Raw genomic sequence first — 59,282 nt, 5'->3', positions numbered from 1 at the left:
ATGGTCATAAGGGGTGTGAGGGGGTATCTCAGTGGGTTTGATTTGCATTTCCCTAATGATCTATAATGCGGAACACCTTTCAGATACCCACTTGCTATTTTTATATCTTCTTTAAGGAAAGGTCTATTCAAGTTCTTTTTTTAAAACATTTAAAAAATTGGGTTATTTGTTTTGAGTTGTATCAATTATTTATATATTTTGGGTTTTTTTTTTGAGACAGGGTCTTGCTCTGTTATGCAGACTGGAGTACAGTGGCACAATCACAGCTTACTTGACCTTCTGGGCTGAAACACTCTCCCATCTCAGCCTCCCAAGTAGCTGTGACTACAGGCGCACACCACCATGCCTGGCTAATTTTTAAATGTTTTGTTGAGACAGGGTCTCACTATGTTGGCCGGCCTGGACTCAAACTCCTGGGCTCAAGTGATCCTCCCACCTCAGCTTCTGAAAGTGCTGGGATTAAGGAGTGAGCCACTGCACCTGGCTAAATGTTGGATATTTCCTCCTAATTGGCTGGGTGCAGTGGCTCACACTTGTAATCCCAGCACTTTGGGAGGCCGAGGCACTTGGATCACTTGCGGTCAGGCATTTGAGACCAGCCTGGCCAATATGGTGAAACCCTATAATGGAGTTTTGGTTTCTTTCACTGGGAAATGAGGATCGTGACCATCCCTGCCAAGGAGGAGAGGAGATGGGCTGATGTGTGTTGTGAGTCCCAAAATGGTGAAACCCCGTTTCTACTAAAAATACAAAAATTAGCCAGGCAGAGTGAGGCTGAGGCAGGAGAATTGCTTGAACCTGGGAGGTGGAGGTTGCAGTGAGCCGAGATTGCACCATTGTTCTCCAGCCTAGGCAACAGAGCAAGACTTTGTCTCAAAAAAAGAAAAAAAAAAAATTCACTTCAATAAATGGTGAGACCAGCTTTGCAAAGATGACGACAGTGAGAGAAGTCTAGCATGGCTGACTCCATCTTGCTTCCAGTCTCACAGGCCTGCTGTCTTTGCTCATTCCTGGGCATAGGCCAAATCAACCATGGGAGAAATTTAGTTCATAGTCTATTGTTGCCATTTCCAGTCCTTGGGGGTCCCCTCTTTCCACTCCATGCTTAGTTATCAATTTGTTACTCTGCTTTAAAATGTACTTTTTTTTGTAATCCCAACTACTCGGGAGACTGAGGCAGGAGAATCGGTTGAACCTGGGATGTGGAGGTTGCAGTGAGCTGAGATGGCACCATTGCTCTCCAGCCTGGGTGACAGAATGAAACTCTGTCTCATAAAACAAATATAACATGAAATGGTAACGTCTTTCTTTAAAACCAAAGAAAATATGTGCAGTGGATGTCTTCCTGTCACTTCACACAGCCTACTGCCATAGCGCCTGAGCCCCAGACCCCAAACTCACTGTCCTGCTCGGGGACCCCAGACCACACTGGCCATTGAGAGCACCCCAAGTACTCTCCTATCCTCACCTCGCTCCTGCAGTAAATGGCTAAATGAATAAATCAGAAGTGAAGCCAAAAACAAAAATAAAATCCACATGTGGAACAGGAGAGGCGAGCAGAGGCCACAGTCTGGAGGCCTGGGCTGATACGCTGCAAAGAGATGTCTCTGGGTGCTGCCTGCGGGGTGCAGTCTGCCATTCAGAACACACTTAGAGAAGCCCTAACCATTAAAGAGCACCCATTCCTGAGTCCCCTCCCTGCCCACAAAACTTGCCTTGAAACACCCTAACCTCAGCCTTTGGGGAGGCGGATTTCAGTGATAACTCCAGTCCTTCCATGTGGCTGGCATTGAGTTAATTCAACTCCTTACTGCAATACCATGGCCTCAGTGAACTGGTTTTGTCTGTGCAGCAAGCAGGAAGAACCCACCGGGGAATTACAATGGTATTGGGAAAACTGGATTTCCACGTGCAAAAGAATGAATGATGTTATCCCAAGTGGTTGGGGATGCAATCATAGGGGTGTGGAAATGGTCCTCATGCACCGAGTCCATGTCTGGATGAGGCCACAGGTTGAGTCCAGGTGGGGTGAGTCTGAAAAACATCCCAAAAGGCCAATCTTAGACAAGAGTGACGTTATCTACAGGAGTCATTGGGGAAGACACAAATCTTGTGACCTCTGGCCACATGACTCCTGAGCAGTAAGGGATTACAAAAACTATGCCTGTATTTTCACAGAATTCAGGATCCCCACCCCAAATCCTAATCTTGTGGCCTTTCATTCATCTTACAAAAGTGGGTTCAGCTCCTGGACAAGGACAGGATCAGTTTTAGGGAGGTTCTATTATCATCCTTGCTTCAACGTTAGCATAGCAGACAAGCGCAGAACCAGAAATTAACACATGGGAAATTATACACCACAAAAAGAGAGTACAATCCATGGAAGAACCAAGGGAATGGTGATAGCAGAATGTCAGGAAAGGACTTTATAATGTGTAGACCTTAGAGAAATTAGGAACTGAGACAAGAATCCATTTGAATTCTTGGAAATAAAAAACGTAATTACCATGTCAGCCAGGCTGGTCTCAAACTCCTGACCTCAGGTGATCCACCTGCCTCGGCCCCCCAAACTGCTGGGATTGTAGGCATGAGCCACTGCACCCAGCCAAGAAGTGACTATTCTTTCTCCATTGTGTCCTCTTGATGCCCTTGTCAAAAGTCAGTTGACCAGATATGTTTGGATTTATTTCTGAGCTCTCTGTTTTATTACTGTCAATTTTTCCATATCCTATTTTTCTTTGTTTTTGTTTTTTGTTGTTGTTGTGTTTTTTTTGCTTTAAAAACTTTCTTCCCCTTTGGTCCAAGGCTTGGGAGAAGCCTGGAGGGTGGTTAAAAAGCTGCCTACTGGCTGGAGGGAGAGGGTCAGGCAGAAGCCTTGATACCAGGAGGTGCAGAGGAGCCCCTCAAAGACTGCTGGGCTCTGGAGGCCCTGGTTGTGCTTGCGGGTAGGCTTTTGGAAAAGAGGAGACTGGTGCAGGCGGGCCTGGGGGCTGGCTGGCCAGCAAAGGTAACTGCAGTGGTTGCCCATCATCTTGAAGAGTTTCATCTTCCCATTTAGGAAATGGCTGTCCTGAAAGTCACAGAGATGAAGGTCTGTGTGGGCAGAACCCAGGGCATGCAGATCCATAAGGGCCTGATTCAGATTCTTCTCCAGGCGATGGTGGCTTTGATGGCATCCATGGTTTTCCCCACTCATCTAGAGATGGCTTCTGTGCACGTTGGAAGATGGTGCAGCTGGTTTTGCACTTCCAAGAGACACACTGTGCCCTTGTGCTTCTATCGAACCAACTCATGGAAGAAGCAGCCAAAGCCCTCCAGAGCCACTCATTGTGGTTGAAATAGAAACCCAGGGAATTGTAAGTTCTGGAGACCCACCGATACACATGGACCAGGCAGCTGACCACAGTTTCCTTCTTGGTGGAATCATTCTGACGAATCTGGGAGGTCGTGGTTGTTCTGCAATAAGGAGCTAACCTTATTTCTAACAACAATGGGGTTGGCTGGTCCTGGAGGCAGGAGATGGCTGAGAAGATGGTCCTGGAGGTTGTAACTGGAGAGGAGATTGGAGGTTAGGAGAGGCTGGAAGAGAGGGAGGGCTCAGGTCTGTCCTAACACTGTTGAAATAAGGGACAGATGTGTGGGACCACTGGGAGTGCTACCTGGACCTGTATTTTATTTATTTGTTTGTTTGTTTGTTTATTTATTTATTTATTATTGAGACAGTCTCACTCTGTCGCCCAGGCTGGAGTTCAGTGGTGCAATCTTGGCTCACTGCAACCTCTGCTTCCCAGGTTCAAGCAATTCTCCTGCCTTAGCCACCTGAGTAGCTGGGATTACAAGCTCCCACCACCATGCCCAGCTAATTTTCATATTTTTAGTGGAGACGAGGTTTCACCATGTTGGCCAGGGTAGTCTCCTACTCCTGACATCAGGTGATCCACCTCCCTCAGCCTCCCAAAGTGCTGGGATTACAGGCGTGAGCCCCCACGCCTGGCCTGGACCTGCAATTTTAATGTGTGTCTTTCATATGCAGAATACATCTAAGAAATGAAAAGAAATCTGATATATTTTCATTTTTGTGATTTTATTTTGTTGTTTGGTTTTGGGGTCTTTTTTGAAACAAGGTCTCACTCTGTTGCCTAGGCTGGAGTACAGTGGCATGATCATAGCTCACTACAGCCTCAAACTCCTGAGCTCAAGCGATTGTCCCACCTCAGCCTGGGGCTACATGTGCAAACCACCATATTTGGCTAATTTTTTAAATTTTATTTTTATGTATTTTTTGAGATGGAGTCTTGCTCTGTCACCCAGGCTGGAGTGCAGTGACACCATCTCGGCTCACTGCAAGCTCCACCTCCTGGGTTCATGCCATTCTCCTGCCTCAGCCTCCTGTGTAGGTGGGACTACAGGTGCTCACCACACTGCCTAGCTAATTTTTTTTTTTTTTTGTATTTTTAGTAGAGATAGTGTTTCACCGTGTTAGCCTCCTGACCTCGTAATCTCCCCGCCTTGGCCTCCCGAAGTGCTGGGATTACAGGCATGAGCCACCACGCCCAGACTAATTTTTTTATTTTTAGTGTAGACAAAGTCTCGCTATGTTGCCAAGGCTGGTCTTGAACTCCTAAGCTCAAGCAGTCGACCTGCCTCGGCCTCCCAAAGTGCTGGCAGAAGCCACTGAGCCTGGCCTGATTTTCACTGTTATATGCATCATTCGTCGTCTTTTCTCCCTGGCACTTTTTTTCTCTTTTTCTTTGTCCTTGATATTCTGAAGTTTCATTCTGTATGTATGTGTGAGCATGTGTATACAGGCATACACACACAACGCTTTACAAGTTCTGTTCAGGTGTCAGTTCAGTAATTGCTAAATTGTTAATTTCAGTCATGACATTTTTTATTTCCAAGGATTCAAATTGATTCTTGTCTCAGTTCCTTCTCTATTTCTCTAAGGTCTGTGCATTATAAAGTCCTTTCCTGACATTCTGCTTCACCATTCCCTTGGTTCTTCCACGGATTTTACTGTCTATTTCTGGTGTATAACTTCCCCCACATGTGTTAATTTCTGGTTCTGCCCCTGTCTGCTATGAGAGGCTTGTCTATGTGTGTTTTGAATGGCAGACTGCTCCCCGCAGGCAGCCCCCAGAGACATGTCTTCACAGCGTATCAGCCCAGGCTTCCAGGCTGTGGCCTCTGCTCGCCTCTCCTGTTCCCCGTGTGCATTTTCTTTTTGGCTTCTCTTCTGAGTTATTCTTTTAGCCATTTACTGCAGGAATGAGGTGAGGATAGGAGAGTACTTGGTGTGTCCTCAATGTTCAGTGTGTTCTGGGGGTCCCCGAGCAGGACAGTGAGTTTGGGGTCTGGGGCTGGGACGCTATGACAGTAGGCTGTGTGAAGTGACAGGAAGACATCCGTTTTGCACACTTTCTTTGTTTTTTTTTTTTTAAAGAAAAACATTACCATTTCAAGTCCCTGGGGGTCCCCTCTTTCACTCCATGCTTAGTTATGAATTTGTTATTCTGCTTTAAAATATATGTATTTTTTGTAATCCCAGCTACTCGGCCGACTGAGACAGGAGAATCGCTTGAACCTGTGAGGTGGAGGTTGCAGTGAGCCAAGATCGCGCCATTGCACTCCAGCCTGGGCGACAGAACGAAACTCTGTCTCAAAATACATTTTTTTTTGTTTTGATTTTAGTATGTCTAATGATGTTCTATAGAAGAAAGAGATGTAGCATGTGGTCATGCTGCTGTCTTGACAGTGGAATTTTTGTTGTTGCTGTTTGTTTTGAGACGGGGTCTCGCTCTTGTGGCCTAGGCTGGAGTGCGGTGGTGCCTTCTTGGCTCACTGCAACTTCCACCCGGGTTCAAGTGACTCTCCCACCTCAGCCTCCTGAGTAGCTGGGATTACAGGCACCCACCACCATCCCCAACTAATTTTTGTATCTTTAGAGGGCCAGGATTTCACCATATTGGACAGGCTAGTCTTGACCTCCTGACCTCAGGTGATCTGCCTGCCTCGGCCTACCAAAGTGCTGGGATTACAGGCATAAGCCAGCGTGCCCGGCCAACAGTGGACTGCTTTTGTCTGTCTACTCTGTGAAATAGTAACACCTCGCAGCCCAAGAGCTCAATATGGATCTAGACCAGAGTGAGGTTGGCAGAGGTGGAGCGGCATTGGGGCCTGAGTTCAGGTCCTCCAGCTCACTCTGACCACACTGTGTGGGGTCTTCTCTTGTGCCTACTCAGCCCTGGATGCTGGTGTTGGCTGAGATGTCCACTCCTTCAAGGGTTCTGGATCTCTGGTGCAAGTTCCATTGTCTCAGCCTCAACTTGTCCTGGGCCCGGCCCACCCAGCTGACTGTGTCCTGTCTTGCAGTGGCCAAGTCGCTCTTAAGAGGTCTACAGGCAGTTCTGTGAGGCCACTGCCTGAGGCCACCCTGCTTAGTAGCCTCACTGTCTGTCTCTTTTTTTTGTTTGTTTTTCTCAGATTTTTATTTCTTTAAAATAATTCATACAGATGGTTACAATCACAAACATGATTTTAACCAAAATCTTGCAAGCCTACCACATCAGCAGGATGGCACTGGTGCAAGCGGGGATGCTGCCACCCTCTGTGTCCCCAGGACAGAAGTCGATGGGCAGCGGGCAAGCTGGGCAGCGCCCAAGCTTTTCATCTTGGAGCTGCTTCGTGATGCTGTCTTCATTTGGAACAAGGGGGGGTTCATGCCAAAATTAGGAAAAACAGCCTTTGTTTTGTTTTTCTAAATTATTCTGAAAATAAGACAAGCAGGTAGAAAAAACAATGCACTCTGTGGCATAAAAAAAAAAAAAAAACGGGAAGGATTCATTGTCCTGAGAAGTTTGCCAACTGCCTCATTCTGGGGCATGTTCCAACATAAAAAAAAAAAAACCCTCAAATTGACTTCCGAATGCTCCTTCAGGTTTTCTTTTTGTTGACAGCTAAGCAAACAGATCTTTGTAATGTTCTAAAAACTGGATACAGACAAGAATGTTCGTGGGAGAATAACTACTGACTTCTGCTTAATGAGGAAGGCAAAGGACACAGGGCAGAGTGCTCATAAGACTGACGACGACAACCAACACGAGGCCCAGCGCTGCCCCCTCCCACCTCCTGACAGCCCGGACAGTCTCTGCAGTGCCAGGGCTGCCACACAGGTGCCTCCTCCACACACTCTGGTCTGAGGGTTTCCGGGCCCTCCGCCCAGGCGCCCGGGCTGGAGAGATCCTCCGGGGCTACAACTGGTCACTGGCGTGCTCTCTATCTGCCTGGGGCTTGACGGTTTGGCCAGGAGAAGGGGCCCCTGTGGGGCGGGTGGGCCACAGGGGGCAGGCTGTGGGATAGGGACACGGCGATGTGCAGGATACCTTTCACAGCAGCTGGGATGTCAGTGGGAGCCACTCCCACCACGCCCTGAGGGTACCTGTAGGTGGCCCCGTTGAGCTCAGGGTGCACGATGGCGGGGTCCACGCTGGCACAGTGGGTGGTGGCCGTCAGATGGTTCTTGTTGACACAGTTCTTCAGCCTGTCTGGGATACGGCTCTGCGGATCTCCTGCGCCGCCTCCTCTGGCATCTCGGTGGATGCCTGCTCGCTGTACCACGCAGCATGGGGGGTGCAGAAAAGATTGGGTGCAATCTTCGGGGGCCCTGGCTAAAGCTAAAGGGTTCTGACTCATGCAAGACCAGGGCCTCACCGCGGATCTGACCCTCCTTCAGGGCCTGGGCCAATGCCTTCTTGTCCACCAGGCCGCCCCAGACAGTGTTCACCAGTGTTCACCCTTGTCTCACTCTAAAGAACAGCAGCATTCCAAACGAAAGTGGCAGCCAGGCGCAGTGCTTCACGACTGTAATCCCAGCACTTTGGGAGGCCAAGGTGGGTGGATCACTTGAGGTCAGGAGTTTGACATCAGCCTAGCCAACATGGTGAAAACCCATCTCTACTAAAAATACAAAAATTAGCTGTGTGTGTTGGTGTATGCCTGTAATCTCAGCTACTCAGGAGGCTGAGGCAGGAGAATCGCTTGAACCTGGGATGCAGAAGTTGTTGTGAGCTGAGTTGATGCCACTGCACTCCAGCCTGGGAGACAGAAGGAGACTCTGTCTCGATGAATAAATAAATAAATAAAATAAAGGAAAGCAACATAAACTGTGTTGTGTGTACAAACAGTTTAGGCACAGTGAGCCACTTTTATTAGGTAGGGAATGGTGACACACCTCTCTAAACCCAAGTTCCCAGATGCCAGCTTTGGAAGCAGCCCTCTCTGAGGACAGTAGTCTCAGACCTGCTATTCTAATTCTTCTGAACAGCATCCTAGACAAAATTTCTAATTTTTTTTTTTCCCCTGCTAGGGAGTCTTACTCTGTTGCCCAGGCTGGTCTTGAACTCCCAGGCTCAAGCAATCCTCCCACTTCAGCCTCCCAAAGTGCTAGGACTACAGGTGTGAGCCACCACATCCGGCCAGGTTCTACTTTTTAATATTTAAAACATGAAATAGGCTTGGCACGGTGGCTCACCCCTGTAATCCCAGCACTTTGGGAGGCTGAGGCAGGCGGATCACTAGAGGTCAGGAGTTGGAGACCAGCCTGGCCAACATGGTGAAACCCCGTTTCTACTAAAAATACAAAAATTAGCTGAGTGTGATGGCAGATTCCTCTAATCCCAGCTGCTCGGAAGCCTGAGGCACTTATACCAGGGAGGTTGAGATTGCAGTGAGCCGATAACATGCCACTGCACTCCAGCCTCAGTGACACAGCGAGACTCTGTCTCAAAAAAGAAAAAAAACTAGATGGTGTCAGTGATTTCTATTGCATCAGGTCTGGAGGCGCTCTGTACCTGATTGCTCCACTTTTAGTGGTGCTAAGTTCAAATAATTCAGGTGGTGAGAAACTGACTCCTTCACTGCAAACATCCCCCATCATCCTCTCATCTAATACGGTATTTTCATCCATTGCCATCTTTGCCTCAATAAATTAATTAAATACCACAAAATGGTGATTTTTTTTTTTTTTTGAGATGGAGTCTCACTCTGTTGGCAGGCTGGAGTGCAGTGGCACGATCTTGGCTCACTGCAACCTCTGCCTCCCGGGTTCAATTGATTCTCCTGTCTCAGCCTCCCGAGTAGCTGGGATTAAAGGCACGTACCACCCCACCCAGCTAATTTTAGTATTTTGAGTGGAGACAGGGTTTCACCATGTTGGCCAAGATGGCCTCGATCTCCTGACCTTGAGATCTGCCCTCCTCAGCCTCCCAAAGTGTCATCCTAGGATTATAGGTGTGAGCCATGGCGTCCAGCCAAAATGCTGATTTTTATAGTTCAGTAATTCTACGTTTACTAATGGAATATATATATATATATTTTTTTTGAGATAGAGTCTTACTCTGTCACCCAGGCTGGAGTGCAGTGGCCCGATCTTGGCTCACTGCCACCCCAGCCTGCCTGGTTCAAGCGATTCCTATGCCTCAGCCTCCTGAGTAGCTGGGATTTCAGGAGCGCACCACCATGCCTGGCTAATTTTTGTGTTTTTAGCAGAGAGGTCTTTCATCATATTGGCCAGGCTATTCTCGAACTCCTGACCTAGTGGTCCACCCATCTCAGCCTCTCAAGGAGCTTGGATTAGAGGCATGAGCCACAGCGCCCAGCCAGAATCTTTGTTAATGTGCATTTTGGTATATACACTGAGACACACACACACACATATTCCAATATATATCAATGTATGTGATAGCCTCACCTAGGTGAAGATATAGCAGATTTCTTTTTTTTTTTTTCCTTTTTGAGACAGAGGCTTACTCTGTCACAGAGGCTGGAGTGCAGTGATGCGATCTTGGCTCACTGCAACCTCCGCCTGCCGAGTTCAAGGGATTTTTCATGCCTCAGGAGTAGCTGGGATTACATGCATGTACCAACATGCCTGGCTAATTTTTGTGTTTTTGGTTTTGCCATGTTGTCCAGGCTGGTCTCAAACTCCCAGCCTCAAGTGATCCAGCTGCCTTGGCCTCCCAAAGTGCTGGGATTACAGATGTGAAACAGTGCACTCAGCTGTTTCTTTTCTTTTCCTTTCTTTCTTCCTTTCCTTTCCTTTCTTTTTATATTTTTTTTTTTGTGACTGGTCTGGCTTAGTCACTGAAGTGACAGGCTGCGGTGCAGTGGCACAATCATAGCTCATTGCAGCCTCAAACTCTTGAGCTCAAGCAATCCTCCTGCCTCAGCCTCCTGAGTAGCTGAGACTACAGGCGCACACCAGCATGCCATGCTAATTTTTAATTTTTTGTAGAGATGGGATCTCGCTATGTTGCCCAAGCTGGTCTCTAACTCCTGGGCTCAAGTGACCCTCTCGCCTAGGCCTCCCAAAGTGCTGGGATTACAGGCGTGAGCCATTGCACCCAGCCAAGATACGGCAGATTTCTAGTACCCCAGAGAGCTCCTTCCTGATCTAACTTTCCCACAAAGGAAACTACTCTTCTGACTTCAATCATCGTCAGTTCTGCCTTCCTGCGCTTCATCTAAGTGGGCTGGTACAGTGCACTGTCTCTCATACCTGGCTCCCTCTATTCACCCATGTCGTTGAACGTTCCTACCACTTCATTTTTCTTTTTTGGCTGTGTAGTATTCCATGATGTGACTATCACCACTTATTCACTCTCCTGTTGATGGACATTTAGGTTGTTTTCATTTGGGGCTCTTATGAATAAAAATGGCAATGAGCATTTTTATATGTCCTTTTGTGGACATACACACTCATTTCTCTTGTGTACATGCTTAGGATGGAATTTCTGAAGGTAAGCATAGATATAGCTTTAGTAGAAGCTGCCAAACAGGTTTCCAATGTGCTTATACAACTTTATGCTACTGCCAGCTTGACAGTTCTTGTAGCTCTACATCTTCACCAATACTCGGTATAACACAGCATTTAACTTTAACTAGAGATAAACCGATGGAAATATCCAAAGAAGTGTGCATGTTCCTGAAGAACATCCAATAAAGGGCCTATTTTATTCTTCTATTTCTGGCACTGAAAACCACTGGATGGCCAGATCAGGAAGGAGGCCTGGTACAACTCCCAAGGAGGCACGTGTCCCTCGGGTGGGCTTCATGTCCCAGAAACTCCAGAGAAGGGGTAGAGAGGTACCTTCTAGGCAAGCTGGTCTCCTCTGGCTTTTCTTGTCCCCTAGGGCTCCCTGCAAAGAGACAGAGCACAGCCTGGCCAGTGAGCAGTATCTCCTACTGCGCTTGCTGTGAGCCAGCCACTCTGCCCTCTTTCAGGAATTACAAAATCCATAGGCCCCCGGCATCCTTATTTATGTATTTATTCATTTATGAGGCATGATTTTCCTCAGCTCTGTTGGATGGGTCTCTGTGAAGGGAGCTTGGTGGGGGTGAGTGGCCCCTCTCTGGAGGAGGCAGGCCCCTGGTCAGGATCTTTGGGGCTCCAGGTCTCATGAGTGGGGGCCAGGCTCCCTAGAGAAACCCTTCTTGGCTAGGGCTGGGGAGCCCACCAGAGTGACCCAATCAGTTCTCAGGGCCTGTGATGGGGCCAAGTGGTTTTGAGAAGCCGCTGTTCAGCTCCATCCTAAAGAGCACTCATGTAAGTTGGGGAGGACGGCTGGGGTGCACAGCTCTGAGCTGAGTCAGACCCACCTCAAGACGGAGCCCAGCAGAAGGAGGCCCAGGGTCACAGACCATAAAACAAGCAGATGCCTCCCCTGTGCTGGTGGAGATGAGTCTTGGGCATCAACTCTAATAATTTCTAATGCACCCAGAAATACTGATTCACACAGCAACTAGTGAATAATAGCCTTTTAGAACTAAAAAAGCCTTGTATGATTTATTATAAAATAACATATGCATTTTACACAAACTAGAGGCACCATGATGGGCAAGCAGCAGCCTGTTCAGGGGCCACAGCAAGATTGGATTTCCTTAAGTGCAATACGAGTTACTGGCTAGGGTTTAAGGTTTTAGCCACAGAAAAGATGAATGTATTTCAGAGCAATATGGGTGGATTCAAAATAAGGTTTAGAACTAGATCAATTTTTTTTTTTTTAGAGAGTCTGACTCTTATTGTCCAGGCTGGAGTGCAGTGGTACTATCTCAGCTCACTGCAACCTCTGCCACCCAGGTTCAAGCGATACTCCTGCCTCAGCCTCCTGAATAGCTGGGATTACAGGCACCTGCCACCAAGCCCGGCTAATTTTTGTATTTTTAGTAGAGACGGTTTCACCACATTGGCCAGGCAGTTCTTGAACTCCTAACCTCGTGATCCACCCGCCTTGGCATCCCAAAGTATTAAATTTTTTTTTTTTTTTTTGAGACGGAGTCTTGGTGTGTCGCCCAGGCTGGAGTGCAGTGGCCTGATGTCGGCTCACTGCAAGCTCTGCCTCCCAGGTTCACCCCATTCTCCTACCTCAGCCTCCCGAGTAGGTGGGACTACAGGCGCCTGCCACGATGCCTGGCTAACTTTTTATATTTTTTTTAGTAGAGATGTGGTTTCACCGTGTTAGCCAGGATGGTCTCGATCGCCTGACTTCGTGATCCATCCGCCTTGGCCTCCCAAAGTGGTGGGATTACACGGGTGAGCCACCACACCCAGCCAAGTATTAAATTTTTTATTTGAAAAATCTCCCCTCTCCAAAGATCTCCCAGCATTTCTGCAGAGGTATCTACCTAGGTAAGGAGAAGAAACAATTCTTGGCCGGGCACAGTGGCTCACACCTGTAATACCAGCACTTTGGAAAGCCAAGGTTGGTGGATTCCTTGATCCCAGAAGTTCAAGACCAGCCTGGCCCACATGGTGAAACCCCATCTTTACCAAAAACACAAAAATTAGGTGGGTGTGATGGAGTGCACCTGTAGTCCCAGCTACTCGGGAGGCTGAGGTAGAAGGACGACTTGGGCCTGGGAGGTCAAGGCTGCAGTGAACCAAGGTGGTGCCACTGCACTCCAGCCTGGGGAACAGAGTGAGACCCTGTTTAAAAAAAAAATAATTATTTGTGAGGGTGAAATTTAAATACCTTTGTGCATAGCTATCAGTTATTCTTTGTTTTAATATTTAGTTTATTGTGAAATATAACACATATAGAAACGTACATAAAACAACACACAGGGCCAGGCCCGGTGGGTCAGGCCTATAATCCCAGCACTTTGGGAGGCTGAGGTGGGCGGATTACTTGAGGTCAGGAGTTTGAGACCAGCCTGGCCAACATGGTGAAACCCTATCTCTACTAAAAATACAAAAATTAGTCAGATGTGGTGGTGCATGCCTGTAATCCCAGATACTTGGGAGGCTGAGGCAGGAGAATCGCTTGAACCCAGGAGGCAGAAGTTACCGTGAACCAAGATTGCGCTACTGCACTCCAGCCTGAGTGACGGAGTCAGACTCTGTCTAAAAAAGAAAAAAAAATAGGCCGGGTGTGGTGGCTCACGCCTCTAATCCCAGCACTTTGGGAGGCCGAGGCGGGCAGATCACTTGAGGTCAGGAGTTCGGGAGCAGCCTGACCAACATGGAGAAACCCCGTCCCTACTAAAAGTACAAAATTAGCCAGGCGTGGTGTTGCATGACTGAAATCCCAGCTACTTGGGAGGCTGAGGCAGGAGAATCGCTTGAATCTGGGAGGTGGAGGTTGTTGTGAGCTGAGATCATGCCATTGTGCTCCAGCCTGGGCAACAAGAGCGAAACTCCGTCTCAAACAAAAAACAAAACAAAAACAAAAAAACACAGTGTAACATGTTATTATAAAGTCACTGCTCAGGGACCAACTTGCCTGCTCCTGTGCCTCTAGAGGGAAGCTCCCTCCTCCCACTGTTCTTTAGAGTTTTATATCTTAAGTACAGGAGTGAACAAACTAGGCCTATGCACCACATCTGGCACCCAGCCTTTATTTATTTTTTGAGATGGCGTCTCACTCTTGTCACCCAGGCTGCAGTGTGGTAGCACAGTCTCGGCTCACTGCAACCTCCGCCTCCCAGATTCAAGCAATTCTCCTGCCTCAGCCTCCTGAGTAGCTGTGATTACAGGTGCATGCCACCACATCCAGCTAATTTTTATATTTTTGGTAGAGACGGGGTTTCACCATGTTGGTCAGTCTGGTCTCGAACTCCTGACATAAGGTGATCCGCCTGCGTTGGCCTCTCAAAGTGCTGGGATTACAGACATGAGCCATGGTGCCTGACCCGGCCTTTTTTAAAATGAAGGTTTCGGCTGGCATGGTGGCTCACGTCTGTAATCCCAGCACTTTGGGAGGCCAAGGCAGGCGGATCACCTGAGGTCAGGAGTTCGAGACCAGCCTGGCCAACATGGTGAAACCCCGTCTATACCAAAATATAAAAATTAGCTGGGCGTGATGGCAGGCACATGTAATGCCAGCTACTTGGGAGCGTGAGGCACGAGAATCACTTGAACCCGGGAGGCGGAGGTTGCAGTGAGCCAAGATCACACGATTGCACTCCAGCCTGGGCAACAAGAGTGAAACTCCATCTCAAAAAATAATAATAATAAAAAAAAGGATGTCCTTTTTTGTCTCTCAACCCCGTTTTTTATTTTTTTTATTTTCAGACGGGGTCTCGCTCTGTTGCCCAGGGTGTAGTGCAGGGGCCCGATCTTAGCTCACTGCAGCCTCAATTTCTCTGGCTCACATGATCCTCCCACCTCAGCCTCCCAAATAGCTGGGACCACAGGTGGGTACCACCATGCCCGCCTAATTTTTGTATTTTTTGTAGAGATGGGATTATGCCATGTTGCTCAGGCTGATCTCGAACTTCTGGGCTCAAGTATCTCTCTGCCTCCACCTTCCAAAGTGCTGGGATTATAGGCGTGAGCTACCATGCCCAGCCCTGCTTTAATTTAAAGTGTATTACATTTGATATTAGTACAGCCCCTTCAGCTCTTTTTTGGTTACTATTTTAATTGTATCTTTGTATCCTTTTACTTTCAATCTGTTTCTGTATTTAAAATGTTTATCTTGTAGATAGCACATTGGTGGATCATATTTTGTTCTTTAATCCTTTCAGCCAGTCTGCTTTTCTTTCTTTCTTTTTTTGAGACAGAGTTTTGCTTTTGTCACCCAGGCTGGAGTGTTATGGTGCGATCTCAGCTCACTGCAACCTCTGCCTCCTGGGTTCAAGGGATTCTCCAGCCTCAGCCTCCTGAGTAGCTGGGATTACAGGTGCGTGCCATCAGGTCTGGCTAATTTTTGTATTTTTAGTAGAGACACGGGTTTCTTCATGTTGGTCAGGCTGGTCTTGAACTCCCGACCTCAGGTGATCCACCGCCTTGGACTCCCAAAGTGCTGGGATTACAGGCGTAAACCACCACGCCCGGCCAAAGTGGTGGATTTTTTTTCTCAGAAAATCTATTCCATTCTTTTTCCAGAAACCAAATTTGTACAAGTTAACTAAAATAAATATTTATACTCTAACTTTTTTGTTCTGAGGTTTTACTGAGTTTTTAGAATTTTATCTTTACATGTTTAGAAAAATTAGAAAATATAGATAAAACATAACCAAGAAAATAATAACATCTTTCCTTCTGTTCAAAGTTCATTACTATTAGCCGAGTTCAGTGACTCACACCCGTAATCCCAGCATTTTGGGAGACTGAGGCGGGCGGATCACTTGAGCCCAGGAGTTCGAGACCAGCCTGGGCAACATGGCAAAACCCTGTCTACAAAAAATACAAAAATTAGCCAGGCGTGGTTGCATATGCCTGCAGTCCCAGCTACTGGCAAGGCTGAGGTGGAGAACCACCTGAACACGGTAAGTCAAGGCTGCAGTGGCGCAGCCTCTGTCCCCCAGGCTGGAGTGCAGTGGTGCAATCTCGGCTCACTGCAACCTCTGCCTCCCGGGTTCAAGCGATTCTCCTGCCTCAGCCTCCCAAGTAGCTGGGATTACAGGCGCGCGCCCACCACACCTCGCTAATCTTTGTATTTTCAGTAGAGGAGGGGTCTCACCATGTTGGCCAGGCTGGTTTTGAACTCCTGACCTCAAATGATCCACCTGCTCCGGCCTCCCAAAGTGCTGGGATTACAGGCGTGAGCCACCACTCCCGGCCGGTAGTTTTCTTTCTTAGAGGCAGGATCTTACTCTGTCGCCTGGGCTGGAGTGCAGTGGCACGATCTCAGTTCACTGTAGCATTGATCTCCCAGGCTCAGGCGATTCTCCTGTCTCAGCCTCCCGAGCAGCTGGGATCACAGGTGTGTGCCACCACACCTGGCTAATTGTTAAATTTTTTTATTTTTATTTTTTAGAGATGGAGTCTTGCTATGTTGCCCAGTCTGGCAACATGGGATCCTCCAACTCCTGGCTTCGAGGGATCCTCCCGCTTCGGCCTCCCAAAGCGCTGAGAATTACATACGTGAGCCACTATGCCCGGCCTATACTGTTTTATATTTCTTCAATTTTATTTTGTGGTCGCTGGAGATCTGTTTCCTTCTTTGATTCCCCGCACCGTGCTTCTACAGCTGCTCCATGTAATCTGCTCAAGACTTCTGCTGCATTCAGTTCAACACAGAGGAAGGAAGCTCTTAGGCCCGAGTCAGCCAACCAGACAAAGATCTGTTCTCATACCCAGGGGAGCTGGTCTCGCCACTCGACCCGCGCCCTGGATAGCTCCAGTTTGTGTGAGCGCGACCACCCGCAGCCGCGTGATTAAGAGCGCTCCGGGCCAAGCAGTCTCCGTGGGAGTGAGGGCGTGCGTGCGTGCGGCGGAAATCCCGCCTTCCGGCTCCCGCTGTTGGCCTTGGCCGCGGCCAGGGCGCTCCAAGTAGGAAGATAAGCGGGATTGCTGGAAGCGGGAGAGTCGGGAGGAGCAGCGAAGGGCTCCTCTTCCCCATTGGCTGCGCCCGCGGAGCAGCCTCGTTGCGATTGGCCTTACGCAGGGGGGCGGCAGTCCCGCGTCGGCCCGCCCCTCGGGCCGCGAGAGGCGCCGGGATCGCAGGCGCCGGCTGAGCAAGCGGCTCCTGGGAGGCTGCGTCCGGACGCCCGCAGGGCGAGGCGGCCGGGCCCTGCGCTTCAGGTCCTGGCCTGGGGCACCTGGGCGGCCGGTGGCGGGGGCGGTGCGGGCGCGGGGCTGGCGGGCGGCGGAGCACGGAGGCGGGCGTGGGCGCGGCGGCCGCACCGCGGCCTGCGCCGACCGCCCGCGGCGCAGCCTCCGGCCTCTCTCCATCTCTCAAGTGGTGGCGGCTGTGGGTTTTTCTGCGGGCGCTCCTTTTGAGTGATTTGTTTCACGCACGTGCCCTGCTGTGGGGTAAAGCGGCAGATTCATGCTGCTGTCATTTGTCGTTAAAACGATGGGCTCCCTGTCGTGTGTGTGTACCTTTTCGATTTGAGGGCAGGGGGATGACATTGTGACTTGGCTTCCTGTGACCGTCCAGTCTCAAGGTCTGGTCAGCGTGGTGCAGAAACTCGGCACACCCTGCCTACCTTGGAAGGAGGCTTTCCCTTCCCCACCTCCCTCTCTCTCCATCTCTTCCCTCTTTCCCTCTCCCCCCTTCACTCACCTCCCCAGCTCTTCTCTCCCCCCTTTCTGTTCTCTCGCTCTCTTTTTCCTTTTCTGCATTAAACCGTTCGGGAGTGTCTTTGTAAACTATTAAAAAGCGTTAGGTCTTCAACATGTACGTTTACTTGCAGGCCTGAGACCTGGGAGGAAGCTGGAAAAAAGATGCCCTCTGAATCTTTCTGTTTGGCTGCCCAGGCTCGCCTTGACTCCAAATGGTCGAAAACAGACATACAGGTGAGGTTTGACATGTCTTTTTCTTGGTGTGTTTCTGCTTCCATGTTTAAATTTCTTGTGTAAGGCTTTTTTTTTTTAGGGTATGTAAAGGGAGATCAGTTGTATCTTGCTGAATTAGAGGAGCAGGTTTGTTTCCTGTAACTTAAAATGTAACAGTTTTTATGGCTGTTTTTGTAGATTGTGCACGGCTGCCTTTTAATTAGTTTCTTGCAAGTGCTCGAAACTTGAGATCTATTAATAGGCAAAATTTTTTTCCTATTATTACTGGTTAAGAAATCTGCCACACTCCTAACCATATCATGGTGACTGCTGTTTGTTACTGATAGTTTTTGAGCTGTTGAGTTAACTGTGGAGGGGAAAATTGGAGAAGTAAGTTGCAGTAATTATGGCCGCTAGGAACTCACTCATTTTATGAGGTCTTGTGTTTGTGTTTCTGGAGAGAGAAGAGTTAGTTCAGTTGAGCTGTTTGTTTTGTATTTGTAACTCCTTATTGAGAGCAGTGCTCAGATTTTCACATCAAGAATATGAGGAAAGAGTGTTGGCCTTAGATCCTAATTTTTTTATTTAACGTGGTAATTGCAAGCTTGTCAGGACATTATTAAATAAATACTAACAGTAATATTTCGATAGACAATTCTTTACACCCAATCTACTTTTATTTGGAAATGGCTTGGAAAAACTACTTTTGGAACTCCTTATCAGCAGCAAAAAGAAGTGTTTGAAATATCTTGTGTGTGTCTGTGTATTTTACTACTCCCTAAGGTTAACCATTTTAAGTATTAAGTAATCTGCCTTGACTGTTCATCGAAAGTCGTGTAGGCTGTTAAGCAGTAGTTGATCATGGATACTTAAACTGAAATGTTATTGCCCCTTCCTAATTTTTCTTTTTCTTTTTAAACAGGTATTGAGTGTTGGTAGATATGAGAGTCCAGTGTTTAGAACTGTGTTGTGTGGCCGGGCGCAGTGGCTCACGCCTGTAATCCCAGCAGTTTGGGAGGCCGAGGTGGGTGGATCCCCTGAGGTCAGGAGTTGGAGACCAGCCTGACCAACATGGTGAGACCCCATCTCTACTAAAAATACAAAATTAGCCAGGGGTGGTGGTGTATGCCTGTAATCCCAGCTACTCGGGAGGCTGAGGCAGGAGAATCGCTTGAACCCAGGAGGCGGAGGTTGCAGTGAGTCAAGATCATGCCATTGCACTCCAGCCTGGGCAATGAGAGCAAAACTGTTTCAAAAAAAAAAGCTGTCGTGGATGATGGGATTGTTATTCATAGTGTAATGTTACATAAGACAGAGCACAGAGAATTGGGTCAAGAATTGGTGTAGTTACTCTTTGGGTTTGTTTCTCTTTAAACATTTCCTTTGATTTAGCTATAATGGTCTGTTTTTGTCATTTTAAGTGGATGGGAGAGGTGAGAGATGAGTACTTTCATATTTCTGAAATCCTGAGATTCAGGCAAAGTTGTTTTAATGATTGTTTTTATATTAGTGTTTATGTATTTAGAGAAACTTTTTGGAGTAAAGGACTTTACCTAATGAAGTTTTTTTCTTAATAATTGTAATTTAATAACTGCTAAACATGAGTTCTAGTGTCTTGATCTAAAACCAGTTTAATGCTGAATTGAGTTCCTGTGATGGGTTAGGCGGATAAACATACAGTGAAGCACCATTTATGTCTTAGAGGGCCTGTTGTTTTGATTTATTAAGTTTAATACACAGTACTTGGCCCTTGTTACACATTTACAATATGATTAGAAAGTCTTTTTTTTTTTTTTTTTGAGACACAGTCTTGCTCTGTCGCCCAGGCTGGAGTGCAGTGGCATGGTCTCGGCTCACTGCAAGCTCCGCCTCCCGGGTTCACACCATTCTCCTGCCTCAGCCTCCGGAGTAGCTGGGACTACAGGCGCCTGCCACCATGCCTGGCTAATTTTTTGTGTTTTTAGTAGAGATGGGGTTTCACCGTGTTATCCAGGACGGTCTCGATCTCCCGACCTTGTGATCTGCCTGCCTCGGCCTCCCAAAGTACTGGGGACAGGTGTTAGCCACTGGGTCTGGCCTCTGCTTACCTTATCAAATAAAACAGTTTACAGTAACCTTACAATCAAAACACAGCATCATAGATGGAGACACAAAGCCCGACGTTGTTATTACTGTTTTTTTATCAGCCGGTACAAGTATTCTAGTGATGGTACTGTGCTGCGTAGCTACCCTGAACACACTACTTTCTCACTGTGTTAAGGGTATGTCACATTTTTACTGTTAAGTACTTATGTGTGAATAAGTGTAAGGAAATGTTTGCCTATCAGTAGCATATAAATTCAGAGGCAGGAATGATGGTAATGCCAAACAACCACAGATATTCCACGTGGGTGGCTGAGATAATGACACTTTTGCTTTCTTACGGTTCACTGTACACAAACTTTGTGTAATGTAGAAAATAAATGTTTTGTAAAATTACCTTCAGGCTATGTGTATAAAAGATGTATATAATACGTAAATGAGTTTGCTGTTTCAACTTGGGTCCCATCCCCAAGATAACTTATTATGTGTATGCAAATATTCCAAAATATGAAAAATTCTGAATCACTTCTGATCCCAAGCATTTCAGATAAGGCATACTTAACCTGTAACTCAAGATGTATTTTACCCGTTTACCTGATCTAGATGCTATATTTTTGTTAGGTATATATTAGCTTTATATGTACAGGCGTCAGTGACTATAAGACCTGGCTTTAAATTTAACCTTTTCCTTAATATTGGATGGGCCACATATATTCTGTTGTATGTGTATATAAGGTAACACAAGTCCTTTTGTCTCCCCCAGTTCCTTTTGCATATGAGAAAACATAAGCCATTTTGTGCCTCTTGCATCTTAAGCCATAGTCTATTTTACTATGTGGTTTCCTATCTGGTTACTTTTGGGAGTACCAGATGGTCTCATAAAAACAGTGGGTTTTCCTGAATCTTTTGGATTAATATTGAACTTGTTTATCATCTTTTAGCTGTGCGGTCAGAGAAGAAACGCCTTAGGAAGCCAAGCAAGTGGCTTTTGGAATATACAGAAGAATATGATCCAATATTTACTCCTAAGAAAAAACAAAAGAAGGTACAGGAGCAGGTGCACAAGGTGTGTTGCAAAATTTCGGCAAACTTTCACTGGTCCTTAGGAAACTGCAATTTTATCTTCAGTGTCATACTTCAGCTTCATGAAACAGTAATTTCCTTAACTGGGATCTTGTTTTTTATTCTCAGCTTCTAGCACAGTACTTAGGATTTAGTGGTTATTCAGGAAATATATAAATGAGTCTACATATTATATTTCTTTATGTATATATTTTTCCCTCTTTGCTTTCAAAGAGTATTTAATGACTTAGGAATATTGTTATGATTTAATCTTAAGTAAAAATATGGGATATAAAGTGAAATATATATAATCTGACCCTAATTTCAAAAATAGATACATCTTATTTGTCTTATTTTTTAATTCAGTTGTTTTAAAATGAAGTATTTAAAGTAGAGACATTTTGACATTCTACGCCTACATAGGTTAATATGTAGTTAAAAAATGGAACATTTTCCTTTATAATCAATTTAACAGACTTACATCTTATATAAGATCTGTTTATCTGACATCAACTGCCTTTCAGATTTCACCAGTTATCCCCTAACCTTTACCTTTGGATTATTCATACCAGGTCTCAGTCTAGGACTACTCATTGTAACTGGTTGTTATGGTTCTCAAATCCCTTTGAATTCAGAGCAATCTCTTTTTCCTGATCAAGATCATGTCTTTAAGAGAGTGACATGTAAAGTTATCTACTTCTCTATATTTGTGTAATTGCTTCCCCATAGGTGTCACTTAGATTTTCTCTATCTCCTGTTCTCTGTGAAGTGGAAGATAGAACCTATCAGTTTGATAGATTGAAGTTGAACATTTTTAGCTAGACTATACCAGAGATGATAATGTGTAACATATTGCATATGGAGGGTTAAAAAAAGGAATATTTTATTCCCATCAGCCATTCCCTGACAGTTTGTTTTTTCTTTTTTTAAAATGGAGACAGGGTCTTGCCCAAGCTGGAGTGCAGAGATACATGAACACGGTTCACTGCAGCCTTGACCTCCTGGGTTTAAGCAATCCTTCCATCTCAGCCTCCTGAGTAGTTGGGACCGCAGGTGCACACTACCACACCTGGCTAATTTTTAACAACAAGTTTTTTGTAGTGGCAATGTCCCACTGTGTTGCCCTGGCTGGTCTGGAATTCCTGGGCTCCAGTGATCTTTCTGCCTCAGCCTCCCAGAGTGTTGGGGTTACAGGTGTGAGCCACCACGCCCAGCTTCCCTGATGGTTTCTTGAAAATGCCAGTTGAAGATCTTTACCTATATTAATAATTTTATTAGAGGTTACAAAATGCAGACTTTCAGGTTTTATTATTTTCTCTATTTTTATTAAGTGATAGTCTCTTTCATTAACTGGACTCTATTATTGTCCTGAAATACTTGAAAGGCAGAATAAGTGCTTCTTTCTTTCCCATTAATTACCAATTGTAACATTAAGGAGTTCATTAGTAGTTGTTTTAATTGGAGACATTAGAGCAGTCTTTTCCCCTGCCTTTGAATTACTGTTGTGGACTTATCAATATTATAGCTTCAGTGTATCTCAGTCAACTTCATTGTTTTCTTTATTTAATTTTGGTTAAAATATATATATTTATATGTTATATATATATGTTATATGTATATGTTATATATATTTATATATGTTATATGTATATGTTATATATATTTATATATGTTATATGTGTATGTTATATATATTTATATATGTTATATGTATATGTTATATATATTTGCATGTTATATATGCTATATATATAGATATGTTATATATATTTATATATGTTATATATAGTTATATATATTTGTATATATATGTTATATATATGCTATATATATATAAATATATATATATAACATTTTATTATTTTATCCCTTTTTTTTTTTTTTTGGAGAGAGAGTCTCGCTCTGTTGCCCAGGCTGCAGTGCAGTGGCATGATCTCGGCTCACTGCAAGCTCCGTCTCCTGGGTTCACACTGTTCTCCTGCCTCAGCCTCCCAAGTAGCTGGGACTGCAGGTGCCCACCACCATGCCTGGCTAATTTTTTGCATTTTTAGTAGAGATGGGGTCTCACCATGTTAGCCAGGATAGTCTCCATCTCCTGACCTCGTGATCCGCCCGCCTTGGCCTCCCATAGTGCTCGGATTATAGGCGTGAGCCACAGCGCTGGGCCTGTTTTATCCATTTTTAAGTGTACAGTTCAGTGGCATGAAGCACAGTTACATTGTTGTGCAACCATCTCCACCATCCATCTCAATAATTTTTTTCATCTTTCCAAACTAAAAGTCAATACCCATTAACCAATAACTCCCTTTTCTGCTCAGCCCCTGGCAATTGCCATTCTATGTTCTATCTTAAGAATTTTCTTATTCTGGATACCTCATATACTTGAAATCATATGATATTTGTTCTTTGTGTCTAAGTAATTTCCCTTAGCATACATAATGTCTTCAAGGTTCATCCACTTTTTGTAGCCTTTGTCAGAATTTCATTCCTTTTAAAGGGCGTTATTCTTTTTGACACTTAAATTGCAACAGTTTTGGCCTGTGGACTCTATTTTTATTTTTTGTTCTTAGGTAAGTTCCCGCTGTGAAGAGGAAAGCCTTCTAGCCTGAGGTCGATCTAGTGCTCAGAACAAGCAGGTGGACGAGAATTCTTTGATTTCAACCAAGGAAGAGCCTCCGGTTCTTGAAAGGGAGGTTCCGTTGGCCAAGCATGGTGGCTCAAGCTGGTAATCCCAGCACTTTGGGAGGCTGAGGCAGGTGGATCACGAGGTGAGGAGATTGAGACCATCCTGGCTAACATGGTGAAACCCCGTCTCTACTAAAAATACAAAAAATTAGCCGGGCGTGTTGGCGGGTGCCTGTAGTCCCAACTACCCGGGAGGCTGAGGCAGGAGAATGGCATGAACCTAGGAGACAGAGGTTGCAGTGAGCCGAGATCCTGCGACTGCACTCCAGCCTGGGTGACAGAGCGAGACTCCATCTCAAAAAAAAAAAGGAAGTTCCGTTTTTGGAAGGCCCCTTGGCTCAGTCAGAACTTGGAGGTGGACATGCTGAGTTGCCGCAGCTGACCTTGTCTGTACCTGTGGCTCCGGAAGTCTCTCCACGGCCTGCCCTTGAGTCTGAGGAATTGCTGGTTAAAATGCCAGGTAAGGTGGGGTTGGGGTCTCAGTATTTGAGCAGGTATGATTAGAGGAAGCAGGAGATTTTAGTATGTTTTGATGTAAAGCCAACATAGTATCTATATACAATAAACTACTCCCTTTTGTCCTGGGAAATACTTACAATGATGGCTAATTAGATATAGTTACTAACTATGAATTGTGGCACGCTATCAAGAAGACATATTTTTGATAACTATGCTCCTTGCTCCAGTGTTGCTCTTCATGATTGTTGATCAGCCACTGTGTAAATTACAACCAGGATAACAGGGCTTCAAGAGGGGCACCGCACATTAGTGGAATAAGCACTATGCTTCAAGTGCTGGCTCCACCAGTCCTTGTGTTACTTGGGAAGTTGTTTAGTCTCTGAACTTGTTTCCTCATCTATAAAATGGAGATCATAATGTATTAATGTATGATGTTGTATACCTGACCACATAGTAATTACCAGTTCATTCGAAGTTAATTACCAGTTACTTCTCACTTGATCATTCTTTATATATCACATGGGGAGAGTTGAATCTAAACACATTGTCTCTAATTCACCTTGTAACTATTGAATATTATAGGCAGTCAAGGAATGGGAAGAATCCTCTTTTCTGTACCCCTTTAAATTTTGGATGTAACTTTTTTACATTATCAACAGGAGCTTTTGATGTTGTTCCTTAAAGAAATGATTCCAATTGTGCTTAAACTAGTTGGGTATAATAAAAAAGATTTTTGAAAGAATAGTAAAGATAGTTGTTGTTTCAGTACCTATTATGTGCCAAACTCGATTTATTAAGTCAGCTCTTTTATATAATTCTTGAGTCATCCTATGAATTATCTTTTACCTATTGAATTTTATTTACTTAGGGGCAGAGCAGAAAGTGTAAGTTTGGTCCATTTATGACCATTATTCAAGCTCTGTTTCACTCCTTTTCTCCTTATTTTGTCCTCCCAAAAATCAGTTGTTATAAAGATAGTTCTGTCCCTTTGATTTCTCCCTTAGTTATTTTGTGATTTAAAGTCAACACACACATCCCTCACATTAGTTTGTGCTTGCATTGAGAACTATTTACTTGTTTTGTTTACTAATATTTTATAATCAAATTACCTTCCTGCCTCTTCCCATAAGATGATGGAGAAAACATCAAAAACATTGACATTCATTTTGTGTGGTATACAGATTTTTAAAAAATTAACTTGTGCCCAGTTTCTAAATCATTTAATGTAAAGATACATGCATTTCAGGACTTTATGAAAGTAAATGTCAAAGAAAACCAACTAAGAAACTTCTTGAATCCAAAGATTTAGACCCTGGATTTATGCCCAAGAAGGGGGACCTTGGCCTTTCTAAAAAGGTATGTTATTTTTGTAAGTTCTAAAAGAAATAAACTCAGGAAATGAGGAATTTTTAAAATGACATTTTGAGTAGTAGTTATAACATTGATGTACATACATATAGAAATTAGTGTGTGTGTCAGCAGGCATACATGATCTGAGATTTCCTACAGGAAAGGCTGTTTTGCAGTTGTGTGACCATGTATGTGTATAAACTGGTTTCAGGTGTCCTTTCCAAGTGAAAAAAATGTTTCAATGCTTTTAAGATTAAGTTTGTGTTTGTTATAATTTCTTTTCTGGGTTCAAATCCTCTTACCTGTTTTCTGCTAAACTACTCTCTCAAACATCACTAGTCTATTCTATCCTATTGCCATGTTGTCGTAGCCCTTTTTTTTTTTTTTTTTGAGACAGGGTCTGATTCTGTCACCCAGGCTGGAGTGCGGTGGCATAATTTTGGCTCACTGTAATCTCTGCCTCCCAGGCTCCCCAGAGAATTTTTTGTATTTTTTTGGTAGAGACGGGGTATCAATTTTTTTGTGTGATTCATACTTTTTGTGTTTTATTCAAGAAATCTAGTGTGATGGCTCAAGCCTATCATCCCAGGACTCAGGGAACCTGAGGCGGTAGGATTGCTTAAGCTCAGGAGTTTGAGACAAGCCTGGGCAATAAAGGAGACGTTGTCTCTACACAACAAAAAAGAATGCCAAAAAACTCCAGGAAACGGGTGTGGTGTTGTGTGTCTGGTCCCAGCTACTCAGAAGGCTGAAGTGGTAGGATGTCTTGAGCCCTGGAGGTCAAGGCTGCAGTGAGTTATGAGTGCGCTATTGCACTCCACCCTGGGTGACAGAGCAAGACCCTGTCTCGATCAATCGATCAGTTAATGAAATCTCTGTGTACCCCATGGACACAAAGATGTTCTTCCTGTGTTTTCTTTTAGGAGCTTTTTGGTTCTGATTTCACATATAGATGTTTGTTCCATTTTGAATTTTTGAGACGGAGTTTTGTTCTCCCCCATGTTGATGTCCAGTTGTTTTACCACCATTTACCAAAAAATTCCTGATATTGGCTGGGCGCGGTGGTTCACACCTGTAAATCCCAACACTTTGGGAGGCCGAGTCAGGCAGATCACTTGAGGTCAGGAGTTGGAGACCAGCCTGGCCAACATGGTGAACCCCATCTCTACTAATAATACAAAAAATATATATATAGCTAGGTGTCGTGGTGTCTGCCTGTAATCTCAGCTACTTGGGAGGCTGAGACAGGAGAATTGCTGGAACCTGGGAGGCAGAGGTTGTAGTGAGCCGAGGTCACGCCGCTGCACTCCAGCCTAGGTGACAGAGCCAGACTCTCTCTCAAAAAAAAAAAAAAATTCCCTGATATTTATCCTCACCATCTCTCAGACTCCTAATCTCTTTTAAGTATTAATTATGCTTAATAACTCTTTGTCACTGTTGAATTTTTACTTTGGGGGAGAGGGGATTGCCATTAAATTTGGGATCAGAGCAAGAGAAAATCAGAATTATTGGTTATGGCTAGCACCAAACTCTGGAGAAAAGTGCCTTCTTGTCTGTTTGGGAGTCTGTCTTGCCATCTGACCTGGTCTACTTCATTGTTGAAGTCCTGGTTACCCTGAGGTATATTTTGTCATAAGGCTAAAGCCATGATTCAGTTCCATTTTAGTTTACCAGGCACACCACCACCCTGTCTGCAGGTGGATTAATCAGTAACAGAATGAGAGATGATCTGTTCTGGTAGTGCTTTAAGGGTACTCTGGCTGAATGTATATCCACACTAGACTATATATACACAGTAAGTCACTGGCCTCTTAGTCACATCCTCTAAGAAGTTCTTTGGTCTTTTTCATTCTAAACAGAACAGTTTGATTTTTATTCATATGGTATGATTCTTGTGTGTGTGCATGGGTGTGGGTGTGTGTGTGTGTGTGTGCTGTTAATTTTTATTTTAATTTATAAAATTGATCAGAATAGAAATGAGAATATTTCCTGCATTATTCTCTGACTGTAGTTTGGGGAGCATTGTAATTATTTTGTTCCACAGTTTTTGGGTAACTGTTAAACAGTGAACTAATTTGTTATCTAAATAAAATGATTGGTATTTAAAAAAAAATACGGAAATGTATTTTGTGGATTTGTCTAGGAGTCTCGTTTTGTTGAATTGGATACCTAACATTTGCCCATTCATTTTACTTCACGTGGTTAGACTTCTGATATATACTGAACATGAGGAGAATTGCAGTCTTATGATTTATTAATATGATAAAATGAGCATTGAGAAATTCACAGCTGTATTTTATTTTGTTTTAGTCCCAAACATTAGGAGCTCTACAGCAAGAATGGCCTTTATTTTTTATTTATTGATTTATTTGAAATGGAGTTTTGCTCTTGTTGCCCAGGCTGGATGCAATGGCGCGATCTTGGCTCACCACAACCTCCGCCTCCCAGGTTCAAGCGATTCTCCTACCCCAGCCTCCCGAGTAGCTGGGATTACAGGGATGTGCCACCATGCCCGGGTAATTTTTTGTATTTTTAGTAAAGATGGGGTTTCTCCATGGTAGTCAGGCTGGTCTCGAACTCCCGACCTCAGGTGATCCACCCGCCTCACCCTCCCAACATGCTGGGATTACAGTCGTGAGCCACCATGCCCGGACAGAAGGGCCTTTATTGTATTGACTTTTTGTGACCACTAAATGTTGTTTTACAGTTATGATGAGGAATATTATCATTCTTGTAGGAAAAGACATTTGCTTGGGTTGAACTAATTCATACAAGTACAAGTATTAGTAGTGGGTGAATCAAATGTTTGGCCCTTGATTAGACTCCTGATGTTGAGTATTTGTTTTGAGTTTTAATGTTGCTTTAATTTGGATTAATCTGAAGTCATTTTAAGTTGGAATGCCATTCAGTATTTCAGAACTGTTTAATGTACAGTTCACCAAGTATACAGGTCTGTGTCAAATCTAATGGTTGTGAATACAATTGTAGGAAGATGGATTATTTTTCTTTTTTTTTTTTTTTTTTTTTTTTTTTGAGACTTGCTCTGTCTCCCAGGCTGGAGCACAGTGGCGCAATCTTGGCTCAACGCAACCTCCGCTTCCTGGGTTCAAACAATTCTGCCTCAGCCTCCCGAGTAGCTGGGATTACAGGCGTGTGCCACTGCACTTAGCTAGTTTTTGTATTTTTAGTAGAAACGAGGTTTCACCATGTTGGCCATGGTTGGCCAAGCTGGATTCAAACTCCTGACCTCAGATGATCTGCCCCCTCTTGGCCTCCCAAAGTGCTGAGATTACAGGCATGAGCCACCATGCCTGGCCAGGAAGTTGGATTTTAAGTACAGGGTGGAGTGCAATAACATTGAACCTGTGGGTCTCTGGGTACATATCCCTTCTCTTTCTCTACTTCAGTCACAGAAAGCATTGTGTATCTGGTCTATATAGTCTATATGTTGGAAATCTCTGGCCAGTCTTTATTGTGGTGTTCACAGGTCTGTTGGAGTTTTTTTTTGTTGTTGTTGTTTTTTGTTTTTTTGAGATGGAGTCTCTCTCGTTGCCCAGGCTGGAGTGCAATGGTGTGATCTCGGCTCACTGCAACTTCCTCCCTCCGGGTTCAAGCAATTCTCCTGCCTCAGTCTCCCAAGTAGCTGGGATTACAGGCATGTGCCATCATTCCCAGTTAACTTTGTATTTTTAGTAGTGACGGGGTTTCTCCATGTTGGTCAGGCTGGTCTTGAACTCCCAACCTCAGGTGATCCACCCGCCTCAGCCTCCCAAAGTGCTAGGATTACAGATGTGAGCCACTGTGCCTGGTCTGTTGGAGCATTTTTAAATCTGCTTCCTTTTCCCCCTGAAGTTTCTGTTCAACCCCTTACTGTGGTCATGTTGATTTTTTTAATTGCTAAAAGAAGTCAGAAGTGTATATCCATGGCGGCTGATGATTCAGACTTTGGCATATAAGGTAACGGGTTTATTTTTTTCATTCCTCTGTAAATGGTGTTGTTTTCACTTATTTGTAGTGCTTATGAAGCTGGTCACCTGGAGAATGGACTAACTGAATCTTGTGCCACATCTTATTAAAAGATTTTGGTGAAGGTGAGTATTTTTGAGATTTAAAAAATGTAATACAGTAGTGAGTTTGAAGCACTTTGTCCGTTAACCACAAAAATTGTTTCATGTGTAAGCCAGACCAGTGAGGTACAAGTTTTCAAACTGGTTTGCCCAAAATCTGCTTCCTGAAACAGATAAAACATTCATAAATTGAACATCTACTCTACTAGGACTTTTAGTAGGAATGCTACCTGTAATCTCTTGAAAGCATTACAGAGAGTTCGGTTATTATCTATAGTATTCCTGTTTTTTAGAAGAAATGTGAAGATGAACAAGGTAGCAAGATCAGGGAACTAAATCCACATCTGACCAATTTCATGGTCATATTCCTGTCTTCTTATCCACCCCAGGTTTTCTCCATGCCACTCCTGTCTTCCACTCTTCATTTGTCTGCCAATGCCATTTATTGATTAGTGTCATTTTTGAAATATTATTCCAAATTTGAGCACACTGCAGCAGACATGGTGTGCTAGCAAAGAGTATCATGGGAAGATGATATTTCATATGACCTATGATTATTAAATTTTCTAACAAGTAAATCTAGCAATATGTTAGCTTATTTAGCCGTGTGGCAATTGTAATCCCATAGGTTGGTCAATTTGCTTGTAAGATTTAAAAATAGGCAGCTTTCAAAATAATATCAGGTCAGTCGATCATGGTGGCCCACAACTGCAATGCCAGCGCTTTGGGAGGCTGAGATAAGAGGATCACTTGAGGCCAGGTGTTCTATCGAGAACAGGCTTGGCACTTAGTGAGACCCTGTCTCTATCTACAATTTAAAAAACATTAGCTAGGGATGGTGGTGTATGTCTGTAGTCACAGCTGCTTGTTAAGCTGATGTGGGAGGATCCCTTGGGCCGGAGAGGTTGAGGCTACAGTGAGCTGTTGCTCACACCGGGCACTGTAGCCTGGGCAACAGTAAGAGGCAATGTCTCTTAAGATAATAGTAGTAATAATAATAACATCAGCTCTTTTCCTGTATTTTTATATTTCGTTTTTAAAATAAAACCTACAACATGAACTTTATCCATTATAAATTTTGTGGAAGTGTTCCAGCTTATGAGAATTTCAAACCTTTCTGTTGTGCTCATATTAAGTTGTCTTATAGTGTTAGGCTGTGAGCAGTTTTGATGGCAGAGCTTCTCCAACTCAATCAGGCAGTCAAAAAAAGAGCTCACTGAGGCAGTCTTCAAAACTCCAGCTTTCATATTGTTAACTAGCAGAAATATCCTAGAATGTTTAATGAAATATCTCTTAGATTCCTCTTTGTGTTTCTATAACACAGTTGAAATGTGTTTAATGGAAAGTGCGGGAGGGACTAGAAGAATTTCTTTTTTTTTTTTGGTTTGAGACAGAGTCTGGCTCTGTCGACCAGGCTGCAGTACAGTGGCGTGATCTTGGCTCACTGCAGCCTCCGCCTCCCGGGTTCAAGCGATTCTCCTGCCTCAGCATCCTGAGTAGCTGGGACTACTGGTGTACTCCACCACACCCGCCTAATTTGTTTTGTATTTTTAGTAGAGACAGGGTTTCACCATGTTGGCCAGGATGGTCTCGATCTCCTGACCTCGTGATCCGTCTGCCTCAGCCTCCCAAAGTGATGGGATTACAGGCGTGAGCCACTGTGCCTGGCCTGGTGTTTTAAAGAACTAACTTTTAACTTTGGTTCTTGGAAAAGACTAGTAATACTAGTTTTTTTTTTGTTTTTTTTTTTTTAAGGAAAAGGGTTTAGTCATAGGACTTTGATGACAATTCCTTTTTTTTTTGAGACAGAGTCTCACTCTGTTGCCCAGGTTAGAGTACAGTGGCACTATCTCAGCGCACTGCAACCTCCACCTCCCAGGTTCAAGCCATTCTTGTGCCTCAGCCTCCTAAGTGGTTGGAATTACAGGCGTGCACCACCACACCCAGATAATTTTTTATATTTTTAGTAGAGACAGGGTTTCACCATGTTGCCCAGGCTGGTCTTGAACTCCTGAGCTCGGGCAGTCCACCCACCTTGGCCTCCCAGAGTGCTGGGATTACAGCAGTGAGCCACTGAGCCCAGCAGATGACAATTCTTTATGAAGAAGAAATTGAGTAACCTGTTTAAGACACTCAAGAAAAGAAAATGTGAGTAAAGCATTTTTTGTTCTAGCAAAACCAACTTTTCAGATGAAAAACATGTAAACTTCTCAATGAGCTGTAACTTTGGAAGTATTGTTCTCATGAGCCCTTCCTTAGGAATGGAGTGGAGAAAGATCTTTGGACAACTGGATGACTGTAGATCAACCTGCAACTGATGATGGGCGTGAAACAGTTATTTGTTAAACCTAGACTGCATGAGTGTTAAGGGAGAGAGCATGGCATAGCTATGTGCTTAGATATTGTAGATTATGGTTGTAACTGTTATGCAGTGTTTCTTCTGTTAATATCCTCCATCACAATTTTCACTTTTGTATTTTCATTTCTAGAGATTCCATTTGAGTCCTTTTTATATCTTCTGTTTCACTCTTTATAACATTCATGCTTTCCTTCTGTTAGCATAGGGAGCATTTCTGTAAGAGAGGTTTTAATGTCCTTGTCTGTGAATTCCGTAATCTCTGATCACTTCTAGATCCATCTCTGTTGATTGATTCTGTCATTTCTATTGATTGATTGCCCTAGTTATGGGAGCGTGGTTGTATGCCTGCTAATTTTTGATTGAATGCTAGACGTTAATTTTATGTTCTGTGCAGGATTTTGTTTTATTTTTTTAAAGAGCCTTAGTTTTGTTCTGCCATACATGAAAGTTACATGGGGTCAGTTTGATGTTTTCAAAGCTTGATTCTGAGGTTTGTTAGGGCTGATCCACACAGCCTTTACCCTTGGGCTCATTTATCCATATTACGAAGGCAATACTCTTCTCAGGACTCCACCTGATGCTTGGTGTATGAGAAGATCTTTCTGTCCTTCTTTGTGGAAACACAGGCTTTTCCAAGACTGCATCATGGTGATGCTGCTTATTACTTTCTAGTGCTTCTTTCCCCAGTATTCTGTAGTTTTCTTAACCTATGCTCAGAGCAGTACTCAGACAGATACTCAAGGGGCCCCTCGACTCATCTCTGGAGCTTGCTGTATTCTTGTCATTTGGCCTACGTATAGCTGATCTGTCTCCTGAGCTCAGCAAGTTCTTTGGGCTCTATTTGGGTTCCCCTTTCCTGTGCTGCAGCCTGGAAGCTGCTTCTGGGCAGTGTTTTGCTTCTCTGAGGGATCCCAGCTCTGGGTTTCTGTTGTCCAGTTTTTGGTAACAGCTTTTTGGTATATTCTGTCCCGTTTTCTAGTTGATTATAGCAAGGAAGTAATTTCTACAAAATTAATCCTTTATAGGTGGAGGAAGCACAGGCCTTCCCAATCTGTTTTTAATCAAATCCATTGAGTTTTAAATTTTATTATTGTATTTTTCTATTCCAGAATTTCCATTTTTAAAAAATATCAACTTTATTGAGGTATAATTATATTAAACACATCCCTTTAAAATGTTTAGTTTGAAATGTTTGACAGTTTCTTTAACTGCCACTTTAGGTACTTTTTTCTAGTTGAAACTTCTGTGTTGGAATTGTTAATATGATCTTTTTTTTTTTTTTTTTTTTGAGAAGGAGTCTTGCTCTGTTGCTCAGGCTGAAGTGCAGTGGCACAATCTTGGCTCACTGCAACCTCCACCTCCTGGGTTCAAGTAATTCTCCTGCCTCAGCCTCCTGAGTAGCTGAGACTGCAGGTGCCTGCCACCACACCTGGCTATTTTTTGTATTTTTAGTAGAGATGGGGTTTCACCAGATTGGCCAGGCTGGTCTTGAACTCCTGACCTCATGATTTGCCTGCCTTGGCCTCCCAAAGTGCTGGGATTGCAAGCGTGAACCGTGCCTGGCTGTTAATAGGATCTTTTAATTGCTTGACCCTATTAAAGGTAGTTATTTTAAAAGTGTATTTATAAACCTCGTCCAACCCCATAGATTCCTTAGCTGCCTCTCTGTGTCCCTCTTGGTTGACTCATGCCTGTGAGCTGCCCTTCGGCTCCAGTCTCCGCTGTGATGTCACACAAGAGAGTTGGAGTATGGCTTCCTGACTGCCTACAAGGAGTCAGTGACACAGCCTGGAAGGTGTGGCGAGTGTGGGTGTGAATTCCCTGTGGTATGAACATTCACCACTTTACAAGGAGACATGAGGGAACTGAGTGTTTTTATTCCTCCCTTTTTCTTTCCTCCTTGGACTATTTTATGGTGTAGTTTCTTCTTGCAAACCTTCTGGAAAAGCTACATATGCCTAGTGAATGTGCTGGCTGAACAGTTGGTTGTATTTGCAGCTCATTGAGAAGAGGGGGCACTAACATAGGGGTCAGCACATTTTTTCTGTAAAGCACCAGCTAGTAAATGTTTATGTGGACCATACGTGCTCTTTTATAACAACTCACCTTGGCCATTGTCCTGTGAGAAGCCGCCAAACGTGTGTGTGGCTATATTCCAGGAAAACTTTGTGGATTCCAGAATTTGAATGTCATATAATTTTCATGTGTTGACATATGATTTTTTTTTTTTTCCTGAGAGGGAGTCTTGCTCTGTTGCCAAGGCTGGAGTGCAGTGGCGCGATCTTGGCTCACTGCAACCTCCACCTCCTGGGTTTAAGCAATTCTCCTGCCTCAGACTCCGGAGTAGCTGGGATTACAGGCATGTATCCATGTCCGGCTAATTTTTTTTTTGTATTTTTAGTAGAGACGGGGTTTCACCATGTTGGCTGGGCTGGTCTTGAACTCCTGACCTCATGATCCAGCCATCTCGGCCTCCCAAAGTCTGAGATTACAAGTGTGAGCCACTGTGCTTGGCTGACATACGATTCTTTTGAGTATGTTTCAACCATTGAAAAATATAAAATCACTCTTTTTTAATATATATTTTTCTTTTTTTAGGAAATTAAAGGAAATAAGAATGGCTCCTACATAGAGTAGGCTAAAATCACGCTTAGCTGACTGTGAAGTCATATACCACATACCATTGCTTCATTGATCTTGTCTTGCTTTCCCACTTCCCTCACCCCATTGCCCCGAGCTGGCATCTGCTGAGCAGAGTGTCAACACTTCAGTTCATTCCTCAGGCTATTCTTGCGTGACAGAAGTCTTTATATTTCTGTTTTCAGGATCCACTTTTGGTCTGTCCTATTGACTTCTATTTTTTTTCGTTTTACAATGATGCGGTCTTGTATCTTTGTCATTATTATTTTTGCCTGACTTCCAGATATTGTATATGCAATATTGTAGCAATAAATCGAGGAGCAATATCTTCCTCCAGAGAGGATGTTCTAGGCAATCCTAGGTCACTGCAGTCCTGCTGGAAATTGAGAGAATGCGGAACTGGGCTGGTTTTCTGTGAAGGCTGGTCTACTTCTAACTCGCCCATATTTCTGGTGTGTGGCCCTTTGAGGTTCCAGCTCAGAGCATGGGGTCTTCCAGGCCTCTTTCTCTTGTATGAGGGCCCTGGGAGTCTCTCAGAAGCTCCGTTTTGCTTCTCAGTCTCATCCCTGCTTGCTTAGGTTGTCTGGGCCTCTTTCTTCCTCTCGTGGGTCTTAGGCTATAGGAAGACGTCACTCCCTTGCTGCTTCTCAGATGTCTTCAAATCGACGTACTTAATGTTCCTGTCTGACCTTTCTAATTGTTCCAGGAATCTGTTCTTAACATTTTTTCATATGTTGTCCTGTGTTCAGTAGGTGTTTAGTATTTTTCTGTAGATTTCAGAAAAAAAGCCATATACCTCTACTCATCTGCAAATATTTGAAGATATTACTTTTCTGTCAAATTGTAAGGACATGAAAAAGAAACATTTTCTAACCTATACATTAATCAGATATTCATTTGTTATATTATTCAGTTTTGGATTTTACTGCCTGACTCTATTGTTCTGAAGGCACTTTAATAAATGCCTTAACGGGCCGGATGCGGTGGCTTACGCCTGTAATCCCAGCACTTTGGGAGGCCAAGGCGGGCAGATCACGAGATCAAGAGATCAAGACCATCCTGGCTAACACGGTGAAACCCCAACTCTACTAAAAATACACAAAAAATTAGCCAGGCCTGGTGGCGGGTGCCTGTAGTCCCAGCTACTTGGGAGGCTGAGGCAGGAGAATGGCATGAACCCAGGAGGTGGAGCTTGCAGTGAGCCAAGATGGCACCACTGCACTCCAGCCTGGGCGACAGAGCGAGACTCCGTCTCAAAAAAAAAAAAAAAAAAAAAAAAATGCCTTAACGGTTTGCTTGCCTAGTCCTGATTGGTATTAAAGTATTGGTGGCCTACATATGGGAGCATGAAGGCTTGCCCTGGCTGCCGTGCTGCAGGTGTGGGTGCGTGTTATGGTGTTGGTAGGAAGCGAATAAGCCTTGGAGTTGGGCCTCTTCCCAAATCCCACCTCTCACAGCCTCAGTGTTGTGTGGCCTTTGGTCAAGTCATTGAACCTCTGAGCTTCAGTTTACTAACTTACAAAAAGTGAGCCTGTTACTGCCTCTTTTGCTGGGGTCTTTTGATGATGAAAGTGCCTTTACTTGGCATGTCATTTCAGAGGTGTGAGATAGGAATGTGAGATTGGAAAAAATTGGAAAAGAGTTCTCAGCCCAAATAACCTAATTAGAAGCATCTGGGATCTGAACCAAAAAAGTCAAAAGTTGAAAACCTACTGGGCACGTTTAGGTAAGTCAGCTACTAATAAAAAGCTAATTGGAGACAGTTGTAGAAATAAATACTCTCACTTTACAAATGGAAAGTCTCATTCTTTTTTTTCTTTTTCTTTCTTTCTTTCTTTTTTTTTTTTTTTTTTAATGAATAGGGTCTCTGTCACCCAGGTTGGAGTGCTGTGGTGTGATCAGAGTCAAACACCTGGGTGCAGGTGACCCTCCTGCTGTAGACTCCCCAGTAGCTGGGATTATAGGCGTGTGCCATGTACTTGGCTAATTTTTATATTTCTGTAGAGACACGGTCTTACCATGTTGCCCAGGCTGCTCTTGAACTCTTGGACTCAAGCAGTTCTTCTGCCTTGGCCTCCCAAATCTCTGGGATTACGGCGTGAGCCACCACGCCCTGCCTGTAGTCCCTGTTCTTATCAGTGCCATGGCTGTCTTCCAGTTGTTCCCAGGCTGCTGCTTCCTCAGTCAGGATCCTGTACTGTGTGTCATCTGGAGAGCTCTTCTCCTGGGCTTCACTTTTGCTTGTTCACAGTCTAACTCTCTGGAGACTTCCTCCAGTGAGGCTTGCTTTATTGCCTTAGTAATGTTCCACCTTTAAGGTGCCCAAATTGTTTTTTGAATGGTGCTTACCATTTATTTTGGTCATCAGTTCCTAGGAGGCTTCCATAGTGCTTGTCCCTCCAGGAGTCCAGTCTCCACCTTCCAAAAAAGAATTCCTTGTCACTCAGAAGGACAAGGTCTGGCCTATCCTCTTCCTTCCCAGGTAATAATTGAAAGGTGGTGGTAATTATTCTTGTTTCCATGTAAACTGGGCTTCCTCCTTGGCTTAGTCTTTAAATGTTTCATCTTTTGGCTTTTATTTTTTAAATGGTACCTCTGTAACACCAATGTTTCTCAATCTAGGCTGTACCGCAGAACACTGGTGTGTGGATCCCAGCCAGTCTGGGGCGATCTCAGAGTGCTTTCAGGGCTGGGCAGGGGTCTCCCCTCTCTGCTTGGGTGTTGGCATCTTCTCCAGGACATCACCTACAGTCCATTTGTTGACTACTCCCAGATTTGAGTCTCTAGCCCTGAACACTCTGCTAAGATCTGGATCTATATTTACTGAGGGTTGGTGGAGTGGGGAGGAGCTCCATGTTTATGTTCAGTAGTTAGTGCAAATCTTAGTGGTTAAAACAGAACTAATTCTCATTCCTCTTCTGTTCCCTCCCTTATTTTCCCTTTCACATTTGATTTAACTGATGTGATTTGAAATAGTTTCTTTTTAAGTCAGGGTCTCACTCTGTTGCCCAGGCTGGAATGCAGTGGCACCGTCACGGCTCACTGCAGCCTTAACCTCCCCAGGCTCAGGTGATCCTCCCACCTCAGTCCCCTGAGTAGTGAGACTACAGGTGCATACCACCACGCCTGGTTAATTTTTGTATTTTTTGTAGAGACTGGGTTTCACCATGTTGCTCCGGCTGGTCTCGAACTCTGGGGCTCAAGCAGTCTGCCCACCTTGGCCTCCCAAAGTGCTGGGATTACAGATGTGAGCCACCGTGCCCTGCCTGAAATAATCTTAAAGACTGTACCTCCCTGTCTTGACTTCGACTCTCATCCTTTCTTTTTTGGACCCTTGGTAATAGCCTTTTTTGTTTTGTTTGAGATGCTGTCTCACTGTGTCACCCAGGCTGGAGTGCAGTGGTGGGATCTCTGCTCACTGCAATGTCCGCCTCCCAAGTTCAAGCAATTCCCTTGCCTCAGCCTCCCACGTAGCTGGGACTATAGGCGCATGCCACCACACTCAGCTAATTTTTTGTATTTTTAGTAGAGATGGGGTTTTGTCGTGTTAGCTAGGATGGTCTTGATCTCCTGACCTCATGATCCGTCCGCTTCGGACTCCCAAAGTGCTGGGATTACAGGTGTCAGCCACCGCGCCCAGCCAGTAATAGCTTCTTAATTCATCTTCTCTGTTTCTGTTTTCTGAAACACTTTTAAGACGCAGATCAAGTGTCATATTCCCTTGAGTGCCTAAAGATAGTCTGTAACTCCTGCAGCACGGCCCACATGGGGCTGTGAGTTCTGGCCACTGTTAGCCTGTTATCATGTGCACTGTGGTAGGGTTTGGACTGAACCCCAGTGCATGTATTCACTGCCCTCCTCTGACTGAATGAGTAGAAGAGTCAAACCTTTCCATTCACTGGTTAAACTTCAGGGGCCCTGAATGCTTTCGGCTTCCTTTTTAATTTTATTTTTTATATTATTTTAATTTTTTAAATTTAAATTAAAAAATTTTTTTGATAGGGACTTGCTCTATTGCCCAGGCTGGAGTACAGTGGAGTGATCTCAACTCATTGCAGCCTCTACCTCCTGATCTCAAGCAATTCTCCCACCTCAGCCTTCCAAGTAGCTGGGAGTACACGTGCGCCACCACCCCTGGCTAATTTTTTGTATTTTTGGTAGAGATGGGGTTTTGCCATGTTGCCAGGGCTGGTCTTGTACTCCTGAGCTCAAACAGTTCACCTGCCTTGGCCTCCCAAGTGCTGGGATTACAGGTGTGAGCCACCATGCCCAGCCTTCTGGCTAATTTTACAATTTTTTTGTAGAGACAGGGTCTTGCTATGTTGCCTAGATTGGTTTTGAACTCCTGGGCACAAGTGATTCTCTTGCCTCAGTCTTCCAAGGTGCTGGGATTAGAGATGTGAGTCACTATACCTGGCCAGGGCTCACTTTTTAGGAAGGAGTTTACCTCTCCCCCACCAGCTGATATTTTTACCAAAAGTCATATGTTTTGGTTTCAAGTATGTTTATGGCAGTTATCCTGTTAGTGATGTGAACAGAAAAAATAAGAGTGCTGAGAGAAAGCTGTTCCTTCTACAAAAACTGAAGGATGCTGGCTTGCTTGCTGTCGCTACAGAACAAGTTACCAACCACAAATTTGGCAGCTTGTAACAACAAGCATTTACACTCTCACAGTTTCTGTGGGTCAGGAGTCTGGCCATAGCTTAGTTCTGTCCTCTACTTCAGGTTTCACAGACTGTAGTCAAGATGTTGGCTAGGGCACACTGTCACCTGGAGCTCAGGTCCTCGTTGGTAGAATTGGATCCATTGTGGTTGTGGGACTGAAACCCTGGGCCCTTGGAGGCTGCCCCTCCCTACAGGCAGTTCATTGGCTGCATGCTTCTTCAAATTGGAGACCACCTCTTCAGGACGGTGCAGGGGGATGGAAAAAGGGAGAGGCAAATGGAAATCAAAGAAAAGCGTAGTGGTTATATCAGACCAAATAGATTTCAAGACCAAAACTATAAAAGGAGACCAAAAAAGTCATTATGTAATGATAAAGGGGCCAATTCAGCAAGAGGCTGTAACTATTATAAATATATGTGTATATGCACTCAACACTAGATCACCCAGATACATAAAACAAATATTACAGCTAAAGAGAGAGATAGGCCTTAATACATTAATAGACAGAGGCTTCAACACTCCACTTTCAGCATTGGACAGATCATCCAGACAAAATTAACAAAGAAACATCAAACTTAATCTGCACTGTAGACCAAATGGATTTAATAGATATTTCTAGAACGTTTCATCTGATGGCTGCAGAATGTACATTGTTCTCTTTAGCACATGGATCATCCTCAAGGTTAGACCATATGTTAGGCCACAAAATAAGTCATTAAAAATTCAAACCTTGATACTAAAAGCAGACAAAGACACATCAAAGAAAGAATACTACAGGCCAGTGTCTCTGATGAATATTGATGTAAATATCCTCAACAAAATACTAGCAAACCAAATTCAGCAATACATTAGAAAGATCATTTATCGTGACCAAGTGGGGTTTATCCCTGGGGTACAAGGATGGTTCAGCATATGCAAATTAATCGGTGTGATACATCGTGTCAACAGAAGGATAAAAACCATGTGATTATTTCAATTGATGCTGAAAAGGCATTTGATAAAATTCAGCATCCTTTCATGATAAAACCTCTTAAAACTGGTTATGGAAGAAACATATCTCAACATAATAAAAGCCATATATGACAGACGCACAGCTAGTATCATACTGAATGGTGAAAAACTGAAAGCCTTTCCTCTAAGATCTGGAACATGACAAGGATGCTCAGTGTGGCCACCGTTATTCAACATAGTACTGGAAGTTCTTGCTAGAGCAGTCAGACAAGAGAAAGAAATAAAAGGCCTTCACATTGGAAAGGAAGAAGTCAAATTATCCTTGTTTGCAGATGATATGATCTTATATTTGGAAAAACCTAAAGACTCCAGAAGAAAATGATTAGATCTGATAAATTCAGTACAGTTGCAGTATACAAAATCAACATAAAAAATCAGTAGCATTTCTATGTGCCAACAGTAAACAATATGAAAAAGAAATTAGAAAAGTAATCCCATTTACTGTAGCCACACATGAAATTAAATGCCTAGGAAGTAACCAAAGAAGATCATTACAAAGATCTCTGTAATGAAAACTCTAAAACGCTGATGAAAGACATTAAAGAGGACACAAAAAATGGAAAAATATTTCATCTTCATGGATTGGAAGAACCAATATTGTTAAAATGTCCATACTACCCAAAGCAATCTACCAATTCAGTGCAATCCCTAGTGAAATACCAATGACATTCTTCACAGAAACAGAAAAAAAAAAATCCTAAAATTCATGTTGAACCACAAAAGACCCATAATAGCCGAAGCTCTCATAATTAAAAAGAAACAAACTGGAGGAATCAGATTACCTTAATTCAAATTATACTACAGAGCTATAGTAACCAAAACAGCATAGTACTAGCATAAAAACAAACACATAGACCAACGGAACAGAATAGAGAATCCAGAAACAAATCCGCACACCTACGGTGAACTCATTTTTAACAAAGGTACCAAGAACATACACTGGGGAAAAGACAGACTCTTCAATAAATGGTGCTGGGAAAACTTGATATTCATATGCAGAAGAATGAAGGTAGATTCCTGTCTTTTGCCATATATAAGTTAAAAAAATTATGTTAAGTATCTTCTCTGATCACAATGGACTATAACTAAAAATCAATAGCAAGGAATTTTGGAAACTCCACCAACACATGGGAATTAAACAATATGCTCCTGAATGACCAACAGGTCAGTGAAGAAATTAAGAATGAAATTAAACAATTTCTTGAAACAAATGGCAATGGCAATACAGCATACGAAACCTGTAGGATATAGTGAAAGCAGTACTAAGAGGAAAATGAAAAAAGTAGAAAAACTTCAAATAAATAACCTAATGATACATCTTAAAGAACTAGAAAAGAAGGAGCTAACCAAACCCATAATTAGAAGGACAGAAATAATAAAGATCAGAGCAGAAATAAAATGGAGTTGAAATGAAGAAAATAATACAAAAGATCAGTGAAATGAAAAGTTGGTTTTTCTCAAAGATAAATGAAATTGACAAGCCTTCAGGCAGGCTAAGAGAAAAAGAAGACCCAAATAAATCAGAGGTGAAAAAGTAGGTATTACAACTGATATTGCAGAAATTCAAAGGGTCATTAGAGGCTGTGAACAGCTATATGTCAATAACTTGGAAAACCTGGAAGAAATGCATAAGTTTGCAGGCTGGGCGCGGTGGCTCATGCCTGTAATCACAGCACTTTGGGAGGCTGCGGCGGGTGGATCACTTGAGGTCAGGAGTTCGAGACCAGTCTGGCCAACATGGTGAAACTCCATCTCTACTAAAAATACAAAAATTAACCAGGCATGGTGTTGCATGCCTGTAATTCCAGCCACTTGGAAGGCTGAGGCACGAGAATCACTTGAGCCTGAGAGATGGAGTTTGCAGTGAGCTGAGATCATGTTACTGCACTCCAGCCTGGGTGACAGAGTGAGACTGTGTCTAAAAAAAAAAAAAAAGAAAAAAAGAAATGGATAATTTCACAGGCACATCCAGCCTTCCAAGTTTGAACCATGAAGAAATCCAGAACCTGAACGTAACAGTAACAGGTAGTGAGATTGAAACTGTAATAATAAAGTCTTCCAGCAAAGAAAAGCCCGGGACCCAATAACTTCACTGCTGAATTTTACCAAACATTGAAAGAAGAACTATTACCAATCCTAGTGAAACTATTCTGAAAAATAGAGGAGGAGGGAATACTTCCAAACGTATTCTAAAAGGCCAGTATTACCCTGATATCAAAACCAGACAAAAACATAATCAAAAAAAAGAAAACAGGCCAGTATCCCAGATGAACATTCATGCAGAAATACCCAAGAAAATACCTGCAAACCGAATTCAACAACACATTAAAAGATCATTCATCATGACCAAAGTGGGGTTTATCCCAGGGATGCCAGGATGTTTCACCATATCCAAATCAATCAGTTTGATACATCATATCAGTAGAATGAAGGATAAAAAACCATATGATCATTTAAATTCATGCTGAAAAGGCATTTGATAAAATTCAACATCCTTTCATGATAAAAACTCGAAAAAAACTGGTTATAGAAGGAACACACCTCAACGCAATAAAAGTCATATACAACTGACGCACAGCTAGTATCATACTGAAAGGTGAAAAACTGAAAGCCTTTCCTCTAAGATCCATAACAAGACAAGGATGCCCACTGTCACCACTATTATTCAGTATAATACTGGAAGCCCTTGCTAGAGGAGTCAGATAAGAGACAGAAAGGCCGGGTGCAGTGGCTCACACCTGTAATCCCAGCCCTTTGGGAGGCTGAGGTGAGTGAATCACTTGAGGTCAGGAGTTTGAGACCAGACTGGCCAACATGGTGATATGCTATCTCTACTAAAAATATAAAAATTAGCTAGGCGTGGTGGCGGGTGTCTGTTGTCCCAGCTACTTGGGAGGCTGAGGCAGGGAAATCACTTGAACCCCGGAGGTGGAGATTGCAGTGAGCTGAGATTGTGCCGCTATATTCCAGACTGGGCTACAGAGCAAGACTCCATCTCAGAAAAAAAAAAAAAAAAAAAAAAAAAAAGAAGAAATAAAGGGCATCCAAATTGGAAATGAACAAGCCAAGTTATTCTTGTTTGCAGATGATTGTTATAATTGGAAAAACCTAAAAACTCCACTAAAAAATGATTAGAACTGATAAATTCAGTAAAATTGCAGGATACTAAATTAACATACTAAAATCAGTAGCATTTCTCTCTCTCTCTTTTTTTTTTTTTTTGAGATGGAGTCTCACTCTGTGGCCCAGGCTGGAAAGCAATGGCGCAGTCTCGGCTCACTGCAACCTCTGCCTCTTGGGTTCAAGCGATCCTCCTGCCTTAGCCGCCTGAGTAGCTGGGATTACAGGGGCCTGCCATCAGGCCTGGCTAATTTTTGTATTTTTAGTAGAGACGGTTTCACCACATTGGCCAGGCTGCTCTTGAACTCCTGACCTCAGGTGATCTGCCTGCCTCGGCCTCCCAAAGTGCTGGGATTACAGGTATGAGCCACTCTGCCTGGCCAAATCAGTAGCATTTCTATATGTCAACAGTGAACAATATGAAAAATAAATCAAGAAAAATCATTCCATTTATAATAGGTACAAATAAAGGAAAATACGTAGGAATAATCCTAACCCAAGAAGTGAAAAGATCTCTACCACGAAAACTGTAAAACATTGATGCAGAAAATTGAAGGAGACACACAAAAAAGGAAAAGATACTCCGTGTTCATGGATTGGAAGAATCAATATTGTTAAAATGTCTGTACTACCCAAAGCAATCTACACGTTCAATGTAATCCCTTTCAAAATACCAATGACATTCTTCACAGAAATAGAAAAAAAAATCCTGAAATTTACATGGAATCACAAAAGAGACAGAATAGCCAAAGCCATCCTGAGCAAAAAACAAAACTGGAGAAATTGCATTACCTGACTTAAAGTTATACTACAATCACTTCCTAGTCTTTTTTGGCTTAGATCAAGTGCAAAGTTTGCTAGAAAGGTATACCAAAACAGCATGGTACTGGTATAAAAACAGACACGTAGACCAATGGAACAGAATAGAGAACCCAGAGACAGATCCATACATCTACAGTGAACTCACCTTTGACAGAGGTGCCCGGAGGATATATGAGGGAAAGGATAGCCTCATTGATAAAGGGTGCTGGGAAAATGGGACACCCATATGCAGAAAAATGAAACTGGACCGCTATCTCTCACCATATACAGAAATCACATCAAAATGGAGTAAAGACTTAAACCTAAGACTTCAGACTATGAAAGTGCTAAAAGAAAACATTGGGGAGGCTCTCCAGGACATTGCACTAGGTAATGATTTCTTGAGCAATACTTCGTAAACACAGGCAACCAGAGCTAAAATGGACAAGTGGGATCACATCGAGTTAAAAAGCTGCACAGCAAAGGAAACAATCAACAAAATGAAGAGACAACCCACAGAATGGGAGAAAATGTTTGCAAACTATCCATCTGACAAGGGATTAATAACCAGAATATATAATTAGCTCAAGCAAGTCTGTAGGAAAAAAATCTAATAATCCAATGAAAATGGGCAAAATATTTGAACAGACATTTCTCAAAAGAAGATATACAAATGACAAACAGGCAATATGAACAGGTGCTGAACATGGTTGATCGTTAGAGAAATGCAAATCAAAACTACAACGAGATATTGTCTCTCCCTAATTAAAATGACTTATATCCAAAAGACAAGAACAAATGCTGGCAAGAATATAGAGAAAAGGGAACCCTTGTGCACAGTTGGTGGGAATGTAAATTAGCACAGCCATTATGGAGATTAGCTTGGAGGTTCCTCAAAAAACTAAAAATAGGACTATCATATGATTCAGCAATCCCACTGCTGGTAGGTATATACCCAGAGGAAAGAATATCAGTATGTTGAAGAAATATGTACACTCTCATGTTTACTGCAGCGCTATTCTCAATAGCCAACATTTGGAAGCAACCTAAGTGTTCCCAGCAGATGAATGGATGAAGAAAATATGGCATATATACTCAATGGAGTACTATTTAGCCATAAAAAAGAATGGGATACTGTCGTTTGCAACAACATGGATAGAACTGGAGGTCATTATGCTAAGTCAGGAACAGAATGTCATGAGCCAGACCCAGAAAAACAAACTTTGCATGTTCTCACTTATTTGTAGGAGCTAAGCAAATGAAAGTAATTAACTCATGGAGATAGAGTAGAATGATGGTTATCAGAGACTGGGAAGGATAAAGTGGGGGTGAAGTGCAGATGGTTAATGGGTATAAAAATGGAGTTAGATAGGGCTGGGCACAGTGGTTTACACCTGTGATCCCAGCTCTTTGGGAGGCCGAGGCAGGTGGATCATGAGGTCAGGAGACCCAGACCATCCTGGCCAACATGGTGAACCCCATCTCTACCAAAAATACAAAAATTAGCTGGGTGTGGTGGTGTGAGCCTGTAGTCCCAGCTACTCGGGAGGCTGAGGCAGGAGAATCCCTTGAACCCGGAAGGCAAAGGTTGCAGTGAGCCAAGATCGTGCCACTGCACTCCAGCCTAGTGCCAGAACGAGATCCGTCTCAAAAAAAAAAAAAAAAAGAGTTAGATAGAATATATAAAATCTAGTACTTGACAGCATTACACGGTGACTACAGTCAATTTATTGTCCATTTAAAAATAACAGTATAATTGGATTATTTGTAATGCAACGGATAAATGCTTTAGGTATTGAGTACTCCATTTACGGTGATGTGATTATTACGCATAGTATGCCTGTGTGAAAATAGCTCATGTAACCCATTTGTATATATACATACAACTAGTGTGTATCCACAGAAGTTAAAAAAAAAAAAAAAAGATGGGCAAACATCTGTGCCTCTTTTGATTAAAAATGGCTTTTTTTTTTTTTTGCCAGACAAGGGAGCTTCTGTCACATACGCAGTTTTCAGAATGGATGCCTTCCCCCAGTGTCTGAAATGCTCCCTTTTCCTGTTGTGGGAAGCCTTTTCTGACTCACAGATGTTAGCAAGCAAAGGCGTTTTTGATTTTGATGCTCACAGATATTATAATTATTATAAATTTAGCCAGGAGTCCCTATCAGTCTTTGAGCAGCTGCTTTTTTTTTTTTTTTTTGAGATAAAGTCTTGCTCTGTCACCCAGGCTGGAGTGCAGTGGCATAGACTCGGCTCACTGCAACCTCCACCTCCTGGGTTCAGGCTCTTCTCCTGCCTCAGCCTCCTGAGTAGCTGGGATTATGGGCACCTGCCACCATGCCCAACTACTTTTTGTATTTTTAGAAGAGGCAGGGTTTCACCATGTTGGCTAGGTTGGTCTCGAACTCCTGACCTCAAGTGATCTGCCCACCTCAGCCTCCCAAAGTGCTAGGATTATAGGCATGAGCAACCGCACCTGGACATTAACAGCTTTTTCTTTGAGGAAACAAGATATTCCAGGCTCATCTTTGTCTGCCCTAGCCCTTGAATCTATTTATTTTCCCAAGAGCCCTAGCATCTTTTATTGGGAAATGGTTCTGAGAAACCAAAATCTGGGTGCGTGCTGTCCGATTGCCTTTGATTCTAGTCCTTTCAAAAACAGAGTAAGCAAATATATTCAAAAATAAAGTTCATAGCTTTCCAATTTAACTTGTTTTTCAAAATTTCTATGATTTTTTTCCTCTTTTCCACTGGAAACCTTAATTTTTTTTTTTTGAGATGGAGTCTCACTCTGTTTACCCAGGCTGGAGTGCAGTGACATAATCTCGGCTCACTGAAACCTCTGCCTCCTGGGTTCATGCTAGTCTTCTGCTTCCACCTCCTGAGTGACTGGGATTACAGGCATGCACCAGCACACCTGGCTAATTTTTTATACTTTTAGTAGAGATGGGGTTTCACCGTGTTGGCCTGGCTGGTCATGAACTCCTGACCTCAAGTAATTTACCTGCCTTGGCCTCCCAAATGCTGGGATTACGGGTGTGAGCCACCATGGCCAGCCTAAAGTCTTAATTTCTAATAACATTTAATACTTTATCATAAACATGTTTTGTTGTATTTACATTGCTTTATTGTGCAACATGAAGTAGTTCTAAAATTGTGACAATATTATCAATACCAATAAATAAAAGATTTTATTTTTCATTATAGTATATTCTATTAATGATATATAGTTCAAAAGTCCCTTGACCTACTTTTCTTTGTATATGCATGGGTTAATTTGCTTGTTGCCAGTTGTAGGTTTTGCTTTTTTATGATTTAATTTTAATTTTTGAGGATGAAAGTCATGTATGTTTCAGAAGTAAAGACTTATAAAGTATACTCACAATGTTGTTGCTTTTTCTGGTCCTGCTGCCTTTGTCCATGTCCCCTCCCCATTTCCCCAAAGGTAGTCATTGGTACTTGCTTTTGGTTTATCTTTTCAGAGCACATGCACGTGTGTGTGTTTGTGTGTCTGTCTTTTTTTTCTTTTTTCTTTTTTTTTTTTGAGACCGAGTCTCGCTCTTGTCACTCAGGCTGAGTGCAGTGGCGCGATCTCAGCTCACTGCAACCTATGCCTCCTGGGTTCAAGCGATTCTCTTGCCTCAACTTCCTGAGTAGCTGGGATTACAGGCACCCGCCACCACGCCTAGCTAATTTTTTTATATTTTTAGTTGGGACGGGGTTTCACCATGTTGGCCAGGCTGGTCTCAAATTCCTGATCCCAGGTGATGTGCCCTGTTCAGCCTCCCAAAGTGCTGGGACTACAAGCATAAGCCACCTCGCCCGACCATGTGTCTTTTTTCTTGTATGTTACATAAGAGGTAGCATAGTATTTACACTATTATGCACCTTTTCATTTATATTTCTTGAATGACTTCCATGAAATGTAAAATGATTAAGTCACTAATTCAGTAAATCATTGATTTTATTACCGAATGATTGAATACATAAGGGGGATTGAGATTTTTTTTCCATATCATTCTTTAAAAATTGCAATGTGAGTGTGAGCACTCTGTAAGCTTATCTCGTTTATCATTTCCAGCTTGTATTCTCAAGAAATGGGCTGTGTGGTCTGTGGAATGAAATGGTTAAAGATGGAGAAATTGTATACACTGGAACCGAATCAACCCAGAATGGAGAGCTCCCTCCTAGAAAAGGTAAGGGACTTTAACTAGTGTTTTTTATTTTGTAAAGACCGTTATAAAATGCATTTTATAGAAATTTTGTAATGTGCTATAGGAACAAGAGCTTTGAGCTTAACTCTTTGAAGTTTTGCTTTTTACTTTGGAGATTGTTGTCTAAAATGGTAGTTAATACAAGCTGCCTGGATTTTATTGTTTTATGTGATTTGAAGGCATTTTTATTGCAAAACCATCTTGCTGCATTTGTGGTGTTCTTTGGGAGTGTATTAAACACTTTTTGGAAGCCTTTGGCCTGCAAGGAAATGCCATTGAACGATGTTATTTAGCATTGTAATTTTGAATGCTCAATAATACTATCATTAGGTTGTTCATAACAGTGGCTGTGTTTCAGAGTCCCCATTGAGGTTTAAAAGAAATGGGTGCTTGTATACACCCTAAACTTGTTGAATCTGAAAAGATCCTTGGTTGAGAACCATTGTTGAAGTTTGTTGGTCCCCCTACTTGAGAGTCATCAATGTGGATAAAGCTACCAGTTTAGAAAGTATTTATTCTAAGTTGAAATAGCTCAGTTGGGAGAGCGTTAGACTGAAGAAAGTATTTCTTCTTCTTTTTTTTTTTTTTTTGAGATGGAGTCTTGCTCTGTCACCCAGGCTGGAGTGCAGTGGCACGATTTCGGCTCACTTCAAGTTCCGCCTCCCAGGTTCACGCCATTCTCCTGCCTCAGCCTCCTGAGTAGCTGGAACTACAGGCGCCCGCCACCACGCCCGGCTAATTTTTTGTGTATTTTAGTAGAGATGGGGTTTCACTGTATTAGCCAGGATGGTCTCGATCTCCTGACCTCGTGATCCACCCGCCTCAGCCTCCCAAAGTGCTGGGATTACAGGCATGATCCACCGCACCCAGCAAGTATTTCTTCTTCTTTTGTGGAATGAATTGGAATGGTGTCCACTTGAAAATACATGGGGACCAGGTGCAGTGGATCATGCCTGTAATTCTAGCACTTTGGGAAGGCTGAGGTGGGCAGATCATTTGAGGTTGGGAGTTTGAGACAAGCCTGGCCAACATGGTGAAACCCCATCTCTACTACAAAATACAAAAATTAGCCAGGCATAGTGGTGGGCGCCTGTAATCCCAGCTACTTGGGAGGGCAAGGCAGGAGAATTGCTTGAAGCCAGGAGGTGGAGGTTGCAGTGAGCAGAGATTGTGCTACTGCACTCCAGGCTGGGCGACAGAGTGACACTCCATCTCAAAAAAACAAAAACAAAAAACACAAAACAAACCATGGGAAAAAGTATTAGTCTCCCTTTTCAGTTTCAGTGTCAAGCAGAGTTACCCGTGTTTTTTTTTAATTTATTTTTTATATTTGTTTGAAAACATTCATACACACACACACAATAACTGACGTGTACAGTGAGTGGCTGCAGACCCACCTCCATGTTCTGCCACTGTATTTGGCTCCACATCCTGCTGTCTGTCCATCTACTGTTTGTCTCACCTAGCTCCTTAGACACTCATGTATGTAATTGATTCTAGTTCAACTTTGTTTTTGACTTTCAGGTAAAATTTATATATAATGAAACGCATCTATTTTGAGTTTACCATTTCACAAGTTTTGACAAATGTAACCTGTGTAACCCACATCTTTATCATGACTCTTGCTCAGAAAGTTCTCTGGTGTCCTGCCCCTTCTTCCCAGAGGCAATAGCTGGCCTGATGTTTCTCCAGCACTGACAAATTGTGCCTGTTCTAGAACTCCATAAATGGAATCATGTAGTCAGGTTCTTCTGTGTCTGGCTTCTTTCACTCTGCGTAGTGCTTTTGATTTTCATCTTTTTTTTTTTAAACAACATATTGGGTTTATATTTAATATAGCACTTCTCATCAGGAGGTGTTACTCAGTTAATATAAAGTTTTTTTTTTAACATTAAATCTCTTTTCTATGTCAATGTCTGTAGTGTTTTTTTTTTCCCTTTAACATTAAGTCTTTTCTCCATTTCAGTGTTAGATACACTGAATACATTTTTCTAAATGATTTTTTTTCTTCCCAGAGATAAATGTTTCCCTTTTTGGCTGACTATTGGATATCTAAATACAGTATTAACTTGGGAGATGACAAAAGTCTAATAAAATACAGAGAACAGACTCAGTGATTTAGGAGGCGGTGATTACAACTGAACAGTGGTGATTTCCTAGGATTCTGGGCAAAATCCATTTATGTACCAATTTGTTCCCATTTCATGGAAACAACTCAGAAAGTAAAACTCTCCTACTTACTAATTCTTGGAAACTTTCAGACACCAAAGCTTACATTTAGTTTCAGTAGCACAAAGGTTTTCGGAGTGAGGTTTCATTCATTAGGCCCTTCAAAGTCACATCTGTTCAGTTTTTTCTTTTGTGCGTATACCCGCAAGCAAGTACAAATGCCTGTAATACTGAGAACCACACCTTTTAACGAGAGAGCAGTTGCATCACTGGCTTCCACTGCCTTGATAACAAGCAGCACCAAAAGCAGTGACATGAGGACTAAGGACAGTTGTGTTGAAACTGAGGTCATGATGTTGGGATCTTGAGGGCTGAATGTTCCAAATAAATGGTATATATATAGAGAATTCTCTCTGACTTGAAATTTTCCCTTTCTGGACCTGTGGATGCTGAGGCTAAGAGTGTCCATATGACAGTGTCTTCCAAGACAGGAATCAGCAACCTTTTTTTTTTTTTTTATTGTATCAGTAATTCATTCTGTATATTTTTAAAAGTTTTAACCTCTTCTTCCTAGCCCTCCAGTATTTGTTTATAAATTAAAACATTTCCCAAAGTGTTTTCTGTGAAACAATAGTTCTAAAAGGTGCTCTAAGAAAAAAAGCTAAGTACATGGCAAAATCCAAAGTATATGTTTTATTCATTATATTTGATGAATTTTTTTGTTTTTTCCTCTTCAGAGGGAGTCTTGCTCTGTCGCTCAGGCTGGAGTGCAGTGGCATGATTTTGGCTCACTGCAACCACTGCCTCCTGGGTTCAAGCAGTTCTCTGCCTCAGCCTCCTGAGTAGCTAGGATTATAGGCACCCTCCACCATGCCCAGCTAATTGTTGTATTTTTAATAAAGACAGAGTTTCACCATCTTGGTCAGGCTGGTCTTGAACTCCTGACCTCATGATCTGCCCACCTTGGCCTCCCAAAGCGCTGGGATTACAGGCATGAGCCACCATGGATGGCTCACATTTCATGAATTTTTTTGTCCTTTGTTCTTTTAAAAATCATGGTTAGAAAGCAGAGCGTAATTGTTCTTTATGTAGATCCCAACTGATTCGGGGTGTTAGGGAGATGTTTTGACATTCAATAAATGTTTTTGTTTTCCATTATTAAGACTATGAATATTTTATCTTATTTTCTGAGACAGGGTCTCAGAATTTGTCAAATGTGTAAAATTTATAGCCAGATGTAGGGTAGGGGTGGCCTACTTTCTCTAAAGGGCCAGATAGTAAATATTTTAAGGCCTCAATGGACCCTATGGTCTCTGTCATAGCCATGGGACCTTGCAGCTGTAGTGCCAAAGTAGCCACAGACAATACTGCGTCAGCGGGCAGGGGACGTTCATTCTGTAAAGTTTATTTATGGACACAAAAGATGAAGTCCTCAGAATGTTTGCAAGTCACAAAACACTGTTTTCCTTTTGATTGTTTTTCAATTATTAAAAAATATAAAATACGGTGGCCGGGCATGGTGGCTCACACCTGTAATCCCAGCACTTTTAGAGGCCGAGGCAGGTGGATCACCTGAGGTCAGGAGTTCGAGACCAGCCTGGCCAACATGGTGAAACCCCATCTCTACTAAAAACAAAAAATTAGCCGGGCATGGTGATGCATGCCTGTAATCCCAGCTCCTCGGAGGCTGAGGCACAAGAATCACTTGAACCTGGGAGAATCGCTTGAACCTGGGAGGCAGAGGTTGTGGTGAGCCAAGACTCTGTCTCAAAAGAACAACAAAAGTAAAATACTTTCTCTGCTTTCAGACCATACACAAAGAGGCTGTGGGCTGGGTTTGGCCAGTGGGCTGTGGTTAGTGACCACACACACACACATTGGGCAGAGTGTGGCATTTAGAGCCAGCACCTGTGTTCTCACCTGAGCTGTGTTCCTGGCTGGGTTGTACTCTGTATTCTGTGACATGAGGTGTCTACCTTGGTAAACTGGAGGCTGTTTTAGCTTGCATTCCCACTGGCAATCTGTCACGTTTCTGTTGCTCTGTGTCTTTGTTAGCACTTGATGTTATCAGTGTTTTTCAATTGAGCCATTCTAACAAGTCTAGTGGGATCTCATTGCGGTTTTAATTGCACTTCCGTAATGGCTAAGGATGCTGAATATCATGTTCTTTTTTGCCACTCTTGTATCCTCTGTGAAGTTCCTGTTCAGATCTTTTGCACAGAAAAAGCTGTATCATGGAACCAGTAAAATAACCAAGGAGAGGTTGATTAAAGTTCTGTTTATAACCCTAGAAGATTCCTGCCCTAGGGATATGGGATGGCTGAACATAGGACACCGACATTGCACAGATGAAATAGCGGTTTATTAGTCACACATGCTCACAGCCCTGGGGGTGGGGGACACCGCATGCCACATGGGGGCTGCACTTGGGAACAGAGTGAACCACCAGGGGCTGTGGGAGACATATTTTGTAGTAACAGGAGGGTGAGGTGACCTTGCTTCCCATGGGAAGATGTGATTGGCTTGTTTGAATATCTCTGGGCCGGCAGGGATGAGCAGGCTGGGGTCGGGTCTCCATGATAAGGAGGTTGTTTGGCTTTGGGATCTTATACCTGAGAGCAGAGCTCCAGGGAGACCTTGTGGTTAGGCTATTGAGGCCTTCTTGATTTTACCGATCTCAAGGCAGCACATAATATTTGGTCTTAATTTCAGGCCACACAAGACATTCTTCTATATCTACTTTCTGTGGCACTTTTCAAAAGGTTTTGTCCTTAGTGTTTAGCAGCTGATCATGATGTGCCTCGTCATGGCTTCCTTTAGGATATCTTGTGTGGGCTTTGCACAGATTCTTCAATCTGCCTAGGTTTATGTCATTTGCCGAACCTAGGAAGTTTTCAGCCATTAGTTCTTTGGATATTTTTTTCAGCATTCACCTTTTCTCTGCTGTTATTAACGTGTGGGGTCTGTGCTAATTCTAGGTAGTTAGTTTCAAAATTGAATTGCACTGTGGGACACACAGCTGGGTGTCGCAGAGAACTGGAGAATTGCTTGGTGCAAAATTCCATACATTTGGTGTCAGAAATGTTGTAAACAGAGGAACTGTTTCCTTAGAGATTTTTAGATACTCATTATTTGTAATCTGGATGGGATATCATGTCTTTCACCGACTGAGATACATTTTTCTAATTATGTTGTTTAGATGTTTAGTCACAGCCTTCTGTGATGGAAGGTGTTTAGACTTCAAGGTTCAGGTTATTTCTCTCTTCTCTTCGCTTACTATGTAAGGAGTTTTATGACAGTTGTTTTTGACTGAAACTTTACATTCAGTGGCCTAAAGTCATTTTTCTCAGCTTTTCCTTTTTGTCCCAGTGCTCTTGAATTATGCTATCAGTGACAGTGCCCCTGCATAGCAGTGCTTCCCGGTTGGCAGTGGAGTAGGGCCTTGTAAAGAGTTAAAAGATTTTTGAATTGTACTCCTTTTCTACACCCTCCATTTTCCCATGGGTACGCAAGCACTGGGACTCACTGGATAAAAGCAATTGGTGTGAAATTGAAGTAGGTAAATATCAAAAACTAAGTTTCTCAGTTGTGAAATCTACTAGGAAGTTAATGAAATATCATTTTGGAAGACACACTTTAAATAATTTGATATATTGGTTTCTTTTTTTTTTTTTTTTTTTTTTTTCCAGATGGAGTCTTGCTCTGTTTCCCAGGCTGGAGTGCAGTGGTGCCATCTCAGCTCACTGCAAGCTCTGCCTCCCAGGTTCACGCCATGGTCCTGCCTCAGCCTCCCGTGTAGCTGGAACTATAGGCGTCCACCATCATACCTGGCCATTTTTTTGTATTTTTAGTAGAGACAGGGTTTCATCGTGTTAACCAACATGGTCTCCATCTTCTGACCTCGTGATCCACCCACCTCGGCCTCTTAGAGTGCTGGGATCACAGGCGTAAGCCACCACTCCTGGCCGATATATTGGTTTGTTTATGAAAATTATACTGGATCTGTTACAGGTATGATTGATGTATTTTATTTTTAAGTTGTCAAACATTCAGTTAATGATGTGTGTTGTAACTTTTCGGGGAGGGACATTTGCAGAGACTAATGGTATGGCATTCTGAAAAGCGATTACAGATTAAAAAAATTTTAATTCTGCAGATGATAGTGTCGAATCAAGTGGAACAAAGAAAGAAGATCTGGATGACAAAGAGAAAAAAGATGAAACTCCTGCACCTGTATATAGGGCCAAGTCAATTCTGGAGAGCTGGGTATGGAGTAAGCAACCAGGTAATCTTTGATCAGAGATAGAAATTAGTATAGACATTTTGCCTCCAGATCCTCAGGTGGTTTTAGAAATTGGTTCTCTAATTCTGTAGGAGGAGGTTGATACTGGTATAGTCTTACACATCATTGAAACTGGAAAAGATAGCTATTCTTCTGCTTATGTTTTGGATAATGAGATAAATTATTTCATGCTTCACACACTTGGAGTATGTCATCTACTGTAATATAGTATCTGAATGAACACTTTAAATAAAATACATTTCTGTAAGTTAATTGTATACTTTAAAAATCTCTGAAAAATTTGAGTAGCAAGTCTCAGAAACTTGATTCTAAATATTAAAAATATATCCTTCCTTGGGAGGGAGCGTGTAGTAAACATGTTAAGTGTGATTGTAAGCATACTGTCTTTCTGGAGGTCGCTTTGTTCCTGCATCCACTGCTTTCATTTCAGGGATGTTCATGGAACACCAGGCACGAAAGGGCCAGAAGCATCCCCCTGCAGGACCAGCACTTGGCCCTGGCCATCCTGCTGGAGCTGGCTGTGCAGAGAGGCACGTTGAGGTGAGGGCTGCCGCAGACTGGAAATGCTTTGGGGAAGCACCTCTGTGTCCAAATACCTGTTGCGTTGTGTGCATTTCACTAAATCGTGTGTGACTGCAGCAGATGTGGTGCTCTGTAACCAGAGAACCATGTCCCAGAGCTCGCTCTCTCTTTACCTTTTCTTCTCTTCCTCTTTTATGCTCAGTTTTCTAGCCTGGGAACTGTTCTTTTTTTTTTCTTTCAGTTTTTCTCATTTAATTATTTTTATTCCATGAATTTAAGATCCTAGAAGTTCCATGTAAACGTGCTCTTTGAGCTTCTTAACTGGTCTTTCCTATCAGCAGAAGGCAATGTCTTATGCTAAAGTCTCGGTGTCAATTCAGTGATTTAATTACCACGGCTTTACTTTCATTTCCTTTAATATCCCAAGTATTGCTTCACTTCTATCTAGCTGTTTGCTTTTATTTTTGATCAACCATGAAGAAAAGAAGTTAATCTGTTTTTACAAGGAATAAATATGTTTTCTCCTTTAGCCAAATGTTGTCTGCCATCCTGTTGTTGCTTCAGCTGTGGGACAGCGGGGCACAGGAGACTGACAATGAGCGTTCTGCCCAGGGCACCAGTGCCCCACTTTTGCCCTTGTTGCAAAGGTTCCAGAGCATCATTTGCAGGAAGGATATGCCTCACTCCAACGGCGACATGTACGTGAGTGTCATGATGGAACTTTGTGTGTAGGTGGCACTTGAGTCTACTTATTTTTCACGCAAGACCAGCGTGTGTGTCCGCGGCAGTGTTTTTCTCTGGCATGTGTGTGTTTGGTGGTAACAGCAGCGAGTCAGATTAGACAGGTATAGGAGGTCACTTGTTTGTGGAGAAGACTCGGATCAGTGAGCACCGACTTCCTTGTCAGCACAGAACCAAGCTTGAAACACGCACTTTTAAATAAATACCAGAAAAGAATGACGAAAAGAGCGGCCTGCTTTGTTGGTCCTTCCTATGTACTGGGCTCTGTGAAGGGCATATCACTTGAGCTGTCACTCTGTTTAGTACCAGCTCCCCCCTTAACAGGTGTGGATGCCGAGCTGGGGGAGGAGCAGGCGTGTGGGGCCCTGGGCCTAAACCTCCAGGACTGCTGGTCTTTACAGGTCAAGTACAAGTTGGATTTTTCATCTTTTTGGGAAAGTCTTAGGCATTTCAATATCATGCTTTGGTTTAATTTTTCTATTATTTGGCAGTCTTTAAGCTAATGATAATAGGACTCTTCTGCCTTTAGAAGAATTAGAACTATGATTTGATTTGCAAATGAAAGTCGGCGTTCTCCAGAGTGGGCAATGTTTAGATTAAAATAAAGGTTTTGGTTTTAGATTTCAAGGCCAGCTTGATATGCTGTGCTGGGTTCCCACAGAGGTGCTTCTGCCTTTCTCCAGGGCTCCTAGGCCTGTAGGGTGGTTTGCTCATGTTAGTAATCTGTGTGGATTCAACTTACCTGTGGTATCATAAATGTATACACGCACAGTCAATGTTGTGTACATGTATACCGCAAATTTAGACATTTACACAGTTTATATGCTGCACAAATACATAGCTGTATAGTATAACTGTATCATCAGCATTGTCATTTGATGGGTCAAATGAGTCAATACCAACATATAAAGAGTGGGTAAAGGCTAACTGTGTTACTTTAATTTTTCCCACCATTTCTGAATGTTTGTTTACTTTTCCTTTCTAGCTTTTGTCTGGCCCTCTGAGCCCCAGTGAGAGTTTCCTGAGGTACCTCACCCTTCCACAAGACAACGAGCTTGCCATTGATCTGCAACAAATGGCGGTTTTTGTCACGGCCCTTTTAGACCGTCTGGCTACACCCTGTAGATGCCTTTGCCGTATAGCTCTCCAACATCTCATAAGGTGTGTGTGCAAGAACCCTGTTCTCCATGTGTTTTGTAGCTAGTACCACTTGTAGGTTCTCATCCTGGGCCTGTGTGGAGACTTGCTTTTTCTGATATTGGTAGGGGGAGCTGGCCTGTGGTTTTTAAACATGTTTGCAGTTGAAGGTGTTATCCGTGTTGAGAGTGAATGATGAGCAAGCTGAGGCACACAGGCCTGGGGACCCAACCTGGGGGCCCAGGTTCCAGGTTCAGGTGGCACAGTCCCAAAGAGCTCCCCTTTATCCACAGTCCCAGGCCCTCCCACCTTCTGCAGGGGGTTCCACAGCCTTCTTTATACTCTGAACGTGGGCTGTGTTAGTATGTAATGCTGGTTATAGCAGTGACAGTATAATTATATATTATATCTGTTATGTAATAGTAATGGTAATAGTAGTGATTTGCACGTGTGGAGCACCTGTAGGGTGCAGGCCTGCTGAGGACCTCATGCACGCTGTTGTATCTCATTATGTCAATGAGAAAACTGCTTTTGCTAATGGTAGTGAACTTTGTCAGTGTAGAACAGTAATCCTAGTTTTGAATGCAGATTTTGCTAACATTTTATTTCTAGTATGAAGAGCATTTATTTTGTTTTACAGTCATTAAAAAAAAAAGGAATACAGTCACATGGTTTAAAAATCAAACCTAGGCAGAGACACACTGTCGCTTCCCCGCCCACGCCTTCCACCCATTTCCCACCTGCTGCCTCTGACTTTTCAGTCTCCTCTGTAACCTCCTTGATCTCTGGAATGAGTACGCTAGTGGTAGCATGTTGCATTACTTCTGTTGCTTGTTTTTTTTTTACTAACCATATATACTGGAGTATTTTATCAGAGTGTCGCTCTTTGTGTTTATAAAGCAGCTTAGTCTTCAGTGTGTGGATGTGTCTTTTATGTATCTTTCTTTAGTGAGTCTCTTATTGGTGGACACTTGGGCTTATTGCCACAGTGTTGCTATACAAATAGTGCTGAGGGTCGGGTGTGGTGGCTCATGCCTGTAATCCCAGCACTTTGGGAGGCCAAGGTGGGTGGATCACCTGAGGTTGGGAGTTTGAGATCAGCCGGGCCAACTTGGAGAAACCCCGTCTCTACTAAAAAATACAAAAGTTAGCGGGTCATGGTGGCACATGCCTGTAATCCCAGCTACTCAGGAGGGTGAGGCAGGAGAATCGCTTGAACCTGGGAGGCAGAGGTTGCAGTGAGCCGAGATCGTGCCACTGCACTCCAGGCTGGGCAACAAGAGTGAAACTCCATCTCAAACAACAACAACAACAACAATAACAAAAAACACAAATAGTTCTGCAAGGCCTGACCTGGAACATGTGTCCTCCATGTGTGCACGCATGTGTGCCTGTGCACATGCACAGGTGGGGATGCATCTAGTGTGGGCTGGTTGTCACCAGATTGCTCCTGTACGTCTTGATTTCTCTCACCACCAATAGGGCTGCTGGCCTCCCAGCCTTGTGTGTGGGCTTTTGGGATTTTGCCTGCTAAGGCAGAAAGTGGTGACTTCGATATAGTTTGAGCGTTTTAAAATATATTAGTATTTAAGGGCCATTTATACTACTTTTTAGTGGGCTCTGTTGAAATACAATGGAAATGGAAAAATAGCCTGTTCAGTTGCTTCATCATATCTGTTAAATGAGGTAATACGGCGTGGTACGAGATGGGGTTTCACTGTGTTAGCCAGGATGGTCTCGATCTCCTAACTTCATGATCTGCCCGCCTCGGCCTCCCAAAGTGCTGGGATTACAGGTGTGAGCCACCGCGCCTGCCTGATTGGATTATTTTAAAGCATAACTCTGTCTTTAAAATATTTTAAGGCATTTTACCTCTTAATGATAAGGATTTAAAAAAAAAAACCCTACAATATCATTATCCTGTTTTATAAGATTAACAGTGATTCCTTAATCTAACATGCAGTCCATGTTACATTTTCCTGGACTATCTCAAAAATGCCTTTTTTAGGTGGTAATTTTGAATTACGACCTGAGCACGTTCTCTGTGTTGGCATTGCTTGACATATGCTTCTAGTCTCTTTCTCCAAACAGCATGGCTCCAGACCCTCCTCTCCCTGTCTCTGATCATACCATTTTCTTTTTCAAAGAAGCAGGTTGGTTATTTTGGAGAACT

The 59,282-nt window shown here is 43.1% G+C and overlaps 1 protein-coding gene and 1 pseudogene across 1 annotated transcript; one reads left to right on the top strand and one right to left on the bottom strand.

Annotated features, from left to right (window-relative positions):
* Positions 1–7,205: 7,205 nt before the first annotated feature.
* LOC129050553 (C-terminal-binding protein 1-like) lies at positions 7,206–8,971 on the bottom strand (annotated as a pseudogene).
* Positions 8,972–16,920: 7,949 nt separating this feature from the next.
* LOC103889279 (E3 ubiquitin-protein ligase HERC2-like) lies at positions 16,921–57,087 on the top strand. The gene is made up of 12 exons (XM_063716423.1): positions 16,921–17,026; positions 17,641–17,743; positions 18,645–18,796; positions 20,746–20,870; positions 23,437–23,634; positions 25,257–25,366; positions 29,376–29,451; positions 48,105–48,219; positions 54,563–54,672; positions 55,140–55,249; positions 55,762–55,929; positions 56,958–57,087. The coding sequence occupies exons 8-12, from the start codon at positions 48,147–48,149 to the stop codon at positions 56,974–56,976; spliced, it is 480 nt and encodes a 159-aa protein (XP_063572493.1). The 5' UTR covers positions 16,921–17,026; positions 17,641–17,743; positions 18,645–18,796; positions 20,746–20,870; positions 23,437–23,634; positions 25,257–25,366; positions 29,376–29,451; positions 48,105–48,146; the 3' UTR covers positions 56,977–57,087.
* The last annotated feature ends 2,195 nt before the right edge of the window (positions 57,088–59,282 follow it).

This window comes from Pongo abelii, chromosome 16 (genome assembly GCF_028885655.2).
Source record: "Pongo abelii isolate AG06213 chromosome 16, NHGRI_mPonAbe1-v2.0_pri, whole genome shotgun sequence".
NCBI classification, from domain to species: Eukaryota; Metazoa; Chordata; class Mammalia; order Primates; family Hominidae; genus Pongo; species Pongo abelii.
This window is presented reverse-complemented; position numbering and strand designations above follow the sequence as displayed.

Excerpts from the sequence above, each read along its gene's own strand:
- LOC103889279 (XM_063716423.1), top strand. The coding sequence starts at position 48,147 with ATGGTTAAAGATGGAGAAATTGTATACACTGGAACCGAATCAACCCAG. Across the intron at positions 54,673-55,139 it reads AGTCAATTCTGGAGAGCTGG|GGATGTTCATGGAACACCAG; the intron begins GTATGGAGTAAG and ends CTTTCATTTCAG. Across the intron at positions 55,250-55,761 it reads GTGCAGAGAGGCACGTTGAG|CCAAATGTTGTCTGCCATCC; the intron begins GTGAGGGCTGCC and ends TTTCTCCTTTAG.